Source organism: Adiantum capillus-veneris, chromosome 30, assembly GCF_014529385.1.
Source record: "Adiantum capillus-veneris isolate H3 chromosome 30, ASM1452938v2, whole genome shotgun sequence".
In the NCBI taxonomy this organism is placed as follows: Eukaryota; Viridiplantae; Streptophyta; class Polypodiopsida; order Polypodiales; family Pteridaceae; genus Adiantum; species Adiantum capillus-veneris.
The window spans coordinates 78,209,610-78,281,698 of record NC_140960.1 but is presented as its reverse complement, the minus strand read 5'-3'; the positions used below and the strand labels follow the sequence as shown (position 1 = coordinate 78,281,698).

Here is a 72,089-nt window from a genome sequence, read left to right as displayed (position 1 = left end):
ATGAGCTCAAAGAAGCACAGAAGAAAGTCGTTCAATTTTTGGCAGTTTGACAGCAGTCTACTGTTTTGCTCATAACTTGAGCTACAAAGCTCCGATTCCAAAACTTTTTGGTTCAAAACGGAGCTGGCTTTAAGCTCTACAACTTTGTAGAAGGAATCATTCTGATTCGGAGTGCAGGTGGGTCTGAAATTAAAACACAGAGACTGTTTTTCAACACAGTTTTGGGCTCTGTTGTTTTCTTTGCTGCAGACAACTTACCCGTGTACACTGCAGGTAGCAAACACGTATGAGGTGTTACAAGATCGGGTTTGACTCCCAGGTACAGGTTGAGTCTAGTACTCCCATAGGTGTCGCCAGTTGCAGTTGAGTGGTTCTTCTGTAGTTTTGTGGCTTGCATACATGGTCTTTGAGCGGGTAATGCTCTATGTATGCTTATGTGGTGAGCAGTGGATCTTGTGAGCAAGTGTAGAGGTTGGTTGTGGATGACATGTATGGTCACCTGTGGTACTCTTTGTGAGCATTTGTTGGACACAGGTTTGCAGAGCTTATGCATGTATGTTGAGTGTAGTTTGATGCACATTGATTGCTCATTGTATTGAGCTTGCAAGACAATGGTTCTTTTGTGTTGATAGCCACTGTGCGTCGAAACTCTGGCAAAATTTTCCCAGGAGTTTTATGCGCATCATTTATGCGATCTAGGTAGAGAATGCAGGTTGCACTCAGTATTTGCGTGCGGTGTTCTCTGCAGGTGGGAGATTTGTGTGTGTGTATGCATCGATACCGCACAGTGTGGGCTTGGTGATTAGCTCACGGTTTGACAGGCGTACAGTTATCTTGGCACACTCACAAAAGTGAATATTGTGATGTATGCTTGTGTGGCTATGAGCTAGGTAGCCGGATTCGAGTCATATTGACTTGTGATTTTGTGCAAGGTTTTGTACGGTTATTGGTGCAATTTTGCATCAGGTTTTGAGCCATATTTGCAGACTTTTGTTGATGCGATACGAGCCAGTTTAGGGCTGATTTGGTTGACATTTTCTACTCATTGTTGGTTGCTCTTTTGCAAGCATTATGGCTGATTTTTCATTTGACTTCCAGCGTTATGGTCTGACATAGTTTGATGGTGCAGATTTTTTTGCTTGGAAGGAGCATATGCTTGTTGCATTGGCGGATTTGGGGCAGGATAAACCCTTGCGTGGTTTATCGGCGAAGCCCAAGTCTATGCGTGATGATGATTGGCAGGATCTTGATGAGTTAGCCATGTCTACGATTCATTTGCATCTGGTTGAGTCTGTTTACTGGCAGGTCTCGAGGGAGACTACAACCCATGCTCTATGGCAGAGTTTACATGCTATGTACGCGACATCCATGTCTACAGGGGAGTCTAGTCCCACTTCTATGTCCATGGGAGAGATCGGTCCCACACGCAAGTCTCGACGGCATAGAGACTTGACATGTTGGCATTGTGGACATAGAGGGCACATTAGGCGTCGATGTTTCAAGCGTTTGAGATAACGTAGGCGACAGATGTGTGATGCAGATTTGGGCATGACAGATGCTAGTGAGATCAGTACGGTGGTTACTGAGTATGCTTGTGACAGCGATGTCACATTTACATCTAGCTTGTCTTCATACGATTTTATGCCTACGGATTGCATATCGGATTGCACATTGTCTTCACATTGGTTACTAGATTCAGATGCTACTTTCCATGTCACGTCGCATCGTGAGTGGTTTAGCACGTTTTCTAGTGGGAGACTTGGTTGTGTGCACATGGATGATGGTGTTGTGTATGACATTGAAGGTGCAGGAGACGTATGTTTGTCCTTGCCCAGTGGTATGAGATTTACCTTGCGTCATGTGCGTTATGTGCCAGATTTGAGACGGGATTTGATCTCAGTCAGACAATTACGGGATAGTGGATGTCGGGTATCGCTGCTTGAGCGATCTTTTGCGTTGCATTTGGGTTCGCTAGTGATTGCGAGAGGTGCTAGAGTTGGCACATGGTACCCATTGCACGTAGTACTGGTGCAAGATGGTCGAGTCTCAATCTTGTTACAGCCATGCAGAGAGCGAGAGACCCGGACAGTCTCTTTTGCTCATGGGTTGCAGGGTGCTTTGCATGGAGTGCAGAGTAGTGAGCTCGTTGTGCACACAATTGGGGCACGACTTGAGCAGTCACACAGAGAGGTGACAGAGTCAGACATGCAAGCTTTGCTAGTGACTGAGCAAAGCAGAGAGTCAGTTATGCGAGATACTCCTATGCAAGATAGACAGGTAGAGCGGTCTTGCTCTAGTGAGTCACGACAGGAGGATGTTGTGCAAGAGTCTATGCATAAGGAGTTAGAGCAGGAGAGCTCTAGTGAGTCACAACAGATTAGGTGGTCATGTTTGCAGTGGATGATTGCAGAGGAGGCTGAGATGTCAGCGATTATGCAGTCATTCCTTTCTATGCTCGACAGTGAGCATGGGGATATAGTTGTGCAGGATATGTCTTCCAGCAGACACCTAGAGCAACTGGTTTGCTCTGAGGTTGCACGACAGGTTGATGCGTCTTTTGCGGACTGTCAGGAGATGCATGTGGCTGCACACCTTGTCAGTCAGAGATGCCTATTGCCAGGGATATATATGTTGATGCATGCTCCGTAGAGCTAGCAGGGCCCGCTAGCATTGCATCGGCATTCGGTGGTCTCATGTATGAGATGCTGGTCTTGAGACCGGATATCGCAGCTGCAGTGGGAGCATTTGCAGTTGGGTTGTCAGTCGTTTGTTGACTGATGATGGCATAGTGCACGAGGGAGATTTGCAGGTATTGCGTACATACTTGCAGTACGTGTGCGGTACGTCTGGTGGTGTATGGACTTACACGGGAGCAGGACAGTCGGATGCACACGATCACAGCCAGTCAATGGGCATCGGTTGAGAGCAATTTTCTCTCACCTTTTGTAGTCTTTAGACTAGGTTCCCTTGCTTAAAGGCACAGTCGCCTTTAAGTGGGAGGTTGTTGGGGTATAGGCGTCTGTGCCTTACCTGGCCGCCCAGAGTCTGGGCGCCCACTGACTTGTATACCTTATACATAGCATAAGTGTATAGGGGGATGCTCACTCTTTGAGTCTCCCCACCCATATATGTGTGTCTTGTGTCTTCTTCTCTCTCTCTCACTCTCCGTCTGTGGTGCTCTCCGATCCCCTTCAGACTCTCCTCTGGTTTGCCATCTTCACTTGAAATGGTGCTGGAGATAATGTTCCTCCTAACTTCAGTCTTCTATAAACCTCCTCAGGAAGTATATTCACCCATGATCCTCCATCCAACAGCACCTCTTCAAATAGCATGCCTTGAAACATTACTGCCACAACAGGTACTACAAAATCCACATCTGCTGGATCAATCTGCTGCAGCATTACTTCAGGATACTGGTTTGCCAACACTTGGTCTTGCTGACCCTGAAGCTTCTTCAACAATTTCTCCTTAAAGGCTGGAACTATACATAATAATTGATCCAATGACAATTGCAAGGGAGAGTTCACAAGTGCCTCAAACCAATCTTTGTCTTCTTTTGTTGGCATCAAACTTGGCCTATCAAGCTTATGCTGCTTCTTGGATACCTCCAACTCTTCATTCTTCTCCTCTGCATACTGAACCTGCTCCTTCTGCACTTTTTCATGAACCTTATCCCTCACATCTTTCTGCTCTTTCCAATTAATTGGTCCTTATCTTTTGCTCTTGTGACTGCCAATGCTTCAGCTTCTTCCACCCGACCACATTGGTAACAAGCACAATACCATCCTTGTTCATGTTCCTTCTGCTCAGTCTGATGTACTATGACTGGCTTTGGTTCCTGCTGCTTCTGAATTTCCACCAAAATAACATTAGCCTGAGCTTGTTGATTATGATGTGGTTGTTGCTGCACTCCCTGTTGGTCTGCTGACCAGGCCTCACAATGGGCATCCCTCTTTCTCCCCTGTGTCTAACCCATAATTCACAATTGAGACCAACCCAATGGTCTGGTGATCCACAATAGACACAAGGAATCACTCTATCTCCTCTTCTCTAATTGTTGTTTTGCTTTCTCCAAGGAGGCCTTGGAGGTCTTGGTGGTCTATTAAATGGTTGTCTTTCTCTAAATGGAGCTACCTGATTAGCTACAGCTTCACCTCTACCTCTTCCTGCATTTGGCTGCTCCCTATTCATGGGGTTAAACCAACACCTAGAGGTGGTATGTCCTTCTTTGTCACATATTTCACAATACAACTTAGCTTTGGTGCCAACACTGAATAACCAATGTTCTTTAATTTACTCACCAATTCCCCTTCATGAGTTGCTTTATCCTTTTTGGACTTCTTCTTTGTGCTTTTCTTCTTCCTCTTTGACTTTTCTTCAACATCACTTGACTCAGTATCATCATCTTCATCAGTTTCATGGGCATCAGTGGAGTCTGACTGATCATCAGAATCATCATCTTCTTTGGACCTGCTCTTCATTTTGGGTTTGCCAAGTCTTTTCTCCACTCTGACTACTGTATCAACCAGTGCAGCAAAACTTGGACCTATATCTACACTTGCCACAACATTCTTTAAATCTTTCCTCAAACCTATCAAAAATAATCTTGCCAACATCTCATCGGTGGACCTCTCATTGCCCTGAAGTCTTTCAACCAAAACTCTGAACTTTTGATCCAAATCTTCAACCACCATATCCTTTTGTCTGATCACCCTGAGTTTCTTCAAAATGTATGTAGGAGTCTTCTCCTTTCTGAATCTTTGTAAAAAGGCTGCTTTCAAAGCATTATAGGTAGCAAAATGGGCTATACCATATTGGCTAAACCAACTCATGGCTTTGCCTTCTAATGTAGCTGCAAATTGCTCCATCTTTGTTTGGTCATTATGCAAGGTCTGATAACCACTAGCCTGCCACTTTGTTTCAAACTGGGCAGCATGACAATCTGCATCTTCTTTCAACTTTTCTCTAAATTTGGTTGCTTTCACCGTAGGGTTTGGATGGGCCATGGGAGGATTTGTGGGTGGTCTCCTAGGTCTTTGCCCGGTAGCCCCCTGTAGTGCTAAAGCCTTCTTCTTGTCCCTGCAGGTCTTTCTGTCAAGGAAAGTGCTCCAACAAATTGCCTCACATGCCTCCCATATGCTCTCACAGAACCCTAAGCCCCTTGGTTCAATAACTCCTGTTCACTGTCACCGAACTCCTCCTCTCCATCAGAGGCAACATCATAATGAAAAGGATCAATATCAAGGTTTCTTGCTCGCGCCCGTGCCCTCGTATAATAAACTCTACCTACTCTCCTCTCTTGTTGTGACATACAAGATTCTCCACAGATTCACAATAGCAGGATCGCCAAAGTGTTGGGGTTCTTCAACACACATAGAACTTAGGTGTTGACAACATGTCACACACACTAAAGACAAAGTTAGACAAATCCAAACATATCCAACTCATTAGCATTTCACCATTCACCAAATTCCAACACAGCAGACTGAAGAACAAACATGAATCATAGAGCAAGAGACCACAGAGTTTGATTCATCTTGGTCCAAAGATAACTTCCATTTCAGCCAAAATTACATACTCGCGTGAACCAGCATGACCTTTAAATAGGAACTTCTGGCAGTTATAACAGTTACATCCGATTGACCAAAATCCGACTTATCAAAACTCCGACTCACTAAGATCCGACTGACTAAGAGTTGATTGATCAAACATAAGTACAAGTAATGATCTAGTGCAGGGTCAACATTCTCCCACATTAAATGATCAGTTTAATATGAGAAAATCATTTGGGTTGGTTAGATATTAGATTTTATGACAAGGCGTGTGTTGGAGCTTATGGCGACTAAGCCCGGGAAGACACAACCTTCTCTAATACCAATTGTTGGAATTAGGGTTGCAGGAAAACACACACATTTGGAGAAGAAGAAGGAAGCTTAAGGCACACAACAGAGAGTGTATTACTTAGTGTGCAATGGAAAGATAAGATAGCCCTAGAGTGATGGATGTATATACAATGCACGGGGGGAAAAACATCCTAGTGAGGGAAAAAATGCCCCAGTGGTCCTAAGTGTGTTCACACACATCACTACCACATGTATATGGTAGCCACTTTATGAAAATCCATTGTAGTAATGCATCCTCTCCATGTGTTGTTAGGACGGTTGATGGCCCTTTCTTCTTCTCTTGGGTCCCTCCCTCTTTCCAATTGGCAATCGTCGTGCGACTTATGCCAAATTGGAGGGGGCACTTATACAAGGATAGGTCATCTGAAGAGCCTTTGCCATATCATGTTTTGTCCAAGTTAGTTGAGTGCATTTTTTTGATGTCTTTGGTTTCTTTAGAGAATCCATTGCTATATCGTATACTGGTCAGGTAGACGTTGAATTGGTGCGGCCGGTGAAGGTAGCTTGGGTTTTGGGAAGGAAGACTTGGCTTGTAGAAGTACCAAAGGGTATATTCCCGATCACCTATTCTGGCTACTTTTGCTGAGCTCGTTCGCCACAAACTTGCTCTTCTAGGTTGTCTTCCTATAATGGGTTTGTGTACCTTGCTGCTAGCCCTTTCACTTTGTTTAGGTGTTAATTTTCCCTCCTCTTTCCCATAGTATTCCTACGAGAATCAACATCACAAAGTAAGTGAATGTGACCTTTTGTCCATTGTCATTGATTAAAGATCAATGATGGAATCATAGTCGTCCTTGACTATGAGGTAGAAGAGATAAAGCCTTAGTCATTAGTCAATCTTATTTAGCGGTTATAGGATCCCTTTTTACCCTACGACATCTTTCCAAGATGGATGACCAATCCATTTGGTGCTTGGGAGACATAGCTGCCGCAAGCATGTCTGCTCTTTAGTCCATTTCATTCTCCCAAAGTAGAGTGACAAATTCTACTTGGTGCTTGAGAGATGTCGTCATCACAAATATGATTATAAGCATGCATACTATTTAGATTTGTGCACTATTAAAAAGAGAACTAGTCTTATAAGACAAAAACATGGGTCATTTAAAAGAAATGTGTACATTTGCTTACTCTAATGTAGCATTGTAAGCATTGACAAGGTTCATACTATCCTTAAGCTGTATTCCTTGCATCCATCTAGCATCTTCAAAAGGATAATTTTTAAACTTAGTAAGATACCGTTGGATAAGATTACCATATCGTAGTACCTTGTCTTCATGTCGAAGAATAGCTTCGGGTTGTAGCACCTCTTCTTGGTCTTCAACTTCAAGAGGGTCTTCAATAATTGGTTCACTTGGTGGCTCTCCTTTGTAGGGCTTGAGTAGGCTCACATGAAAGGCATTGTGTATGCACCAATGGTTGGGAAACTGAGTTGGTAAGCCGTCTCATTGGTAGGCTTCAAGATTTGGAAAGGACCATAGTATCTTTTTGCTAGCTTAGCATAATACTTTTGATGGCCCGTAGGATTTTTGCCCGTCGTTTGCCTTAATCGAGCCTTAGGAAACTTAAGTAAGAGCCAATCATTTTCTTTGGATGTTAAGGCCCTTCTGTGCTTGTCAGCAACAACTTTTTGCCTTTGTTTGAGAGATGGATATAGCCTCCTTAATCTTTTGAAAAGATTCTTGCAGGCCATGGCTATGCTCATCGGCAACGAAGATCTTTCCATGTACTTTGAGTAGCAAGGGTCTTTTAGGTCTTCCCTCAATGATCTCAAAAGGTTCTTTTCCCATAGAAGTATGTACAGTATTATTGTAGGCATACGCTACAAGAGGTAAGTACTTTTCCCATTGTGAGCGTTGATCTACTTCGATAACATAAGTCTTGAGTAGATCGAGCATCATAAGATTGGCTATTTCACTTTGGCCATCCGTTTGTGGGTGATAGGCTGAAGAGAAACTCAATCTTGTTCCTAGATTTTCAAAGAGACCTTTCCAGAAGTTACTGGTCATTCTAGTATCTGACACGATGGATGTTGGTAATCCATGGTGTTTGAAAATCTAATCTATGAAGAGAGTTGCCATTTGGTGTGCCTTAATAGTCTTTTTTTATAGGAATAAAGTGTGCTTGCTTGCTAAACCTGCTGACTATTGTCCATATTCCCGTATTCCCATGGATAGACTTAGGCAATCCAAAGATGAAATCCATGGATATACTCTCCCATGGTGAATTTGGGATAGGCAATGGCTGGAGTAATCCAGGTTGCTTCCCTCTATCATACTTGGTCTTTGGGCATATTACACATTTTGAAACATACTCTTGTATGTCCACTTTCAACAGAAGTACGTTTCTACTCCTTGGAGAGTAGGTTGAATGCCTCTATGCGACAAAGGAAGGAGCATGGGATTCATATATAACTTTCTCGCGAAGGGAACGGGTAATACATATCCTATTTCCGTGGAGAGGATAACCATCCTACAAGGTGAATGGTTCCTCTTTCTTCCCCAAAGCAAGGGCCGACATTATGTCACTAAAGTTAGGGTCAGTAGCATACTCATCTATCATAGAGGATAGATCATTTTGAGTAGCTATAGACACCGCATTAACTTTTGGTCGTCGTGAAAGTTCATCGGCCACTTAATTGTGCTTACTAGCAATGTGAGCAATATGGAAATTAAATTGCAAAAGAAAATTTGCCCACCTCATTTGTTTGTCGAAAAGCTTGGTTTGCGTCATGAAATACTTGAGACTTTGGTGGTCGGTTTGTAGAATAAATGAAGTCCCCAATAAATAGTGCTTCCATGTGTCTGAGGCATGTAGAACAACTAAAAGCTCTTTCTTATAAATGCCCAAGATTCGTTCATCGGTATTGAACCTTCGGCTCTCACATGCTATGGCATGCCCTTCTTGAAGTAAAACTGCTCCAAGGCAATCACCACAAGCATCACATTGGACCTCAGATGGCTTTGAGAGATTGGGAAGCATGAGGATTGGTTGAGAGGTAAGCTTCTCCTTGAGCTTGTCAAAAGAATTTTGCTCCTTAGCAATCCATACATACTTAAGATTCTTCTTAGTTAAGTCATGGAGTGGTCCTGTTATTTAAGAGAATTTTGCTATGAAGCGTCTAGAGAATGTGCATATACCAATAAAGCTTCTTAGCTCATGTAGATTCCTTGGATTAGGCCATGATTTTATTACCTCTAGCTTCAATGGATCCATACGGATACCATCTTGAGAGATAATATGACCTAGGTATTGAATCTCTTGAAGGGAAAAATCGCTTTTCTTTTGGTTGAGAAAAAGCTTGTTCTCCCTCAATGCTTGAAAAATCACTTGGAGATGTTGCTTATGTTCCTCCAAAGACTTGGAGTAGATGATGATATCATCAAAGAATACTCCAGTGAATCTGCGGTACGGTCTAAAAATTTTCTCCATTAGACGATTGAACGTAGTTGGTGCATTAGTCAAGCCAAAAGGCATGACTAGATATTCTTAAAGACCAAATGTTGTGCGAAACGCGGTCTTTAGGATATCTTCATTCACTATCCTTATTTGATGATAGCCACTTTTAAGGTCAATCCTACTGAAGTAGGTAGAGCCTTGTAGCTTATCAAATGTATCTTCTACCCGAGGCACGGGAATCTGTTTTTGATTGTGATATGGTTTACTGCTAGATAGTCCACACACATACGATATGTACCATCTTTCTTTTGCACTAAATGGACTGGCGAACAAAAGGGAGAGGAGCTAGACCTCACCGTCCCTTTGTCTACCAATTCCTGTACTTTCCTCATGATCTCCTCTTGTTGAGCTTGAGAGACTCGATAAGAAGGCTTGTTAGGCAGTGAGCTTCCTAGAAGGAGCTCAATGCGATGGTCATCATCCCCTCGTTTTGGAGGTAAGTCCATAGGGATATCATCAATGAACACGTCTTGGAGTCCTTTTAGAAAATTAGACAAGTCTACCTGTTCTTGATTCCTATCATTTACATTTGATGAAACATTAGGATCTTTTAGAGACTCTTTGACAAAAATCATGTACGCAGAAACTGAGCTCTTCATTGATTTATCAAAAGTAGGAGGATTCACAAGTGAAATAGTGCAACCACGCTCACTAGCATCTATACACATGTTCTTCCCCCTGGAGGTGAAGTAGATTCTCCTTTCAGGGAACTTCATATTGGCAGCCATGCGATCAAACCATGGCGCCCCTAGGATAGCATCCTCATGTTGGAGAAGAGATGAAAAAGTCTTCTCGACATAGATTTGGACATGAAGCCTCAACTGCCCAATCAAGGGAGTAACGGAGGCTTGCCATCCCTTGAAAGTTGTGTCAATCATTACAATATCTCCCATTTCAAAATCTTGAATGCCCAACTTGGTGGCCAACTCTGTTGATATGAAGTTGTGAGTAGAGCCAGTGTCAAACAAGATGAAGGCATCATGCTCTCTTACCTTTCCCCAAGCATAGGAAAGTGAAGATCCTTCGCAATGAACACCCTCTTTTGGAGCTTCGATGGTGGAAGCCCTAGGAGTCTCATTGCGAGCATTCTTCTTGGGGCAAGAACGATAGCCATGTCCTTGCTCCCCACACTTGAAACACTTATGGTCCTTGCGAAAAGATTCAAGCTCTTCAGAGGAGAGTTTGTTTTTGCCTTTGTAAACTCCATTCTCCTTGGATCGATTGTTGTTGTTGTTGTTGGAAGTGATTTGGGAAGAATTTTGAGCATTGGTTTTCCCTTTGCATCATTTATGTCTTTGTTTTCCATGGGCTTGACATTCCGTCTAACCCCTTGATGGAAATTGATGTGTGAAGCAAGCATGGTGTGATGGATTACTTCGGTGATAGAACCAGGCCGTTGAGAGTTGATGTATTCGGCCATCTCTTCGAGTAATCCCGCACAGAATTGTTGCCTTTGCTAGGCAAAGTCTATCTTTAGAAAGATAGTAGCCTTGAGATGTAAATCCCAAAACTTCTCTACATACTTGTGGATAGACTCATAAGAGAGAAGCTTCAAGCTGCGCCATTCGGTAAGCACTTTGTCCTTTGCATCGCTTGCAAGGAATTGCTTCATGATGGAAACTCATAGAGTTTTCCATGTATTTGGGGCTTCGCCGTTGCCATGAAGGCTAGCCCACCATTGACGAGCTGATTTTTGGAAGTGCATAGCTACATGGCATAGCTTGGAGGACTCTGTGAAGCCCTTGTCTTCAAAGGCTGCATCAAATTGCTGGATGAAGACCAACACTTTGTCAGTAGCACCAAAGGTGCCATCATAGGTGAGAAAAGAGATACTCTTTCCTCCCTCTTTGAACTTCTTTAGCTTTTGTGACCTTCACCATGCAGGGTAGGATTTGTGATGTCCTCCCCTCGTGTATTCTCTAGGAGAATAACCATAGCTTTCATCAGAAGAGGAGGAAGGTGAAGAAGAAGGATAAGAGGGTGACCTCTTTCTTGCCCTTTTCTTCCTTTGTTTCCTCTGTTCCCTTTTGGAACAATGAGGAGAAGGACTGCGTGTTGATCTTTTTCTCTTGGGAGGAGTGGGCGATGGTCCAAACTGCTGTCTTTGTGGAGCCACATCTTCAGAGGAACTTAAAGTTTCATTGCTTTATTTCTCTTTGGATTCCTCCACTCGTATGGGAGAGAGTCTTCTTTTGGGGGTCTCTTCAAGAGGCCTCCTAAGCTCTCTTTCCTCTTAAAGAGGAAGGAAAATTTCATAAGCGCGAAGTTGAGAAACTTCGGCTTGCAAAGCAGGGTTTCCCATGGCTTGTTGCAACCTAGTAACGAGATAATTGACAAACATGGGGGCATAATCATTAGCACCTTCATGTGCAAAATCAAAGCTATCAATGTTCATTCTACTCTCTTGGTTATTGTCAGCCATGTTAACAAAATTTGTATACGTACTTAGTGTATGCTTTTGCAATTCAAAACCTTAGTTGCCACTCCTCTTAGTCTTTAAAAATCGGCTCTTAAGTATCTACACCCACGGTTCGAAGTGGTTAATTATAGAGAGTAGTGGAGTAGGTCTAACATAGCAGAGTTTCCAAGGGCTAGCTCCTTCAGACTTCTTATGGCTCAATAATGGTAAAGCCGTAGGCAAGTCTAAAAAGACTCCATTATTAGGTCCAAAGCTCCCGAGGTGTGCACCATATCCCACATAATGGGCTCAACAAAACCGATAATAGATCCCAGTTCCACTTACCCTAATCTAATTAACAAAATCAACCATTTATAGGCTACTTAAGGACCTCTCTTCTTAAGCCAGAAAAGGGAAACCAAATGCTCTGATACCAATGTAATGGAATTGGCCTATTAACTTGAGAGTAGCGGAAATTAGAGAGAGTACTTTTGTAATATTACTTTGTGAGCATAGCAGGTGAACATAACTAATGGTAGCAACATAAACATAGCATTTAGTTAACTTGGCATGGACAATTCTTTTGCAAGAGAGAGAATTTGGAGAACATGACAACAATTGAGGACTGGATTTATGTGGAGCCGGTCCCCCCTCCAATAGGCATTTGTATTATGATTTCTCCCATCAAGAGAGACTTGTTACAATACAATATTTGTGTTCCTTGTGACCTAGGTGATGCAATGAAGATGGAAAGCTTCATGCATCATGAGCATAACATAAACTTCGAAGAAAGCATTAACTATCCCAAGCCTCAGTCCCAAGACCTCAAACACCTTCAAAGGTGGAAAGAGCTAGCAGGGAATGAGGGTAGGGAAGAGGAAGAAGAAAGCATTAACTATCCCAAGCCTCAGTCCCAAGACCTCAAACACCTTCAAAGGTAGAGAGAGCTAGCTGGGAATGAGGGTAGGGAAGAGGAAGAAGAAACATTTCATAGGAGAAAGAACTAGTTCCTCACTTATCATCACTCTTCCTGCTAGCATACATAATAGCATAGAAATGAAGATGGAGAAGATGGAAAGCTTAAGAATTGAAGCATGGCTCTTGGTTGGATTTGCATTCCATAGCCAAGAGTGTTGGTGTAGGCTCTCAACCTCTCTACTTGATTGGAGAAGGAGAGGGAGCTCTTGCACTTTGCACTTCACACAATGAGGGTGTGTGTGGGTGGGTGGGAGAGTAATCCCCCCAAGCATGCCCCTAGATTCCTTGGTTGACTCCCCCTTGTAGCTCATGATTGAAGCTCATTGGACCCCTCCAGGCCTAGCCAATCACAAGCAGGAGGTAAATCAAGTAACAAGGGTAGCCTTGGAACAAGTGTCCCCCTTTCCCCTTTGAGAGAGAGGACTTGATAAATGTAAAAACAATTAATTAAATCTTCTAATTATCATTGGACCCCTTGGGTGGCCAACCAATAGGCTTCAGGCACACCATGAGGGCAACATGAGGAGGAACTTGACAAGTGTCTCTTTTGCTTTCTTTGTACCAAGCATGCCTTGTGTGAGTGTGTGTGGGTTCTCTCTCATCCCCCCTCTTGTAGGGCTCGCCCCCTCCTTGTAGAGATTAGTGTTGACTTTTGCACACCTCAAGCCATTCAACTTTGGACCCGATTCCCACCACAAGCTTGGTCCTTACGCCCCTCAAGCTTGGGCCAGGTTCCTACCTCAAGTACAACCCTAGCATCTCAAGCATGACAAGCATCTCAATCATCAAGCACCTCAAGCATCTCATTCATCAAGCACCTTAGTCATCAAGCACGTCAAACACCTCAAGCACCTTAAGCTTGGGCCGGGTTCCCACCTCAAGCTCAGCCCTAGCTTACATAAGGTCAAAGGACTTTTACACTAACGAAGCTAACCCTACGGTCTTTATGCTCCAGTGGTTAGCCTTGCTCTTTGATAGACCATCTCTCATTTGGGCCCCTTTACTATTGGCCCCATGTAGAGATAGATCTACAAGCACATGTCTATATCTTAACCCTTAGTCCTGTTTATTCTCCCACATTAAATGATCAATTTAATATGAGAAAATCATTTGGGTTGGTTAGATATTAGATTTTTATGACAATAATGAAGATGGTGAAGATGGCAAGCTTAAGCATTGAATCATGGTTCTTGGTTGGATTTGCACTCTATAGCCAAGAGTGTTGGTGTAGGCTCTCAACCTCTCTACTTGCTTGGAGAAGGAGAGGAAGCTCTTGCACTTTGCACTTCACACAATGAGGGTGTGTGTGAGTGATTGTGAGAGAGTATACCCCTCAAGCATGCCCTTAGCTTCCTCGGTCGACCCTCCTTGTAGCTCAAGCTTGATGTTCATTGGACCCCTGCAAAATTGTCCAATCACATGCAAGATGCATTACAAGCAACAAGGGTAGTCCTGGGAGAAGTGTCCCCCTTTCCCCTTTGAGAGAGAGGACTTGGTAAATGAAAAATCAATTACTTAAATTAACTAATTTATTATTGGACCCCTTGGGAGGCCAACCAATAGGTTTAAGGCACTCCATGAGGGCAACATGGGAAGGAGCTTGACAAGTGTCCCTTTTGATTTCTTTGTACCAAGCTTGTCTTGTGTGAGGGTGTGTGTGCTCTCTCTAGCCCCCTCTTGTAGGGCTCGTCCCCTCCTTGTAGGGATAGTGATTGACTTTTGCACACCTTACCTCAAGCACCTTAGTTAGCAAGCATGACGAAGCACCTCAAGCCTGGGTGGTGTTTCCACAAACACCTCAAGCTCCCTAGTTGGCAAGCACGACAAGCACCTCAAGCACCTTAAGCTTGGGCCGGGTTCCCACCTCAAGATCAACCCTAGCTTACCTAGGACAAAGGACTTTTTAACACTAACCTTTGGAGGTCTTCAATTAAGGTCTTTAAGCTCCATTAGTTAACTTGATCTTTGACGGATCATCTCTCATTTGGGCCCCTTTACCATTGGCCTCGTGTCGAGATAGACCTGAAAGCACATGTCTATATTCTAACCCTTGTTCCCGTCTATTCTCCCACATTAAATGATCAGTTTAATATGAGAAAATCATTTGGATTGGTTAGATATTAGATTTTATGACAAGGCGTGTGCTGGAGCTGTTGGCGACTAAGCCTGAGAGGACACAACCTGCTCTAATACCAATTGTTGGAATTAGAGTTGCAGGAAAACACACACAATTGGAGAAGAAGAAGGAAGCTCAAGGCACACAACAGAGAGTGTATTACTTAGTGTGCCATGGAAAGATAAGATAGCCCTAAAGTGATGGATGTATATACAATGTACGGGGGAAAAAACATCCTAGTGAGGGGAAAAATGCCCCAATGGTCCTAAGTGTGTTCACACACATCACTACCACATGTATATGGTAGCAAATTTATGAAAATCCATTGTAGTAATGCATCCTCTTCCTGTGTTGTTAGGATGGTTGCTGGCCCTTTCTTCTTCTCTTAGGTCCCTCCCTCTTCCCAATAGGCAATGCTCGTGCGACTTATGGCAAACTGGAGGAGGCACTTATACAAGGATATGTCATCTTCTCTAGCTTGAAGAGCCTTTGCCATATCATGTTTTGTCCAAGTTAGTTGAGTGCATTTTGTTGGTGTCTTTGATTTCTTTAGAGAATCTATTGCTATATCGTATATTGGTCAGGTAGAAGTTGAATTGGTGCGGCGGTGAAGGTAGCTTGGGTTTTGGGAAGGAAGACTTGGCTTGTAGAAGTACTAAAGGGTTTCTTCGCGATCACCTGTTCTAGCTACTTTTCCTGAGCTCATTCGCCACAGACCTGCTCCTCTAGGTTGGCTTCCTATAATGGGTTTGTGTACCTTGCTACTGGCCCTTTCACTTTGTTTAGGTGTTAATTTTTCCCTCCTCTTTCCCATAGTATTTCTTCAAGCATCAACATCACAAAGTAAGTGAATGTGACCTTTTGTCCATTGTCATGGATTAAAGATTATTGATGTATATAGCTTCTTACCTGCAACAAATACTTAATTTTGTATGTCTTTTAAGAGGTGAACGTACTCTTTGATTGAAAATTTATTTTTGGAGATGTGCTATGTTGATTGATAGTTTCCAAGTTGTGTGCTTGAAGTGGTTGAAGATGAAGTCTTACAACTAGTAAATGTTCTTTTTGTGGGAGCTATGCAAAGCAAGGCACGCATGGCATGCACTCTGCCGCAACAACATATGCGACTACCATGTTTATGTACCAAAAGATCAATACAGAATAGCCCATCTAGTTGTGGGTGTCTATAAGAGACAAGCTTTACACTCACAGGGGGCAGGAGATGCCATGAGCAGAGCATAACATTTGTATATTGTTTGATGTTTTTGATGGAGTCTCTGCTTGCTTAAGGCTATGAAGGTTGAAGGCTATGTCTGTAATCTTTTATTTTGTATGCTCGATGATATATGAAGATCTTACTTATTGCCCGTGCCTCTTCTTTATTGTAGGCAACTTTCATGATTACTGAGACTGTTTTGCGTGCTATGATGAGCAGGTTTGGATTCTAAAGTAGAGAGGAGCACCGTTATTGGAGGAGCAGTCGTGGGTGTCTTGTGTGTCACTTCGAAAACCACTTACAAGCTTTTGGAGCACTAGACATGCACGCCATGGGTGCCAGCTCAAAGACAAGACCTTCGTTTTCTTTTTTTAGCTCTACGTTGGAAAAGTTGTATATTGTTGATGCGTTTGTTAATTTTTATAAGGGAACTTTTGTCTGTCGCCCCTCTACTTTCTGGCCTACCTTATGTGGGCCTTAGGGTGCTTCCCCATAAACCAAAGAAAATGGAGGGCTTGCCAAGCATGTCAAGGGCCGTAGACAAAGAAAATGCAGCCCCATACTCCCGTTATGCACACTCCCTTCCGGTTTAGGTTCATGCAGAGGACTCGATCTCATTTCTTTTGACTAGATTACCCGTGAAAGTGGGGTACTTCAACCACCCTCCATCGAAGTTGCAGGAGCCTTTTGAGCGGTTTACTCCGAAAGTAGAGGAGAGGCAATATGCTATCGTAACAAGGCAAGAGGACCCTCGATCTAGAGGGTCTATGGGGGACCCCTCTTAGATCTAAACTAACATAATATGGCGAAAGGGGGAGCACTTTACACGTGTCAAAATTTGAGATATGAAGGCTAAACAAAATTGAGAGAAGCCGCTGTGCACGTGAGAAAGAGGAAGAGAGAAAGATAGCCCTAGCACATGGAGCTGGTGCGTCCAACCAGCCAGCAAGGGGGAGGAGGAAGGTAGCCGGCTGCCATCGAGTGAATCTTGAGCACAACAGGGCTGCGTGCCGGAGGATCGAAGGTCCAGAAACTGCCAGCTAGGAGAGGAGGACGAGGGAAGAGACTGCAAAGGGTGAAGAAAGCCTGCCCGTGGGGAGAGTGAGCCTTGGTCCGACAAAAAGTGTTGGTCACGTCAGTGCACGTACCTGCAGACCCCCCTTTAAGCCGGCTGGCTGGAGTCTATGTGCTCATTACAAGGGGCCGTCGAAGGCGGCCGGCTGTATTAGTAACCCTTAACGGGCTGCGCGCAAGGTGGGAAAGCCGCTGAAGTGGAGTCTGAATTCAAACCTTCAATAAGGGCGGGCACAGACAGAGAGAGAGAGAGAGAGAGGATGGACGACTGCAGTTCCAGTATCGCCGATTTCTGTATGCAGCTCCGGAGCTTTTGCGTGCGATTAGAGACCTCCTGCACTACTCTCCGCGCATCTGTGATTCACCCACCTTCCTCTCAGCCTTCTCCAAGTAACCCATCTCCTTCCTCTGTTTTGCTTTCCAATCTCCAACTCATACCCCTTGAGTACTATACATTGTCTTTTGGATTATCAGGTCTTGGGAATTTTAACATGTCCTTTTGCAGATTTGTCCTCCCTCCTCACAACCCTAAGCGATCGCGTGTCGTCCACAGCTGAGGCGGTTGAAAACCTTGAATCCAAGACCACAGAAGTCATCTCTTTTCAAGAACTTTTGGGACATTCCATGGAAATCTATAAACAGAATGAGGCAGGAATAAATGCCCTTGAAGAGCGCCTCAAAGAATATGGATACACACCAGGTAAGGATAAATTATAATGAGAGAGAGAAACATACAGACAAAGCTAATTCTTTTTTCTAGTTAACTTTCAGAATTTTGTCATTTGAGAGAAAGGGTTGTTTCAAGTTAGTTTTCAGAATTCTTGTCATTTCTGTAATCATGGCAATTGAAGCCTTTCAATGAGTAAGAAATTATCTTCTAGGTTGAAGTCTTGTTATTTTTTGAGATTTTCAAAAGGGGCTTGTATGCATGCACCCCAAAAAAAACGTTGGGTTCTAACCACTTATAATCAACTACCCTTAAAACCAATCATTAGCACACGAGCTTTGCCAGGTGGGGCATTGATTTCATTGGATCACTACCCCCAGCCCAAAAAACCAAGTGCCAATATATCATAGTCGCAATAGACTATTTGACCGAATGGGCGGAATCCATGTCAATTACCAAAGCGGACGTGTGAACGATTGCTAAATTCTGGTATCAGCAAATCTCTGTATGGTTTGGCCTTCCGATTGCGTTAGTTAGTGATCAAGGCTCTCATTTCTTGAATGAGGTAGTCAAAGAAGAAGAAGAAGAAGAAGAAGAAGATTGTTTTAATGTCGTAGGAAACTATCCGAAGAGACCTTAAAGATCTATCCGACGAGAAGAGTTGAGCTCAAGATCTGTTATTCAAGAGGGAAATGGCATAACCAATATATATATATATATATATATATATATATATATATATAGAGAGAGAGAGAGAGAGAGAGAGAGAGAGAGAGAGAGAGAGAGAGAGAGAGAGAGAGAGAGAGAGAGAGGGGCTAAAGTACACTTATTTTATTTAGAATACACGACGTCCCGTATTGAAACTTACAATACATCTCATAACATTTTCTATTCTAACGTTTTTTTGCTCAAAACATGTCTTTTTCTACTTGATCAATTGTGTTTTAGAGCTTCATGGTGCTTGTTTATGTATGCTATGGCTAAATATTGAAAAGTCATTGAGTAGGTCTATGAATTGCTTCATTTGTTCTTATTGAAATATCATATCTAAAAAAGTTGACGTATTTTATTTTTGATTCTCAAAAATTAAGTCTAGTACGCGTATTGTACACCGTGTATTAAACGTCCCGTACCGTATCGTAGCTGCTATGGTTGAGAGAGAGAGAGAGAGAGAGAGAGAGAGAGAGAGAGAGAGAGAGAGAGAGAGAGAGAGAGAGATAAAATAAAATGTTATATTAAACATCTTCAAAAAGCCAAAATGACCTATGAGACCAAACTGATACAATCTTGGTGGATCTAATATAGCGTTCGGGCACAAGATAAAAAATGAAGTAAAGTGAAAGACTACAATCATCATCATCGTTAATGATGCCCAAGGATGCTCGGCATCGCGAGTTGTCCGAGAAAGTATTGCATTGGTTGATGAAGAGCATCGTCAATGTCCGCCTTTGTAAATAGTCGTATTGGACGCCTCCTACGTCGTGCTAGAATGGCCATGATCCTGTGATGAAGCCTCCGTCGATGTTGTGGTTGCCCTCGTAGACGTGGGTGTCTAGCTCTCCCGAGCTCAATGGTCTTGTCAACTAATATACCTCCAGTATAGATGGGCTCTGAAGTCTGCTATGAAGCTTGCTCATTTGACCGTTGAGTCCCTGCTCTAAAGAAGTCAGTGATCTCCCTTTGTGAATGTCTCCCACTGTCTGATCTCCTCAAGAGATTCTCCTTGTGTCTACCCAGCTCTAGCAAAAACAACTCGAGGGCCGACGAGCCATCTCTGATCTTGATATCTCATGATTCGAGCTACGGTCCAAAGCCCTCTCGATGAGAGCGGCCTCGTATCTCATAGTATATGGGATAATGACAAATGTGATGAAACTCTATCTCTGGCTCTATGAGACACAATTGGCAAATCTTGGCCTTTGTTGGTACTCTCCTAAATCTGCCAGTCTCAATCTCTAATTGAGATGCGATGATGTGCACATTTGACCAATAGCACATCGTATCCCATGGGATAAATGAGTGTCCATATAGGCCGATCTCATCACATATCCATCCTCTGTTAGTTGGAGAAGATGCTCTCTATAGAAAGCTATCTTTATGCTCAACTCATGTGTTGGTTGTATCCATGTGCTCCTAGTATTTAGCTGAATCAGATTCTGACGTATAAGTCTATATATATATATATATATATATATATATATATAGAGAGAGAGAGAGAGAGAGAGAGAGAGAGAGAGAGAGAGAGAGAGAGAGAGAGAGAGAGAGAGAGAGAGAGAGAGAGAGAGAGAGAGAGAGAGAGGAGATGAAATGTTATATTAACGTCTTCAAAAGGCCAAAGTGACCTATGAGACCAGAAAGTTACAATGCGGTGTATCTGATACAAAGCCAGATTAACAAAATAAATTAAACTAGGATAACAAAATATAAATAATGTGGAATCCTAAACTAAGCTGTTAGGTGTGAAAGGTGAAAGGCGTGAAATGTGTGAACTAAGTAGTACAATGTGTAGACAATATGGGAGGGAAGTAGCGATCCATCTTCATCTGCACTCTGGACGACGAACAAGTATGGCTCGAATCCTTTGCTGTAGCCTCCTTCGCAACTGTGTAGCTCCTCTTCTCCATCGGGGTCGTCTAGATCTCCCTAGCTCCAATGCTCGGTCTATGAGAATGCTAGTAGTGCGGGCAGACCTCTCCACTGTTGGCTGCTCCTCTGTCTGTTCTTCTGGGTCTACATTATCTAGTGTAAAGAAATCTGTCTCTGGGGTTGTCTCTCTCCAGCTCTCCTCAGTAAAGTTTCTCTATGTCTGTGTAACTCAAGTAGATATAGCCCAAGACATCTCTGATCCTCATAACTCATGACCCTAGATAGAGGTCCAAAACCTTCTCTGAAGAGACAATGAAAACGGCCTCGTATCTCATAGTACACTGTGCAATGACATATGTAATGTACCTCTGTCTCTGGCTCTAGATGGCATAAGCGGCATATCCCGCTATCTGCTGGTGTCCCTCTGAATCTGCCAGTCTCAATCTCGAGCTGATGTGAGGACGTGCGTATCTAGCCAATGACACAACGCAAACCATGAGAAAGATGCGTGTCTATATAGCTAGGTCGAATCACAAACCCATCCCCCGTGAGGTGGAGAAGATGCTCTCTATAGAAAGCCATCTTTGTGCCCAACTCCTGTATCAGCTCTATCCATGTCCTCGTGTCCAGCTGGATCAGATCCCGACGAATGAGTCTATTAATCTCTACCCGTGTCAGAGACCTCAAGGGTGCTTGTAGAGAGTATTGAAAAGGAGGCAATCTGTCCATGGTGAAACCATGTGTCTGAAACCATGATGCCATCTGTGCATACCAGCATGATGTATCCCCATTAAGAGCTAATTGTCTGGAGGACTCTATAGCCACCCTGGCATATCTGTCTCTGGTAGTATCCCATAGACTGTGTACAAAGGAGACTAATCTGGTAGCGCCTCAATCTCCATAGGGGGGGCAACTAATTCCGCTCGAATGATATCATGCGGTACGGAAGCCTTGGCTCTAATCAGCCGAGAGATCATAGATACCAGGGGCTTCTCCATACGCCTCCAACCATCCTGGCCTACAGAAGGTCCCCAAACCTGCACCCCGTATAACATAGTAGAGGCAACCGAAGTATCAAAGAGCCATAGCTTTGTCCTAGGTTCCTGGAACTGAACCTGCAAACACATCCTCTCCATTCCTCCCAGAGCCGCATCAGCTCTAGTTAGTCTAGTCTCTGTTGCTCTTCTCAAAGAAAATCTCGGCCCAATAAAGACTACCCCCAGATAAGTGTATGCATTTGTATACTCCACAATCTCCTGACCATATTTGAAAGTAGGTGTTGATCTCCTGACCCATTGCGGTGTGGTGTTAAACACCATAACCTTGGTTTTACCTAGGTTTACACACAATCTACTATCCTCTGCAAAACTGTGTAGTGCATCCAAATGTCGTTGCATACCTTCTGGTGAGTCAGATATCAACACAATATCATCAACATATAGCAACAATGGGATCCACGTCCCTGCCAGCTGGGCACCCCTGTCACCCTCTCTGTCAATGTAATTATACACCTCATCAACATACATACCAAATAGAGTAGGAGACAATGGGCAGCCCTGTTTCACTCCAATAGTAGAGTGAACTAAATCAGATACCCCTTCCGGAGTGCGTACATGTCCCATCATTGATCTGTACAAAGCCATAATCCCCCAAATCACCTCTATGGGCACCCCCATCTCCTGTAGTTTGCGCATCAATCGAGCTCTTGGTACCATGTCAAATGCTTTGCTAAAATCCACAAAGCTACAATAGATCCGTCTCCCATGTGCTCTGCCCTCCTCAATGATGGCCCTAAGTGTCAGAATATGATCAAGAGTGGAGAAACCCCTCCTGAAGCCGGCCTGACCCTTTGCTCGTACACCCTCGTCCGCTGCCCAATTACTCAAGTGTTGCTCCCGAATAGATGCATACAACCGTGCCAATGTGTGTTCAACCATAATAGTGCGGTAGTTCCCAGGCTCTGTAGGGTCACCAGCCTTGAGGATGGGCACAATATTAGACAACCTCCAAGTCTTAGGTAATGTCACCAGCGTGTGACTATTATCTATCCTTTTTGTTGATTTCTTTCTTATTATTGATTCATTTTCACTTTTTGGAAACACCCCTCGGGAAATCTAACTGCCTTGCATTGCATAGCTAGTGTGGAACTATTCAGAGGGAGTCCAGGCCTGAGGGCAAGAGAGCACTAAGGTTGGACAAAGACTATGGTTAGCCAAAGTGGGGTCATTGACTAGCCAAAGTGGAATCCTTTGCTACAGAGGCTACATTTCAGTTCTGGGTGTAGCTGCAGTGTACAAAGGGGGTCAGATGACCTAGAAAGATACAATGGCAGCATCTCCTAAAATTTAGGGAACTGCTATTTTGGGACCTGAAAATGTGTTTGCGTCATTACCTCCGGAATGACAAGGGGAATATTTTCTTACTCTGCCGTGAAGTCAACTGGGCAACCGGTTGGGAGATTTTTAGGTGGCAACCCCGAAACAGGAAATAGGCTATAAATGTGCCAAGTGGAACATTTTTGTGCACTTTCCTCATGCATGAAGAAGTGGCGCTGAATTTGAAGGGAGGAGGGGCTCATTTGCATATTTTGTCACAGGGTAAGAGCTATGGAGTGCTTCCTTTCCCTCTTATGTACAATGCGGTGCCAGGAGTGATGCCTTGCACGCTACGCACTGCCCTCTCTCTCCTCTATGGCAGTATGTTATGCCCCTCTTGTGGGCTTTTCAATCGACCAATGTACAGTTGTGTGGGTTCATGTGCGATTGCCGAGGCAAGAGCCTCTTGCACAAGTACTGGATTAGCTAGCGGCTAATCTCCCGCAGGTACAGGTGAATTCGGAACAGTAAATTACAGCCTGTTGTGTATTTTTGCAAGTTTAGGGTTTTGGCCCTAAATGGTCCCTAACACCCCCAGGAGCTGTACAGGTGATCTGGCGCATTTTCGGGGCTAAAAACAGAGAATTCAGCGTGCTGCAGATTCTCGCCAGGTTTTGCAAAGTGCCCGTATGCGTCGGGAAAGTCATTCAATGTGTGGGAATACTGACTGTGAAGGGTCCTAGTATAGTTATGTTGCCGAAATCGGGCTGGAACAGTTGAAATTCAGCCAAGCTTGTGTGGGGCAGCTTGTAGGGAACCACAGCGTTTATTCCCTCTTTTAAACAATAAAGAAATACCGAAAGGGGCGCCTAAGTTAGGGGCCAATTTGGTGTCGGTCTTCTCATACAGGTGCATTCTAGCAGCCTGTATCCCTTTCCCCTTTGTTGTGTCTTGAAAGTACAGGTAAAGTGGGCGACAAATTAAATGGGTGAAAGCAAATAAGGATTAAGTCTAAATCTAAAGTTTACCGCCCTTTTTGGATTGAACAGGCCGGTTTCATGGTTCCATCGATGGGATTAAATCACTTTTTCCTATAGAAGTGAGCCTTGGTCAGTTTGGGCTTGAAGACACAGGGGATCATAGACCAGACATAGGAAATTGCAATTATGGCTGACAGACCAGATGATGTGACTGAAGAGGTTTCCTCTTCACAGGGTCAAACAAATGAAGTGGGTGAGTCTTCAAGACCACCACAGACGGATGATGATATATTCAGGACCGAGTTGGCTACTACTATGGCTATGTTCACACAAGTAATGCAGAATCCGAGGTTTTTAGCCTTTCTGCAACCTTCTCTTCCGTCTCAGCAAGTTGGGTCACTGGATCACATTTAAAAGCCTGTTAAGGCTCGAGCACAGGTGATTCATACTGCAGAGTCAATGGAAACACCTGTACACTTAACGGAGAACATGCAGTCTCCACAACTTGTCCCTAAGGTGCAAGAACAGGTGGCTGAGATGCGAGTCTTTCAAGCTATACCAGTTCAGACAGCCACTTTTCAGCAGCCTATAGCTGGTTCTAATGGGCAGGGAAGCAACCTACATGCTATGCATCAAGTCTTCCCACCACCTTCAGTACACCCTGGCTATTTTGGAGGTGGATTGGTATTCCAGAGCATGGCTGGTCATGCACCTAGAAATTAGTTTTACATGCCAAGAACAATGTTCGGAGGTGCTCAAACGATGATGCCTAACCCCATGTATGGTGTCATGGGCATGCTACCAGGGTTTCAAAGCACTTAGGGCCAATTTGGGATGCCACATGCAAATTTTGGTATGGCTGGAATTACAAATCAGCAGCCAAATATGGCATTTCCAGGTCAACTTAATTGCGGTCAGGGAACACAAATGAACCCTAACAGTGTTCCCATGTTTCAGTCACTTCCATATGACAATTTAATGCCGCTGGAGAGGCCAACTCCGTACAAAGAAGGTGGTAAAGGTGTGACTTTCACAACCTTTACAGGGTTTGATGACAGGAAGAAGGCTCTCTCATTCCTCCAGCAGTTTGACAAGGCCTATGCAGGGGGAAACTTTACAGAGGCTTCAAAGGTCCGCAAGGCAGCCACTTTCTTGACAGGGAATGCGGGACAATGGTGGACAACTTTATTGCTGCAAGGGCAAGCTCCGTCCACATGGATTTACTTCAAGCAGTTTTTTGCAGCAGCATGGTTATCTGATGACTTTGAAGCAGATGTCATGATAGAATGGCACCAGCTTAATGCTGCCACTTGCAAGAATCTGGATGACTACAATCGGAAGTTTTGGAAAGCTCTACTTCCAGTAACTTCCTATAGGTTTGTGCCATTGACAGAACAGATTGAAAAATACTCTTGTGGCCTACCCAAAGGATTGAGAAAGTACTGTACGAAGACCAAAGTCACTACTTTGACGCAGCTCATCGAGGTAGCAAACACTGGCAATGGTTTGCTCAAGGGAGAAGATTGTGAATTCAATACTGGCGTCAAGGAAGGATCAGCCAAGAAAAATTCAGCGAAGAAGCACGTTCCCAATGAGGTTCCTAAAGGGACTCGGGAGCCAGCCAACGCAGGGAAAGGCAAAGCTACCGTTGAATCAGAAAAGGGACCAACAAAGAAATGGAAAAGACGTTTTTCTCGCAAGTCGGAAGAGCAAAAGAAGGTCTTGAGGTCAGAGAACAAATGCTTCATCTGTGAGCAGCCTGGCCACATCGCTTACAATTGTCCTACAAAGAAAAGGCCAGCTGATTCTGAAGACAAGGAGGACAGGAAAGGAAAGAAGCTCATGGCTGGTCTAGTGCCAGATATGGTGGGCGACAAGCCAAATTCAGATGCAAGTGAGCTTTGCAGAGCATGGGGAAAGGTCAGGGATCAAACAATGCTTATCTTCTTTGATCCAGGTGCCAAAGCCAACTTCATTTCCCCAGAATTGGCTTCAAAGTTGGAAATCAGACCTGAAGAGATGGGGTATACAACAGATCCAGGTTTGGCATGTCCTGGCCATACAGAGGCTGTGACACCCATCATCGGAAAGTTGCGCCTACATATCCAGTCCTATGTAGATGCTGAAGAATTTTACATCATGCCACTGGACGGATGTGATGTGTTGTTAGGTATTCCTTGGTTATTTCGTGTACAGGGAATCATGGATGCCTACAACAAAAAGATCACTGTACAGAGCAGGGGAAAGACTCACATTCTGGATGTAAAGCTTAAAGGGGAGTCTATTCCCACTGTATCAGCTTCTGCTATTACTTCTGTAATGAAAAAGCATCTTTCTGCGTACTTGGTTTTTGCACGTGAAGTGTCAGATTGTGATGAATCAAATTTATCTGTGCTAGATAAAGAAAGGTCAATGTTTTTACAACAGTATAGTGACCGTTTTTCCGATTCATTACCGTCTCAATTACCGCTAGAGAGACCCGAGGACCATGTGATAGATTTGGTGCCAGGCAGTAGCCCACCAAATAAGCCTCCGTACAGGGTTAGTGCGGCTCAACAGAAAGAGATAATGGGCCAAGTACAGGAGCTGTTAGAAAAGGGGTTGATTCAGCCCAGTTTATCCCCATTCTGTTCTCCAGTGTTGTTGGTGCAGAAAAAGGATGGCTCATGGCGTATGTGCATCGACTACCGTGCATTGAACAAGAATACCATCAAGAATAGGTTCCCTATACCTAGAATTGATGATATTCTGGACAAATTAGAAGGAGCAGCTATGTTTAGCAAGATAGATCTAAAGAGTGGGTACCATCAAATCCGCATTAGATTAGAGGATGTGCACAAGACTACTTTTAGAACAACGTTTGGCCTTTACGAATTTTTAGTGATGCCCTTTGGTCTCACAAATGCTCCTGCTACGTTCAACCGGATGATGGACAGATTTTTCCGTCCACACCAGCAGTTTGTTGGTACATTCTTTGATGACATGATAGTCTACTCAAAGAATGAAGAGGAGCATAGGCATCACTTGGCCATTGTGTTCAAAGAGCTACGCAGTCATAGGTTGCCCATCAATGCAAAGAAAAGTGAGTTTTTTATGGAAGAGATTCACTTAAAGTGAGTTTTTTATGGAAGAGATTCACTTTCTGAGACACATTGTCTCAAAGGATGGTGTCAGAATGGATCCTGCAAAAGTTGAAGCGATCAAGTCATGGCCAGATTTGAAGACGGTGCACGATGTCCGAAGTTTCTTGGGACTATGCTCCTATTACAGAAGGTTTATCCGAAATTTCGTTGAGATTGCTTCACCTTTACATGCTCTTCAAAAGAAGGCAGTCACCTTTAGATGGACATAGAAAGAGATTTCAGCTTTTAATCTCTTAAAGAAAAAGATGACTTCAGATCCAGTCATTGTGTTGCCAGATCTTAAGAAGTCATTTGTGGTCCAGTGTGACACCTGTGGTAGTAGCATTGGTGCAATGCTAATGCAAGATGGCAGGGTAGTAGCCTATGAGAGTAGAATCTTTCAAGGGCCAGAAAAGACTATGCAAGTCTATGAAAAAGAACTGCAGGCCGTGATTCATGCGCTCTTAAGTTGGAAACACTACCTGCTAGGTGCAGACTTTGTTGTCCAAACGGACCATCAGACCTTGCGATACTTCTTGACACAGGCAAAGTTATCTGAGAAGCATATGCGATGGGCAAATATCTTGTCCATGTTCCACTTTCAGATTGTGCATGTGGAAGGCAAGAAGAACGTTGTGGTTGATGCCTTGTCAAGGAAGCCACAAATTTCAGCTGTGTCAATTCCTTATCATCATGAACTTGATGATATGAGGGAACAATATGCAAATGATGAAGATTTTGCAAGGGTCTTCGAGCAGCTAATGGATGGACAACGTCATGAACACTATCTTCTCAAAGATGGGTTCATGATGATGCATGGCAGATTGTGTGTCACAAAGCCATTGCGATGCAAAGTTATGGAAGAGAGTCATGTCCCACCGTATGCAAGGCATTGTGGTATCGATGCTACAGTTAAAGCGGTTGAGACATTCTTCTACTGGTCTACATCGAGAAGAGATGTGGATGCCTTTGTGCGAGAATGCCTAATATGCCAGAAGGTCAAGTTTGACAGGCAAAAGGCACCAGGGTTATTGCAACCACTACCTATTCCAGATAAACCATGGGAAAGTATTGCTATGGATTTTATCTTTGATCTTCCGAGAACGCAGACAGGAAACGATGGTATTTGGACCATCATTTGCAGATTCAGCAAGCAGGCTCATTTTATTCCTGTCAGGAAGAAAATAAAGCCAGATCAGATGGCACGCTTGTTTATGAGCAATATTTTCAAGTATCATGGCATGCCACAGTCGATTGTTAGTGATCGTGATCCATGCATGACAAGTTTGTTTTGGAGAGGCTTATTTGAGAATATGGGCACAACGCTCAAATTCTCTTCGTCATTTCATCCTCAAACAGATGGGCAGTTAGAAGAGGAAAATTCTACTGTCCTAGATCTGCTGAAGTGCTATGTGTCAGAGCATAAAGGAAAATGGGAGCAGTATTTGCCATTGGTGGAGTATGCATACAATAATACAGTGCATTCATCAACTGGCAAGGCACCTTTTGAGATAGTTGAAGGTGGCAAGAAAGTTCCTCCCATACTGCATACAAAGGACAAGATATTTGAAGCAGTTAAGTATGTTAAGGACATGGATGAAATGTACAAGAAGGTCAAAGTGGCCTTAGAAAAGACTCAGGCAAAGCAAAAGAAAGTAGTTGATCGTCACCGTCGTGAAGTGGTATTTTCACTTGTTGATTGGGTGCTTCTACGCTTTGAAAAGGCAAGATTAAAGAAGATGAAGGGCAAGGAAAGACTGTTTCCAAAGCTTAGCATGCGTTACTATGGGCCTTTTCAAGTGTGCGACATAATTAGTGATGTTGCATATAGGCTGAAACTGCCTGACAGTTGGAAGATTCACAATGCGTTTCATGTGAGTCTTCTCAGACCCTATGTGGGTGATGTGCCAGAGGATATGCCAGCTGAAGATCAGCCGGAAGTCGAGGAACTCGACGAGATCTTGGTCCCGGAACAGATTTTGGCACATAAAGAAAGGAAAGTGAAAGGCAAGGTTGCTAGGCGTTACATGGTAAAGTTCAGAAACTATCCACCAATGGATGCTAAGTGGATGGAAGAAGGTGAACTTGCAGAGTCACCAACTGTGTTATCACTTTACCTTGAAGCCTTCGATTTGCAACCTACCTTGACCCCTTGAGTTTCAAAGCTACATGGATTGTCAGTGTGACAATGGCTTTTGAAACAAATGATGTACATGGTATTTAAAGTGAGCTCAAATCAAGTACATGTTACATGAATGTTAGAGCTGTACAGATTGTCAGTTTGGCAATTGCTCTTATGGAATGTCCAAAAGTTTGGTTAGTGCTATAGAAGTGAGTATTTCTTGTCAGTTTGTCAAGGATACAGTAATTGCTTCTATTAAAGGGTACATGTGTAATTGCATTCTTAAACTGTCGGTTTGGGTATGCTCGAAAGTGTTACTGGGCCCAACGTCTACTAAAAGACAGTGGCAAAATATGTAGCTACCATTTTGTCATTGGAAAGTTAGTGACTCAAAGCAATGGCACAGTGCGAAGCTACCACTATGTCGTTGGGACAGGATTCACACGCAAGCAATACATGTGTCGACAAGGTGTTGAATACACCAGGGTTGACAATGAGCATGTATGTGTCGTACATGTGTCGACAAGTGTTGAATACATCAGTGTTGATTGTGAGCATGTACGACATAGATACAAACGAGGACGTTTGAGATTTCAAGAGGGGGGTATGTCACCAACGTGTGACTACTATCTATCCTTTTTGCTGATTTCTTTCTTATTATTGATTCATTTTCACTTTTTGGAAACACCCCTCGGAAAATCTAACTGCCTTGCATTGCATAGCTAGTGTGGAACTGTTCAGAGGGAGTCCAGGCCTGAGGGCAAGAGAGCACTAAGGTTGGACAAAGACTATGGTTAGCCAAAGTGGGGTCATTGACTAGCCAAAGTGGAATCCTTTGCTACAGAGGCTACATTTCAGTTCTGGGTGTGGCTGCAATGTACAAAGGGGGTCAGATGACCTAGAAAGATACAATGGCAGCATCTCCTAAAATTTAGGGAACTGCTATTTTGGGACCTGAAAATGTGTTTGCGTCATTATCTCTGGAATGACAAGGGGAACATTTTCTTACTCTGCCGTGAAGTCAACTGGGCAACAGGTTGGGAGATTTTTAGGCGGCAACCCCGAAACGGGAAATAGGCTGTAAATGTGCCAAGTGGCACATTTCTGTGCACTTTCCTCATGCATGAAGAAATGGCGCTGATTTTGAAGGGAGGAGGGACTCATTTGCAGATTTTGTCACAGGTTAAGAGCTATGGAGTGCTTCCTTTCCCTTTTATGTACAGTGCGGTGCCAAGAGTGATGCCTTGCACGCTACGCACTGCCCTCTCTCTCCTCTATGGCAGTATGTTATGCCCCTCTTGTGGGCTTTTCAATTGACCAATGTACAGTTGTGTGGGTTCATGCACGATTGCCGAGGCAAGAGCCTCTTGCACATGTATTGGATTAGCTAGCGGCTAATCCCCCTCAGGTGCAGGTGAATTCGGAGAGGTTTCACATCAAAAATCTCGTCCGATTCAAAGGGCAAGTAGCCCTACAAGTGCAAGAGCTCGAGGGTTTGCTACGGATGCGACTGACACGCGAAACGGAGCCCGAAATAGTAAATTACAGCCTGCTGTGTATTTTTGCAGGTTTAGGGTTTTGGCCCTAAACAGTCCCTAATACTCCCAGGAGGTTCGGGGACGTGAGGGGACCGCTGTACAGGTGATCTGGCGCATTTTCGGGGCTGAAAACAGAGAATTCAGCGTGCTGCAGATTCTCGCCAGGTTTTGCAAAGTGCCCGTATGCGTCGGGAAAGTCATTCAATGCGTTGGAATACTGACTGTGAAGGGTCCTAGTACAATTATGTTGCCGAAATCGGGTTGGAACAGTTGAAATTCAGCCAAGCTTGTGCGGGGCAGCTTGTAGGGAACCACAACGTTTATTCCCTCTTTTAAACAATAAAGAAATACCGAAAGGGGCACCCAAGTTAGGGGCCAACGGTCTTCTCATACAGGTGCATTCTAGCAGCCTGTATCCCTTTCCCCTTTGTAGTGTCTTGAAAGTACAGGTAAAGGAAGGTAAAGTGGGCGACAAATTAAATGGGTGAAAGCAAATAAGGATCAAGTCTTAAGTTTACCACTCTTTTTGGATTGAACAGGCCGGTTTCAGGTAACCCCTCACACATGGCACGAATGAACAACACTGCGAGAACCTCCATCAGCATATCCTTGGCATGTATAAAGTGCTCCGCTACTAGACCGTCATGATCATATGCCTTCCCGGTGCTCATCTTGTCGATAGCCCTTTGTACCATCTCAGATGTAAAGAAAGCGCTCGTAGTTGGGCAAGGCTTGGTAGGGTCTGGAAGGGGTTCTTGTCCAGGAACCGTATATACTGATGTCGCATATTGCCCCACACATCAGGTGAAGTAATCACTGGGGGAGGGGAGTGCTCATGGAAGAGTCGCCATGCCTCTCCTGAGTCCCTACTCAAGAACATCTGATATAAGTCTTGCTCCATCTGAGCTAGGTAAGCTCGCTTCTTCCGTCGCACAAGGCGTCGGAAAGCAATCCGAGACTGTCTGTAAGTGATGACTCCTAAGATAAGATCCTCTGAAGCTGGGCTCTCATCTCTCTGCACTCCTCATCATACCAACTATTCTGGGGCATACTCCCAAAATGTTGTCTCTTGCCGGTTGAGTGTGTGGGTATGCCACTGATGCAGCCCCATGCAGTGTCTCAGTCAGTAGAGTGGTGCACTCCTCCACTTAGAGGTCTGTACCATTTGTGCTAGCTGTGCCTTCCAATAGATGGTCCCAGATCTCCTCTGTATAAATGGAATCAGTCTCTGGTGTAAATGTATAGTGGGTGTGTGACCTACCTCCTGATGTCTGGGTTGTACTATACTGAAATTTAACGGACATGTGAAATCTTGAATGCAGGGGACAAAGCTCGGTTGTGTCATAACATAATCCACTGTACTGGCCTCAGTCTATGTGGGAAGCATGTGAAACCGGCTGCTCCAGGAAATCGCTGTAAACCATTAAGTATGGCTAATCCACGTGTAGTCGTCATTTCCATGAGGTATCTTCCATACTTCGTCTGCTCTCTGTCATCTGAGCATCTGCCAAGTCCCAACTCATCCACATCCAACTCTCTAAGCATCTTATCTGAAGTGTCGTAGAAGACTGTCTTCGAGTTGCCCGTTCGGGCATTGAAGTCCCCTAGGAGAATGATATCACCATCCCTAGAGAGAGAGAGAGAGAGAGAGAGAGAGAGAGAGAGAGAGAGATGAAATGAAATGTTATATTAACGTCTTCGAAAGGCCAAAATGACCTATGAGACCAAAAAGTTACAATTGGTGAATCTGATATCATGTCTAAGTATGGAAATTACAAAGAACTAACGCTAAATCAATAAGGAAAGAGGAAAAAAGGAAATGAATCTGAAGCTGATTCGGAATTGAGGCGAGCTATAGGGGGTTGGGGGGGGGGGTGTGTTTGGGGGGTTCAAATGAAATCTCTCATCGGTCATTGTCGGATCTCATCAACCTCCTCCATGGTTAGTACTCTGGTTGGGCGTCTTGCATGTCGAGCTAGAGTGATCTGTATCTGAGAGAGAGAGAGAGAGAGAGAGAGAGAGAGAGAGAGAGAGAGTCGGCCCTTGGAAAATGCAAGGCATGTGAAATGGCCAAGCATGCTAATTGAAGGAGGCAAATGCTAAATTTGAATGTGTAACTATACGACAAGTAGTTGGGAACTGCCAAGCAAAGTTTTTTTGCAGTATATTACAATCTTGTTGTCCTTCTTGTAATTGCCTTCTGTTGATACTGCATTAACATTATTTCTTTAATAAGACTGCAATTTATTGTGCTCGGTTACTGTAGGATGAGGTAATTTACATTATGTTTCTTGTATGCAGTGTCAGATTTTCCAGCAAATGACCGATCAGACGAGCCTGCAAAGTCGTTTGATCTGTCTGAGCTGAGCTTGGAAGCAGTGGTACCTACTCATTTAATCTCTTCCAATATGGATGGAATGATTGCACCAGTGAATGAGGCTAAGAAGTCTCTATCAATCTTGAGCCAAGTCAAACAGCCACTTGGGTTATGTGCATACGGCGGAGTAAACGAAGGGGGGCAGTATGGTTCCTTGTATCCTGCTCTATTGTGCATTTGAAGATTTGTATGTGCATATGCTTGCTAGGCTGAGCTTTGCCTTAAGTGCTACATAGTTACCCAGGAACTCTTAGCTTGCAAGACCTTGGACTATCGGCTGCTGGCCTTGCATGCCTGGCTGAAGGAGGTAAGAACACCAATGAGATTGGTGTCATTTTTGCTACATTTTCTTGTTAAGACAGGTATTCATTAGACATTGCATTATTAGTTAGACTCAAGCCAGAGCATCGACTACAATATTTGTTCAACGAGCTTTGGAGCTGATCAAGCTTTGCAAGAGAACGCTCCTTCCTCGACAGGTTCAGCAGGCAAGTTTGTCAAAACAGGAGATAAGGCTAGTGTTTCTCATACATGCAAGCTGAGTTCTGTCTCATATCATTGTCACCAGCTGAGGAGGAACATACCGGAACCGACGTACCTGGTTATGATGTGCCTTTCTTCAAGCCTGTGGATGAATATGAGTATTCTAGTTGCCCAACATGGCTGAAAATGCAAATCTCTTTCGAGGTTCGGCTAGTGTATGCTAATTAGAGTCCTTAAGTTTGAAACAAAGTCCTAATTTCTTGTTATGGATACAGGATTTAAATGAAATCATTGACAAAATGTATGGTGTTCTTGCCAATAAGGAAGCTGGTAGCCACCAGTCTGCCCTCGATCAGGAAGACATTGTGGCTTTAAATGCTGGTATGCAGTGTAGATGCTGTCCTTATGTAAAAGTTGAATCCTATTCTTGTAGGATCTGTCCTCGGTTCACAATGTGAGATTAGTGGTGGGGAAGAATCTAGCCATGTCTTTCTTGTTGTCAATAACATTGTGTTTCTTGGGTTGTGCCGAGTTTTACATGCCATTGTTTGCATTTGGTTAGGGACCAAGTTGAAGCCATCCCTGCTGCTACTTGTAAAGCTAGGACGCCTTCGCACAGGACATGAGAACGGTGCAACGGTGTACCATGTATTGGAAGAGTAAGCTTATATGTAAAGTGGAAAGGAAGCTTATTTGTGTAGTAACCTCTGATTCAGCAATATCTTGAAGAGCTTATAGCATCTTGCTATCCACTGCTCATGTTTGAGATATCAAAAAGCTCTATTGGTCCTCTTTGGGTTGTTGATGATGTAGCTGCCCTGTTATCCATTTCACAAGGTTGGTCTGACAATGGTTTGTATTGGGGGCTATACCCCTCTTGATCTTTACAAATGTCATTTATAGAATCTCATGACATTGCCCCCAAGACTATGTTATCATTTATGTGACTCGATTAGTTTGTTGCTATTATTATGTCTGTGAAGGAGGTGGTCTTTCCATTTGTTAATCTACTTATTTTTCTTAATGTAAAAAGCACGAGGAGCTCACTTAGTTAGAGTGACCCGATTTTCCCACCTAAATACGTACGTACATCTATGCGTGCTTGCTTGCTTCTATTTGGGCACTTCTAGTCTTCATATTGGGAATTAGTACTTTGTAAACTTGAGGACAAGATCCCTAAATGTCCTTTTACTTCAAGCTTGATTACAGATTGGTTGTAATGAAAATGGTAAATCGTATTTATTGTAGTTGATAGGTGGAAAATGCATAGTTGCTATGTGGAATGTGCAAAGGACAGTAAATTCATTACCATTGTATTATAAAAAAGCTCTTTGTGAGTATAGTTACTTTATGTCCGGGCGGACAATGTGTATTCATTTTTGAAATTGCGAGAGGGGTATTGGGGGAAACAATATGCGATGCACAGATGGAGAGGTGTCTCAGTAGTCTATTGGTCAGGTCAATGACAGTGATCCCACCAGCTTTTGCTCACATTCTGCTCTCGGAGTTTGCTCATCCCAGTGACTGGCAGGAGTAGGAAGTAGACATGACTGTGAGCACGACCATTGTCCTTTTGGAAGGCTCACATTCAAATAATTTCTGTCCTTTGACACCCAACCATACATGATGGTTCTCCTTGAATTCCATATATGATGTGGAACGGTGGGGCCTTCTAGAAATTTGCAATACAAAGTTGAAGCTGAAAACTCTCGCACTTGCAATACAAAAATCTCTTGATCTAAAAGCAATTGTAGAATCCAAACAAGGTGTTCATGTTGGTTGATGTTATCGACATGAAAGGAGGACGTTTACAAGCTGTTAAGATAATATTTGAGTCTCTTAATCATTGGGATTTTGATGCTTCTTTTTGGTATATTCACACCTATATTTGTCTATCAATAGCTATGGATATCAAGACAATATTTTATTTTGAACATTAATTTACCACTTTTTGGTTTGTTTGTTTTTGTGTGCACATTTGCTCCGTCAAAGTGACATTGAATGAAAACAATATTATGCACAGTTTATTGTGGGTTATTTCTTTAGTTTTTTGTGTCTTATCGTTAAAGTGTTTAAATCATTGGTCATTTATCTCAACCAACATCTTATTATCAGCTCTGTTTCTCTCTTCTCTCTATCTCTATCCCGCTTGGGTAATTCACTCACAGTTGTTGTATTTCCTTAACCCGATAACCAATAGTAAACTCGATAGCTATCAATGGCCAATGTAGGTTGATAATGAATTTCAAATTGTAAACAATGACCACTTCAAACATTGTCATAGTATTACCCTCTTCACTTTGTACAATTAATATATGTAGGCGATGATGATGCTTAGCTAGACTTGTATTCGAAGACTTTGGCCAGGTTCTACCCTCTTTTGAGATTTTCATTATATCACATTTTCTTAAAGCATTGAGTATATTATAGTAACCAAGGGCCCTCTTGTTTGGCTCCATGCATGTAACACTCCAATCTATTAAACACAAGTATTTTATACTGACAATACCCAATGATGTAGCTGAATTATCGATATTTTATCGTTAGTACGTAACAAGGTGCAACTCTTCAAAGGGCTTGCTACTAACGAGGTGAAAAGTACATTCAAGGGGATCACTATAACAATATCAATTGTTCACCTCACTCTATTGGGGTCTTCAAGTATGTACACATTAATCCATGTCTTCAAGTTTAGGCAAGACTCTAAGATCCTAAGTATACTTCAAGGGTCACATACAAGGTTAGGGTTTCATGATGAGATATGGATATTTGTAAATTGTATGTTTTTATTTCAGTTAGAGACTTAGTAAACGTTAAAAATGTAATGGTCCCTAATTACAAGTGTCTTGATTAATGTTTCATTTGTAGTTATTGAAAGAGCTTAGTCTAGCTTTGACATAGAACCAAAATCCAATGGTTATCCCCTCTTTGTCAACCATTCTGTAAATAACACTTTCATTGTTTGCTTATTCGTACTCAAAACTACCTATTTTCAAGTCCAACTAATGCATCTAGTGTGTGCTTAAATTATAGTTGAATTTAACAATTTCTATTTTTTAAAAATCTTTAGTGCTTTATCTTTGAGTTGTAAAGCTCACTACAATGCTGCCATATTAGAGACCCTCCAGCTCCAAATTTCCCCATTCTTCACAACATCTCCTTCTACGAGAATCCTCCAGTTTAATAGTGGTTAGTGGTTTAATAAATTAATGCTTATTAAATTTAATTTCTTTCAAGTGAGTCTTCTTGTAGATATTCTCAAAGCTCTCTACTCAAGCACCTTTGCAACAAGCAACAATGCCGTCGTACAGTTCTAGCTGTTAAGTCACACTTCTATTCTTTTTACATATTTTAATTGTCATGTATTGATTTACCTCAAATAGGATGGCACCTTGTTTTATTTCATGGTCAATTATTAACACCAAATTAACATATTTTGAAATTGTTAACTATACTTTAGTGCGAGTTTGATAGTGGTAGCCTTCTCCTACTTGTATCTTTCTCCATGCACATAGTACTAAAGCATGAGATCAGTTGATTTGGGACGATTGTCAATATTTGGTACATACTTCACCATCTCAACTTACTCCAATTTTGTACTAGTAAATGTGTTGTATTTTTTATGCCTTGTCTAGTCTATCAATTACTTGCACACAGATTTGTCGATGTAGGCAATGTGTAAATGCTCATCTTGGTGTAGATTCGTCGATTTATGCAACACCAATTGTCCGTGCAGATCCGTCGATTTAGGCAGCACGATGCAGATCCGCCGATTTAGGCAGCACATCGATAATTTGCATATTCATTATTTTCAAAAGTATCAAATGCAGATCCGCCAATTTAGGCAGCATTAGTGTAGATTCGCTGATCTAGGCAGCACGTCTTATTAGTGTAGATTTGTCGATTTAAGCAACACCAATCACACAATCATGCTGCAGTGGCTTGCCACCACTGTCCTTAGTATGATTTTGTTAATTGAGGTATATAATGAAAGTGATTGGGATTTGGAATTATATTTGAAATTGGATTTTGATTTGGTATATGATGAAATCCTATCTTGATAGTGATTATGAGATTTTATGAGAATTGATTTTGATGAGTGTGACCAATGATATCTTGATGGATCGGGTATCACATATACTACTTATTCTAATGGTATGTGACATTAGAATATGGAGTATGTGGATGATGGTAGGCATAAGCAATGTTGTTTATTTTTTTTGAATTTTTCATTTAGTATGTGATACTTCTGATGCCAAATACTAATCATTGTTTTTGACAAGTATGGTTTCCAGATCCTTATCAACTGCGGATTGCTGTTTTCTAACGAAGAGGCATGTAATGAAAATGGTAAATTGTATTTATTATAGTTGACAGGTGAGAAATGCATAGCTGCTCTATGGAATGTGCAAAGGACAGCAGATTCATTATCATTGTATTATGAAAGAGCTCTTTTTGTGAGCTATAGTCACTTTATGTCCAGGCGGACAATGTGTATTCATTTTTGAGCATTCAAAAAACTAAAGTAAATATGTGCAAGAAAAAAATGTTGACTCTTGCACAGGGGGAGATTGCACCCAGTGCTTGTGTCTTTCTTCTCTCCTCTCTCTCGTCGTGCCGGTGTAGCACTCTGCTCAAGGAGGTGCACCTGTACGTGCTCGCTCGCTCTAACTCGCTCTTTGTTTCTCTCTATTCATGTATATCTTCGATTACGTGATTGTGGATGTCTAGATCTGTCAATTTTATAGATTGTATTATGCTATTCTTGATATTTGCAAGGCTCTCCGCACTCCCGTTTGTAGCATTGGCACACAACTTCAAAACATCTACATTGGCATGCTGAGGATGCACAACAAGGTAATTCATTGCTACTTGAAAATGTACATTGGAGTATGGTTTTTATGGAAACCTTGGTACAACTTTCTTCTTGTTAGGATTATTTTCTCTCTCAAAAGAATGTTAGAAAAGTTGATGGTAATGGACACTTTCATCTCGTTCCTCTACTTTCAAGGGATGATTCATTGCAAGATTTGTAGTTTCATGGGTTTGCTATGTTTACTACTTCTTTGAAGAAGTGTATGTAAAATTACAACCACCTCTTTAGACTGTTGTGCATTGTAATGCATTAGAGAGCATGCATAAGGGAAACATAAGGCGATAAAATGTAGTATGTATACCAAACGTGGTGCACAAAAAGTGCTCGAGGAGCTTTTGTCCGGAATGTCGTCTCTTGGAATGCATTGATTGCGAGATATGCACGACACAGGTAGGCCCAAAAAGCTCTAGGCTGTTTTCAACGGATGCATCTCTCCAAATTTAGTCTGCATGCATATGCTTGCATGTTAAAGGCCAGTGGACTTATGCAAGCTGTTGACATGGGTGAGAGTATTAACGAGAATATACATGGTCAGAAACTCTTGGTGAAGGATGTCATACTCGGCAGTGCTTTTGTTGATATGTATGCCAAATGTGGTTCCGTCACAAATGTGGCGCACTTGAGAAAGCACAAAAAGTGCTTGAGGAGATTATCGTCCGGAATGTTGCCTCTTGGAATGCACTAATTGTGGGATGTGCGCAACAAGAGAAGGGCCAAAGAGCTCTAGGCTATTTTTAGCAGATGCAGAGCAAGTGTATCGCTCCAAATTCAGTCACCTATACTTTTGTCTTGAAGGCTATGCTTACATCTTGAAGAGATATGGTTATACGCAAGTGCTTGAGGAGATTTGTGTTCGGAGTGTGGACTCTTGGAATTCAAATGATTGCAAGATTTGCCGCACAGGTGTAGGGCTAGAAAGCTCTAGTCTGTTTTTAGCAGATGCAAAGCGAGGGTCTCTCTCCAGATGCAATCACCTACACATGCATCTTGAATGCATCTGGCTCTATGCAAGATGATGATATGGGCTCAAAAATTCACAATTATATTGTTAGTGAGAGGCTGTTGAAAAAAGATGTCGTGCTTGGCATTGCCTTGGTCGATATGTATGCCAAATGTGGTGTGCTTGAGAAAGCACAAAAAGTGCTCGAGGAGCTTTCTGTCGGGAACGTCGTCTCTTGGAACTCCTTGATTGTAGGATATGCACGACAAGAGCAAGGCGAGAAAGCCCTAGGCTGTTTTCCACGGATGCATCTTTCCAATTTGAATATGAATGCATATGCTTGCACCTTGAAGGCCAATAGCCTCATGCAAGCCACTGACATGGGTGAGAATATCAACGAGAACATACTTGGTCCAACGCTCCTGGTGAAGGATGTCATTCTTGACAGTGTTTTGGTTGATATGTATGCCAAATGTGCTACCATCACAAATGTGTGTGCTTAAGAAAGCACAAACAGTGCTTGAGGAGCTTCCTATCCGGAATGTCGTCTTTTGGAATGCATTGATCGTGGGATGTGCACAAGAAGAGCAGGGCCAAAAAGCTTTAGGCGGATGTAGAGCAAGTGTATTCAGTCACCTATACTTTCACCTTGAAGGCGTGTGACTCTACGCAAGTGCTCCAGGAGATTCTTGTCCGAAGTATGGACTCTTTAAATGCAGTGATTGCAAGATTTTCCCCACAGGAGAAGGGCCACGAAGGTATAGTCTATTTTTAGGAGATGCAAAGCGAGGGCCTCTCTCCAGATGCAATCACCTACCCATGCATCTTGAAGGCATATGGCTCTACACAAGTGCTGATATGGGCAAAAAAAATCAAAATTATATTGTTAGTTAGAGACAGTTGAAAAAAGATGTCGTTCTTGGCACTCCGTTGGTCGATATGTATGCCAAATGTGGTGGGCTTGAGAAAGCACAAAAAGTACTCAAGGAGATTTCTATATGGAATGTTGTCTCTTAGAATGATGCACTGATTGTGGGATACCCACCATAAGAAAAATTACCTGAACCGTGGAATGGGAACAACGACGGGATCCCCGTGGAATGGGTGAACAATAGAGGGGTCTGGAATGGGAACAAGACGGAAGGGGAGGCATGAAAAACACCCAATAAGGCAAGTTTTAGCTGTGTGTGATTGAGTAGAAGTAGTATTAGAGTCCTTTGAATCTAGTTCTCACAAACTTACTCTATATAAAGATCATTCAACCTTACTATGGCAAACATGTCTTGTGTAGACTTAAGAGCATGAGAGAGAGAGAGGGAAGGAGGGGGACAGGGAGAGAGCGAGAGAAAGAGAGGGAGAGGGAGAGAGCTTTTAGCCTTGTAGAGTGTAGACTTGAAAGTTGAAAGAGGCTAGACTCTAGAGTCTAGAGCCTAAGAGTGGAGACTCGAGAGAGTAGATCTTGAGAGTCGAAAGTCGTCAACACTAGAAAATATATCACTCTCTACTCTAAAAATCTATCTATGTCCTATCTCACAGTTCTACATCATCACATCATTCTGTCAACCAAATGATCTCAAAATGCAACGAAAAATTTAAGAGGAGGTATAATAGGCCTAGGGGCACTGTCCTACCAAGTTCGAAGGTCATCCGACAAGGTACCAAAATATGATCTATCATGGTTCAAGTCCTCGGGGGATTCACTCTATATATAAAACGGGATGCCACCTGCTGTAGCAGGGCTACAGTGTCACTTCACAGGGTAGAAAGTTGGACAATTGGCTACACTGGGTCTGGTTCACACTGGATGGACCCTCTGGATGGACCTCTGGTCTAGGGAGTGACACGTGGCAGGGTACCTACCGACGGTGGTCTAGTGGACCTCGTGGCCAGGTCACCACATGGATGACATTATGAGCCGTTGGTGGATCTTTATGGTGGTACATATGAGTAGTAGCGGTTGGTGATGTTATCATCTTCTTCACCTTTGATCTTGTATGTAGTCGTCTAGAGCGAGTCTTACACAGAGCACTACTTCACCATTCCTGCACATCTGAGCCTCGACACCCCATTTGTACCTGTGAGTCCTGGGCTGGAGCTGAGTGTGCTGCCACGCCAGAGTCTGTACATGGTTCTTTGAGCGAGTCGAGTCCACATGTTCTGGTCCACTGTTGTGTCTCTGTTGTTATCCATTGTTTCTGTGTTTCATTCTGTTTGAGAGAGTTTCCATTTGTTTGAGTGAGATTGTCACGCACATTGCACTGAGGGGCACCCACACTGTAGAGAGCACGACACATTATCCGCGCTACAGGTGCTCTCATTTTGGCAATCACGATGGGACCTCAACTGAAATCTCACTCTGTGAGGTGCAAATCTTGAAGCTAGTTAGGTTTATCTAGATTCGCCTACCTTCGCCAACCTTGCCTTGCACTGTTCTCCTCTCGCCTGGTCCAACTGGTCTAGTCCTCTCTCTACCTGGTCCAACTTGTCCTCGTCCCTGGTCTAGACCTCCTCGACCCTGGTCTAGTCCTCCTCGTCCCTGGTCTCGTCCCTGGTCCAGCCGGGTCTAGTCACTTACCTGGTCTGGTCTGGTGGAGTCTAGACCTGTCACAAGTTTTCTTGCCCCAAGTGTGGTTGGACTGGTGGTCACTGCATGACACATACAAGGAGGTCAATCGAGCGTCAAAGCTCACTACCGAGCTCTCTGAAGGACTATCACAGAAGACGACCTTTGACACCTTGTAGAAATCCTTCAACCTCATCACCTATACCTCCACATATCACATCACCCATTCCTTCATCAGGTTCCCCATCTTCTCGATCACCTTCTCCAGTAAAGCTCTCTCCTATTCTGATACAGCAAGCTATAGAGCAACAGGCTCAGCAAGGAATCATGGAGCCACTAGCTAGTGTTTTGGCCAAGGTAAACATCAAGTTCCCTACCTTCAAAGGGCTTTCTTAAGAAGATGCTGACGACCATGCAAGAAGATTTGTATCTCTCTGTAGAGGATGTGGTCTTAACAGGGAAGATGCTTATCTAGTACTTTTTCCATCCACCTTGGACGGCTTAGCAGACAAATGGTACAGCCAGTTTGCAGAGAATCATTTTGCAACTTGGGCAGACTTAAGACAACAATTCTGTGTAGCTTTCAAGCCGGGCGACTACCAAGAGAAAGTGTTGGATGAGTTGGCCAACATGGTGCTCCAGCCAGAGGAGACTTTTGCGGAGCTTATGACCAAAACCAAGTCTCTGGTTTCCAAGCTTCCCCAGCAACCCGGTGAATTCATGGTTAAGAAGTGGGTGGAGAAGGCGCTTCCAAAAACCTCTCAACAAAAACTCCGGGAGAGCCTCCGACCTGACGCCACTTTGGAGGAATTCATCGCAGCTGCTACTAGAATAGAGGGGGCTAGGAAGCTGTTCAACATCTCCTCACATAGATACTCCCTCTATGTTCTCAGAAGGTAGTCCTGCTGATCCGTTGACTTCCTTGCGCAGGGAACTGGAAGCCCTAAAGCTACAGCGAGCTCTTCAAGAGGAGAGGTCCTTCTCTCTTAGACAAGAGAAGCCTCCAAATCATGAGGCATTGGAACAGATTAAGCGCGAGCTAGAAGAGCTCAAGTGTCACCAAGAGACTAAGGCTACGGTTTGGTGTAGCTCATGCCGCTCTCTAGAGCACCCTCCACAGGAATGCCCCCTTCGGGTTTACTGCCACTTCTGTGAAAAATCTGGACATGAGGACAAGGATTGTTACTACCTAAAGGGATTGTACAAAATACAGCAAAGTCTTGGTCCTTCTCTCCAACAAGGGTTAGCACCATCATCCAACATGGTTTCCCACTACGGCCATGCCAACTACATGCCACCTTTTCTCAATACCCCTGCTGTCCAAGGTATGTCAAGTACTTTCCCGACTCAAAGTTTTTATAATGCTAATGCCACCTCAACCCCTCAGAGCTTCTACACTTCAGCCTCCAACTCCATGCAGCAACCACCTCGTCCCCCGTTTCGTCCTTCAATCGGCCCATACTCTGCTACAGATGCGGAGAGTATGGGCATTATCAGAGCAAATGCCCTCTGCCATAAGGCTCTTCTCCGTGCCAACTTTGCCCTGAGGCTCAGGATCACTACACTAAGGATTGTCCAAAACAACGCGCCTCTACCTCTGCGAGCCCAAGTCAGAGCCAACCTGAATTCACCTTTCCCAAGATCAATTTGATAGTAGTTAGTACCAACCCCAAGCGACCCCTTTCGGCCATATGATTGCCTCTCAAGACAAGTTGCAGCTGGTAGAGGAGCCAGCTGGTGTCCTCACACGAGCTTAGAGGGCAGCCCTCGGCCTCAATCTTCCAGCAGGTACAGCCCTTTCCTCCCCAATGCCTACACCTCCTCCAGCAGCTGACATGCCATCCCCTAGTGCTAAGAAAGGATCTTTTACTATGCTCTCTGATATTGATGGGGCTTTCTTAGAAGCAGTTGCTGACTTACAAAAGATCAAAGTACAGAGGAACAAAACAACTGTAGAAAAAGCGAAGCATATAGCAGAGACAGTCTTGAAGAACACTTTCCAACAAGTGTCCCTCTATGACATGTTGCGGCTAGATGCAAGTTTCAGAAGTGACACCCTTGCAGTTATTCAGTCACTTTACCCTGGAGTAGGTCCTAGTGGCGGGCACCTCCCAATGCGACCGTCAGAGTCCTATATGATATCCAATCTTGCTGCTCCACTCACTGATTATAGAAGCCCTCGCCTGACAGTGTCCATTGTGGGTCGACAATTCTCAGGAGTGATAGTGGATGGTGGATCTGGCATCAACCTGATGCCCGAGTTCACTATGTTAGCTCTAGGTCTACAACCTACTTGCCCTGCTCTCTTCACAGTTACATTGGCTGACCAGTGGACAGTCTACCCAGTGGGCATAGTGGACAATGTGCCTCTGCAGGTACAAGACTTTACTTTTAACTTGGATTTTGTTGTGGTTCGTCTTCCCCAGGTTGAGGGCGGATTTCCTTTGCTCATTGGAAGACCATGGCTGCGACACACTAAAGCACTTCATGATTGGGGAAATGACGCTATGTGGATACATACTTCTGGCTCCTCGATGCAACCCATTCTCTTAGAAGGTGGTATGGATCCCGTGGTGCAGCAAGTTTCTTTGTCAATGGAAACCAAACCTGAACAAGAACAACCTACTACACCTGAAGGGTCGGATGAAGATCTGTTGGAGTGGTTAGAGGCTACCAAATCTATGCCTTGTTATGGAGTCTCTATTCACTCTTTGCATGAAGATACACCCTCTTCAAATGGTGCCACAGTAACTACACCAAATGAGCCACCTGAGCCTATGAAGAAGTATAGAAGTGCATTCATCAACTGGCAAGGCACCTTTTGAGATAGTTGAAGGTGGCAAGAAAGTTCCTCCCATACTGCATACAAAGGACAAGATATTTGAAGCAGTTAAGTATGTTAAGGACATGGATGAAATGTACAAGAAGGTCAAAGTGGCCTTAGAAAAGACTCAGGCAAAGCAAAAGAAAGTAGTTGATCGTCACCGTCGTGAAGTGGTATTTTCACTTGTTGATTGGGTGCTTCTACGCTTTGAAAAGGCAAGATTAAAGAAGATGAAGGGCAAGGAAAGACTGTTTCCAAAGCTTAGCATGCGTTACTATGGGCCTTTTCAAGTGTGCGACATAATTAGTGATGTTGCATATAGGCTGAAACTGCCTGACAGTTGGAAGATTCACAATGCGTTTCATGTGAGTCTTCTCAGACCCTATGTGGGTGATGTGCCAGAGGATATGCCAGCTGAAGATCAGCCGGAAGTCGAGGAACTCGACGAGATCTTGGTCCCGGAACAGATTTTGGCACATAAAGAAAGGAAAGTGAAAGGCAAGGTTGCTAGGCGTTACATGGTAAAGTTCAGAAACTATCCACCAATGGATGCTAAGTGGATGGAAGAAGGTGAACTTGCAGAGTCACCAACTGTGTTATCACTTTACCTTGAAGCCTTCGATTTGCAACCTACCTTGACCCCTTGAGTTTCAAAGCTACATGGATTGTCAGTGTGACAATGGCTTTTGAAACAAATGATGTACATGGTATTTAAAGTGAGCTCAAATCAAGTACATGTTACATGAATGTTAGAGCTGTACAGATTGTCAGTTTGGCAATTGCTCTTATGGAATGTCCAAAAGTTTGGTTAGTGCTATAGAAGTGAGTATTTCTTGTCAGTTTGTCAAGGATACAGTAATTGCTTCTATTAAAGGGTACATGTGTAATTGCATTCTTAAACTGTCGGTTTGGGTATGCTCGAAAGTGTTACTGGGCCCAACGTCTACTAAAAGACAGTGGCAAAATATGTAGCTACCATTTTGTCATTGGAAAGTTAGTGACTCAAAGCAATGGCACAGTGCGAAGCTACCACTATGTCGTTGGGACAGGATTCACACGCAAGCAATACATGTGTCGACAAGGTGTTGAATACACCAGGGTTGACAATGAGCATGTATGTGTCGTACATGTGTCGACAAGTGTTGAATACATCAGTGTTGATTGTGAGCATGTACGACATAGATACAAACGAGGACGTTTGAGATTTCAAGAGGGGGGTATGTCACCAACGTGTGACTACTATCTATCCTTTTTGCTGATTTCTTTCTTATTATTGATTCATTTTCACTTTTTGGAAACACCCCTCGGAAAATCTAACTGCCTTGCATTGCATAGCTAGTGTGGAACTGTTCAGAGGGAGTCCAGGCCTGAGGGCAAGAGAGCACTAAGGTTGGACAAAGACTATGGTTAGCCAAAGTGGGGTCATTGACTAGCCAAAGTGGAATCCTTTGCTACAGAGGCTACATTTCAGTTCTGGGTGTGGCTGCAATGTACAAAGGGGGTCAGATGACCTAGAAAGATACAATGGCAGCATCTCCTAAAATTTAGGGAACTGCTATTTTGGGACCTGAAAATGTGTTTGCGTCATTATCTCTGGAATGACAAGGGGAACATTTTCTTACTCTGCCGTGAAGTCAACTGGGCAACAGGTTGGGAGATTTTTAGGCGGCAACCCGAAACGGGAAATAGGCTGTAAATGTGCCAAGTGGCACATTTCTGTGCACTTTCCTCATGCATGAAGAAATGGCGCTGATTTTGAAGGGAGGAGGGACTCATTTGCAGATTTTGTCACAGGTTAAGAGCTATGGAGTGCTTCCTTTCCCTTTTATGTACAGTGCGGTGCCAAGAGTGATGCCTTGCACGCTACGCACTGCCCTCTCTCTCCTCTATGGCAGTATGTTATGCCCCTCTTGTGGGCTTTTCAATTGACCAATGTACAGTTGTGTGGGTTCATGCACGATTGCCGAGGCAAGAGCCTCTTGCACATGTATTGGATTAGCTAGCGGCTAATCCCCCTCAGGTGCAGGTGAATTCGGAGAGGTTTCACATCAAAAATCTCGTCCGATTCAAAGGGCAAGTAGCCCTACAAGTGCAAGAGCTCGAGGGTTTGCTACGGATGCGACTGACACGCGAAACGGAGCCCGAAATAGTAAATTACAGCCTGCTGTGTATTTTTGCAGGTTTAGGGTTTTGGCCCTAAACGGTCCCTAATACTCCCAGGAGGTTCGGGGACGTGAGGGGACCGCTGTACAGGTGATCTGGCGCATTTTCGGGGCTGAAAACAGAGAATTCAGCGTGCTGCAGATTCTCGCCAGGTTTTGCAAAGTGCCCGTATGCGTCGGAAAGTCATTCAATGCGTTGGAATACTGACTGTGAAGGGTCCTAGTACAATTATGTTGCCGAAATCGGGTTGGAACAGTTGAAATTCAGCCAAGCTTGTGCGGGGCAGCTTGTAGGGAACCACAACGTTTATTCCCTCTTTTAAACAATAAAGAAATACCGAAAGGGGCACCCAAGTTAGGGGCCAACGGTCTTCTCATACAGGTGCATTCTAGCAGCCTGTATCCCTTTCCCCTTTGTAGTGTCTTGAAAGTACAGGTAAAGGAAGGTAAAGTGGGCGACAAATTAAATGGGTGAAAGCAAATAAGGATCAAGTCTTAAGTTTACCACTCTTTTTGGATTGAACAGGCCGGTTTCAGGTAACCCTCACACATGGCACGAATGAACAACACTGCGAGAACCTCCATCAGCATATCCTTGGCATGTATAAAGTGCTCCGCTACTAGACCGTCATGATCATATGCCTTCCCGGTGCTCATCTTGTCGATAGCCCTTTGTACCATCTCAGATGTAAAGAAAGCGCTCGTAGTTGGGCAAGGCTTGGTAGGGTCTGGAAGGGGTTCTTGTCCAGGAACCGTATATACTGATGTCGCATATTGGCCCCACACATCAGGTGAAGTAATCACTGGGGGAGGGGAGTGCTCATGGAAGAGTCGCCATGCCTCTCCTGAGTCCCTACTCAAGAACATCTGATATAAGTCTTGCTCCATCTGAGCTAGGTAAGCTCGCTTCTTCCGTCGCACAAGGCGTCGGAAAGCAATCCGAGACTGTCTGTAAGTGATGACTCCTAAGATAAGATCCTCTGAAGCTGGGCTCTCATCTCTCTGCACTCCTCATCATACCAACTATTCTGGGGCATACTCCCAAAATGTTGTCTCTTGCCGGTTGAGTGTGTGGTATGCCACTGATGCAGCCCCATGCAGTGTCTCAGTCAGTAGAGTGGTGCACTCCTCCACTTAGAGGTCTGTACCATTTGTGCTAGCTGTGCCTTCCAATAGATGGTCCCAGATCTCCTCTGTATAAATGGAATCAGTCTCTGGTGTAAATGTATAGTGGGTGTGTGACCTACCTCCTGATGTCTGGGTTGTACTATACTGAAATTTAACGGACATGTGAAATCTTGAATGCAGGGGACAAAGCTCGGTTGTGTCATAACATAATCCACTGTACTGGCCTCAGTCTATGTGGGAAGCATGTGAAACCGGCTGCTCCAGGAAATCGTTGTAAACCATTAAGTATGGCTAATCCACGTGTAGTCGTCATTTCCATGAGGTATCTTCCATACTTCGTCTGCTCTCTGTCATCTGAGCATCTGCCAAGTCCCAACTCATCCACATCCAACTCTCTAAGCATCTTATCTGAAGTGTCGTAGAAGACTGTCTTCGAGTTGCCCGTTCGGGCATTGAAGTCCCCTAGGAGAATGATATCACCATCCCTAGAGAGAGAGAGAGAGAGAGAGAGAGAGAGAGAGAGAGAGAGAGAGAGAGAGAGAGAGAGAGATGAAATGAAATGTTATATTAACGTCTTCGAAAGGCCAAAATGACCTATGAGACCAAAAAGTTACAATTGGTGAATCTGATATCATGTCTAAGTATGGAAATTACAAAGAACTAACGCTAAATCAATAAGGAAAGAGGAAAAAAGGAAATGAATCTGAAGCTGATTCGGAATTGAGGCGAGCTATAGGGGGTTGGGGGGGGGGGTGTTTGGGGGGTTCAAATGAAATCTCTCATCGGTCATTGTCGGATCTCATCAACCTCCTCCATGGTTAGTACTCTGGTTGGGCGTCTTGCATGTCGAGCTAGAGTGATCTGTATCTGAGAGAGAGAGAGAGAGAGAGAGAGAGAGAGAGAGAGAGAGAGAGTCGGCCCTTGGAAAATGCAAGGCATGTGAAATGGCCAAGCATGCTAATTGAAGGAGGCAAATGCTAAATTTGAATGTGTAACTATACGACAAGTAGTTGGGAACTGCCAAGCAAAGTTTTTTTGCAGTATATTACAATCTTGTTGTCCTTCTTGTAATTGCCTTCTGTTGATACTGCATTAACATTATTTCTTTAATAAGACTGCAATTTATTGTGCTCGGTTACTGTAGGATGAGGTAATTTACATTATGTTTCTTGTATGCAGTGTCAGATTTTCCAGCAAATGACCGATCAGACGAGCCTGCAAAGTCGTTTGATCTGTCTGAGCTGAGCTTGGAAGCAGTGGTACCTACTCATTTAATCTCTTCCAATATGGATGGAATGATTGCACCAGTGAATGAGGCTAAGAAGTCTCTATCAATCTTGAGCCAAGTCAAACAGCCACTTGGGTTATGTGCATACGGCGGAGTAAACGAAGGGGGGCAGTATGGTTCCTTGTATCCTGCTCTATTGTGCATTTGAAGATTTGTATGTGCATATGCTTGCTAGGCTGAGCTTTGCCTTAAGTGCTACATAGTTACCCAGGAACTCTTAGCTTGCAAGACCTTGGACTATCGGCTGCTGGCCTTGCATGCCTGGCTGAAGGAGGTAAGAACACCAATGAGATTGGTGTCATTTTTGCTACATTTTCTTGTTAAGACAGGTATTCATTAGACATTGCATTATTAGTTAGACTCAAGCCAGAGCATCGACTACAATATTTGTTCAACGAGCTTTGGAGCTGATCAAGCTTTGCAAGAGAACGCTCCTTCCTCGACAGGTTCAGCAGGCAAGTTTGTCAAAACAGGAGATAAGGCTAGTGTTTCTCATACATGCAAGCTGAGTTCTGTCTCATATCATTGTCACCAGCTGAGGAGGAACATACCGGAACCGACGTACCTGGTTATGATGTGCCTTTCTTCAAGCCTGTGGATGAATATGAGTATTCTAGTTGCCCAACATGGCTGAAAATGCAAATCTCTTTCGAGGTTCGGCTAGTGTATGCTAATTAGAGTCCTTAAGTTTGAAACAAAGTCCTAATTTCTTGTTATGGATACAGGATTTAAATGAAATCATTGACAAAATGTATGGTGTTCTTGCCAATAAGGAAGCTGGTAGCCACCAGTCTGCCCTCGATCAGGAAGACATTGTGGCTTTAAATGCTGGTATGCAGTGTAGATGCTGTCCTTATGTAAAAGTTGAATCCTATTCTTGTAGGATCTGTCCTCGGTTCACAATGTGAGATTAGTGGTGGGGAAGAATCTAGCCATGTCTTTCTTGTTGTCAATAACATTGTGTTTCTTGGGTTGTGCCGAGTTTTACATGCCATTGTTTGCATTTGGTTAGGGACCAAGTTGAAGCCATCCCTGCTGCTACTTGTAAAGCTAGGACGCCTTCGCACAGGACATGAGAACGGTGCAACGGTGTACCATGTATTGGAAGAGTAAGCTTATATGTAAAGTGGAAAGGAAGCTTATTTGTGTAGTAACCTCTGATTCAGCAATATCTTGAAGAGCTTATAGCATCTTGCTATCCACTGCTCATGTTTGAGATATCAAAAAGCTCTATTGGTCCTCTTTGGGTTGTTGATGATGTAGCTGCCCTGTTATCCATTTCACAAGGTTGGTCTGACAATGGTTTGTATTGGGGGCTATACCCCTCTTGATCTTTACAAATGTCATTTATAGAATCTCATGACATTGCCCCCAAGACTATGTTATCATTTATGTGACTCGATTAGTTTGTTGCTATTATTATGTCTGTGAAGGAGGTGGTCTTTCCATTTGTTAATCTACTTATTTTTCTTAATGTAAAAAGCACGAGGAGCTCACTTAGTTAGAGTGACCCGATTTTCCCACCTAAATACGTACGTACATCTATGCGTGCTTGCTTGCTTCTATTTGGGCACTTCTAGTCTTCATATTGGGAATTAGTACTTTGTAAACTTGAGGACAAGATCCCTAAATGTCCTTTTACTTCAAGCTTGATTACAGATTGGTTGTAATGAAAATGGTAAATCGTATTTATTGTAGTTGATAGGTGGAAAATGCATAGTTGCTATGTGGAATGTGCAAAGGACAGTAAATTCATTACCATTGTATTATAAAAAAGCTCTTTGTGAGTATAGTTACTTTATGTCGGGCGGACAATGTGTATTCATTTTTGAAATTGCGAGAGGGGTATTGGGGGAAACAATATGCGATGCACAGATGGAGAGGTGTCTCAGTAGTCTATTGGTCAGGTCAATGACAGTGATCCCACCAGCTTTTGCTCACATTCTGCTCTCGGAGTTTGCTCATCCCAGTGACTGGCAGGAGTAGGAAGTAGACATGACTGTGAGCACGACCATTGTCCTTTTGGAAGGCTCACATTCAATAATTTCTGTCCTTTGACACCCAACCATACATGATGTTCTCCTTGAATTCCATATATGATGTGGAACGGTGGGGCCTTCTAGAAATTTTGCAATACAAAGTTGAAGCTGAAAACTCTCGCACTTGCAATACAAAAATCTCTTGATCTAAAAGCAATTGTAGAATCCAAACAAGGTGTTCATGTTGGTTGATGTTATCGACATGAAAGGAGGACGTTTACAAGCTGTTAAGATAATATTTGAGTCTCTTAATCATTGGGATTTTGATGCTTCTTTTTGGTATATTCACACCTATATTTGTCTATCAATAGCTATGGATATCAAGACAATATTTTATTTTGAACATTAATTTACCACTTTTTGGTTTGTTTGTTTTTGTGTGCACATTTGCTCCGTCAAAGTGACATTGAATGAAAACAATATTATGCACAGTTTATTGTGGGTTATTTCTTTAGTTTTTTGTGTCTTATCGTTAAAGTGTTTAAATCATTGGTCATTTATCTCAACCAACATCTTATTATCAGCTCTGTTTCTCTCTTCTCTCTATCTCTATCCCGCTTGGGTAATTCACTCACAGTTGTTGTATTTCCTAACCCGATAACCAATAGTAAACTCGATAGCTATCAATGGCCAATGCAGGTTGATAATGAATTTCAAATTGTAAACAATGACCACTTCAAACATTGTCATAGTATTACCCTCTTCACTTTGTACAATTAATATATGTAGGCGATGATGATGCTTAGCTAGCCTTGTATTCGGGGGTCACATACAAGGTTAGGGTTTCATGATGAGATATGGATATTTGTAAATTGTATGTTTTTATTTCAGTTAGAGACTTAGTAAACGTTAAAAATGTAATGGTCCCTAATTACAAGTGTCTTGATTAATGTTTCATTTGTAGTTATTGAAAGAGCTTAGTCTAGCTTTGACATAGAACCAAAATCCAATGGTTATCCCCTCTTTGTCAACCATTCTGTAAATAACACTTTCATTGTTTGCTTATTCGTACTCAAAACTACCTATTTTCAAGTCCAACTAATGCATCTAGTGTGTGCTTAAATTATAGTTGAATTTAACAATTTCTATTTTTTAAAAATCTTTAGTGCTTTATCTTTGAGTTGTAAAGCTCACTACAATGCTGCCATATTAGAGACCCTCCAGCTCCAAATTTCCCCATTCTTCACAACATCTCCTTCTACGAGAATCCTCCAGTTTAATAGTGGTTAGTGGTTTAATAAATTAATGCTTATTAAATTTAATTTCTTTCAAGTGAGTCTTCTTGTAGATATTCTCAAAGCTCTCTACTCAAGCACCTTTGCAACAAGCAACAATGCCGTCGGACAGTTCTAGCTGTTAAGTCACACTTCTATTCTTTTTACATATTTTAATTGTCATGTATTGATTTACCTCAAATAGGATGGCACCTTGTTTTATTTCATGGTCAATTATTAACACCAAATTAACATATTTTGAAAATTGTTAACTATACTTATGCGAGTTTGATAGTGGTAGCCTTCTCCACTTGTATCTTTCTCCATGCACATAGTACTAAAGCATGAGATCAGTTGGTTGTAGATATTCTCAAAGCTCTCTACTCAAGCACCTTTGCAACAAGCAACAATGCCGTCGGACAGTTCTAGCTGTTAAGTCACACTTCTATTCTTTTTACATATTTTAATTGTCATGTATTGATTTACCTCAAATAGGATGGCACCTTGTTTTATTTCATGGTCAATTATTAACACCAAATTAACATATTTTGAAATTGTTAACTATACTTTAGTGCGAGTTTGATAGTGGTAGCCTTCTCCTACTTGTATCTTTCTCCATGCACATAGTACTAAAGCATGAGATCAGTTGATTTGGGACGATTGTCAATATTTGGTACATACTTCACCATCTCAACTTACTCCAATTTTGTACTAGTAAATGTGTTGTATTTTTTATGCCTTGTCTAGTCTATCAATTACTTGCACACAGATTTGTCGATGTAGGCAATGTGTAAATGCTCATCTTGGTGTAGATTCGTCGATTTATGCAACACCAATTGTCCGTGCAGATCCGTCGATTTAGGCAGCACGATGCAGATCCGCCGATTTAGGCAGCACATCGATAATTTGCATATTCATTATTTTCAAAAGTATCAAATGCAGATCCGCCAATTTAGGCAGCATTAGTGTAGATTCGCTGATCTAGGCAGCACGTCTTATTAGTGTAGATTTGTCGATTTAAGCAACACCAATCACACAATCATGCTGCAGTGGCTTGCCACCACTGTCCTTAGTATGATTTTGTTAATTGAGGTATATAATGAAAGTGATTGGGATTTGGAATTATATTTGAAATTGGATTTTGATTTGGTATATGATGAAATCCTATCTTGATAGTGATTATGAGATTTTATGAGAATTGATTTTGATGAGTGTGACCAATGATATCTTGATGGATCGGGTATCACATATACTACTTATTCTAATGGTATGTGACATTAGAATATGGAGTATGTGGATGATGGTAGGCATAAGCAATGTTGTTTATTTTTTTGAATTTTTCATTTAGTATGTGATACTTCTGATGCCAAATACTAATCATTGTTTTTGACAAGTATGGTTTCCAGATCCTTATCAACTGCGGATTGCTGTTTTCTAACGGAGAGGCATGTAATGAAAATGGTAAATTGTATTTATTATAGTTGACAGGTGAGAAATGCATAGCTGCTCTATGGAATGTGCAAAGGACAGCAGATTCATTATCATTGTATTATGAAAGAGCTCTTTTTGTGAGCTATAGTCACTTTATGTCCAGGCGGACAATGTGTATTCATTTTTGAGCATTCAAAAAACTAAAGTAAATATGTGCAAGAAAAAAATGTTGACTCTTGCACAGGGGGAGATTGCACCCAGTGCTTGTGTCTTTCTTCTCTCCTCTCTCTCGTCGTGCCGGTGTAGCACTCTGCTCAAGGAGGTGCACCTGTACGTGTGCTCGCTCGCTCTAACTCGCTCTTTGTTTCTCTCTATTCATGTATATCTTCGATTACGTGATTGTGGATGTCTAGATCTGTCAATTTTATAGATTGTATTATGCTATTCTTGATATTTGCAAGGCTCTCCGCACTCCCGTTTGTAGCATTGGCACACAACTTCAAAACATCTACATTGGCATGCTGAGGATGCACAACAAGGTAATTCATTGCTACTTGAAAATGTACATTGGAGTATGGTTTTTATGGAAACCTTGGTACAACTTTCTTCTTGTTAGGATTATTTTCTCTCTCAAAAGAATGTTAGAAAAGTTGATGGTAATGGACACTTTCATCTCGTTCCTCTACTTTCAAGGGATGATTCATTGCAAGATTTGTAGTTTCATGGGTTTGCTATGTTTACTACTTCTTTGAAGAAGTGTATGTAAAATTACAACCACCTCTTTAGACTGTTGTGCATTGTAATGCATTAGAGAGCATGCATAAGGGAAACATAAGGCGATAAAATGTAGTATGTATACCAAACGTGGTGCACAAAAAGTGCTCGAGGAGCTTTTGTCCGGAATGTCGTCTCTTGGAATGCATTGATTGCGAGATATGCACGACACAGGTAGGCCCAAAAAGCTCTAGGCTGTTTTCAACGGATGCATCTCTCCAAATTTAGTCTGCATGCATATGCTTGCATGTTAAAGGCCAGTGGACTTATGCAAGCTGTTGACATGGGTGAGAGTATTAACGAGAATATACATGGTCAGAAACTCTTGGTGAAGGATGTCATACTCGGCAGTGCTTTTGTTGATATGTATGCCAAATGTGGTTCCGTCACAAATGTGGCGCACTTGAGAAAGCACAAAAGTGCTTGAGGAGATTATCGTCCGGAATGTTGCCTCTTGGAATGCACTAATTGTGGGATGTGCGCAACAAGAGAAGGGCCAAGAGCTCTAGGCTATTTTTAAGTATGTATACCAAACGTGGTGCACAAAAAGTGCTCGAGGAGCTTTTGTCCGGAATGTCGTCTCTTGGAATGCATTGATTGCGAGATATGCACGACACAGGTAGGCCCAAAAAGCTCTAGGCTGTTTTCAACGGATGCATCTCTCCAAATTTAGTCTGCATGCATATGCTTGCATGTTAAAGGCCAGTGGACTTATGCAAGCTGTTGACATGGGTGAGAGTATTAACGAGAATATACATGGTCAGAAACTGCTTGGTGAAGGATGTCATACTCGGCAGTGCTTTTGTTGATATGTATGCCAAATGTGGTTCCGTCACAAATGTGGCGCACTTGAGAAAGCACAAAAAGTGCTTGAGGAGATTATCGTCCGGAATGTTGCCTCTTGGAATGCACTAATTGTGGGATGTGCGCAACAAGAGAAGGGCCAAAGAGCTCTAGGCTATTTTTAGCAGATGCAGAGCAAGTGTATCGCTCCAAATTCAGTCACCTATACTTTTGTCTTGAAGGCTATGCTTACATCTTGAAGAGATATGGTTATACGCAAGTGCTTGAGGAGATTTGTGTTCGGAGTGTGGACTCTTGGAATTCAAATGATTGCAAGATTTGCCGCACAGGTGTAGGGCTAGAAAGCTCTAGTCTGTTTTTAGCAGAGCAAAAAGCGAGGGTCTCTCTCCAGATGCAATCACCTACACATGCATCTTGAATGCATCTGGCTCTATGCAAGATGATGATATGGGCTCAAAAATTCACAATTATATTGTTAGTGAGAGGCTGTTGAAAAAAGATGTCGTGCTTGGCATTGCCTTGGTCGATATGTATGCCAAATGTGGTGTGCTTGAGAAAGCACAAAAAGTGCTCGAGGAGCTTTCTGTCGGGAACGTCGTCTCTTGGAACTCCTTGATTGTAGGATATGCACGACAAGAGCAAGGCGAGAAAGCCCTAGGCTGTTTTCCACGGATGCATCTTTCCAATTTGAATATGAATGCATATGCTTGCACCTTGAAGGCCAATAGCCTCATGCAAGCCACTGACATGGGTGAGAATATCAACGAGAACATACTTGGTCCAACGCTCCTGGTGAAGGATGTCATTCTTGACAGTGTTTTGGTTGATATGTATGCCAAATGTGCTACCATCACAAATGTGTGTGCTTAAGAAAGCACAAACAGTGCTTGAGGAGCTTCCTATCCGGAATGTCGTCTTTTGGAATGCATTGATCGTGGGATGTGCACAAGAAGAGCAGGGCCAAAAAGCTTTAGGCGGATGTAGAGCAAGTGTATTCAGTCACCTATACTTTCACCTTGAAGGCGTGTGACTCTACGCAAGTGCTCCAGGAGATTCTTGTCCGAAGTATGGACTCTTTAAATGCAGTGATTGCAAGATTTTCCCCACAGGAGAAGGGCCACGAAGGTATAGTCTATTTTTAGGAGATGCAAAGCGAGGGCCTCTCTCCAGATGCAATCACCTACCCATGCATCTTGAAGGCATATGGCTCTACACAAGATGCTGATATGGGCAAAAAAAATCAAAATTATATTGTTAGTTAGAGACAGTTGAAAAAAGATGTCGTTCTTGGCACTCCGTTGGTCGATATGTATGCCAAATGTGGTGGGCTTGAGAAAGCACAAAAAGTACTCAAGGAGATTTCTATATGGAATGTTGTCTCTTAGAATGATGCACTGATTGTGGGATACCCACCATAAGAAAAATTACCTGAACCGTGGAATGGGAACAACGACGGGATCCCCGTGGAATGGGTGAACAATAGAGGGGTCTGGAATGGGAACAAGACGGAAGGGGAGGCATGAAAAACACCCAATAAGGCAAGTTTTAGCTGTGTGTGATTGAGTAGAAGTAGTATTAGAGTCCTTTGAATCTAGTTCTCACAAACTTACTCTATATAAAGATCATTCAACCTTACTATGGCAAACATGTCTTGTGTAGACTTAAGAGCATGAGAGAGAGAGAGGGAAGGAGGGGGACAGGGAGAGAGCGAGAGAAAGAGAGGGAGAGGGAGAGAGCTTTTAGCCTTGTAGAGTGTAGACTTGAAAGTTGAAAGAGGCTAGACTCTAGAGTCTAGAGCCTAAGAGTGGAGACTCGAGAGAGTAGATCTTGAGAGTCGAAAGTCGTCAACACTAGAAAATATATCACTCTCTACTCTAAAAATCTATCTATGTCCTATCTCACAGTTCTACATCATCACATCATTCTGTCAACCAAATGATCTCAAAATGCAACGAAAAATTTAAGAGGAGGTATAATAGGCCTAGGGGCACTGTCCTACCAAGTTCGAAGGTCATCCGACAAGGTACCAAAATATGATCTATCATGGTTCAAGTCCTCGGGGATTCACTCTATATATAAAACGGGATGCCACCTGCTGTAGCAGGGCTACAGTGTCACTTCACAGGGTAGAAAGTTGGACAATTGGCTACACTGGGTCTGGTTCACACTGGATGGACCCTCTGGATGGACCTCTGGTCTAGGGAGTGACACGTGGCAGGGTACCTACCGACGGTGGTCTAGTGGACCTCGTGGCCAGGTCACCACATGGATGACATTATGAGCCGTTGGTGGATCTTTATGGTGGTACATATGAGTAGTAGCGGTTGGTGATGTTATCATCTTCTTCACCTTTGATCTTGTATGTAGTCGTCTAGAGCGAGTCTTACACAGAGCACTACTTCACCATTCCTGCACATCTGAGCCTCGACACCCCATTTGTACCTGTGAGTCCTGGGCTGGAGCTGAGTGTGCTGCCACGCCAGAGTCTGTACATGGTTCTTTGAGCGAGTCGAGTCCACATGTTCTGGTCCACTGTTGTGTCTCTGTTGTTATCCATTGTTTCTGTGTTTCATTCTGTTTGAGAGAGTTTCCATTTGTTTGAGTGAGATTGTCACGCACATTGCACTGAGGGGCACCCACACTGTAGAGAGCACGACACATTATCCGCGCTACAGGTGCTCTCATTTTGGCAATCACGATGGGACCTCAACTGAAATCTCACTCTGTGAGGTGCAAATCTTGAAGCTAGTTAGGTTTATCTAGATTCGCCTACCTTCGCCAACCTTGCCTTGCACTGTTCTCCTCTCGCCTGGTCCAACTGGTCTAGTCCTCTCTCTACCTGGTCCAACTTGTCCTCGTCCCTGGTCTAGACCTCCTCGACCCTGGTCTAGTCCTCCTCGTCCCTGGTCTCGTCCCTGGTCCAGCCGGGTCTAGTCACTTACCTGGTCTGGTCTGGTGGAGTCTAGACCTGTCACAAGTTTTCTTGCCCCAAGTGTGGTTGGACTGGTGGTCACTGCATGACACATACAAGGAGGTCAATCGAGCGTCAAAGCTCACTACCGAGCTCTCTGAAGGACTATCACAGAAGACGACCTTTGACACCTTGTAGAAATCCTTCAACCTCATCACCTATACCTCCACATATCACATCACCCATTCCTTCATCAGGTTCCCCATCTTCTCGATCACCTTCTCCAGTAAAGCTCTCTCCTATTCTGATACAGCAAGCTATAGAGCAACAGGCTCAGCAAGGAATCATGGAGCCACTAGCTAGTGTTTTGGCCAAGGTAAACATCAAGTTCCCTACCTTCAAAGGGCTTTCTTAAGAAGATGCTGACGACCATGCAAGAAGATTTGTATCTCTCTGTAGAGGATGTGGTCTTAACAGGGAAGATGCTTATCTAGTACTTTTTCCATCCACTTTTGCGCAGGGAACTGGAAGCCCTAAAGCTACAGCGAGCTCTTCAAGAGGAGAGGTCCTTCTCTCTTAGACAAGAGAAGCCTCCAAATCATGAGGCATTGGAACAGATTAAGCGCGAGCTAGAAGAGCTCAAGTGTCACCAAGAGACTAAGGCTACGGTTTGGTGTAGCTCATGCCGCTCTCTAGAGCACCCTCCACAGGAATGCCCCCTTCGGGTTTACTGCCACTTCTGTGAAAAATCTGGACATGAGGACAAGGATTGTTACTACCTAAAGGGATTGTACAAAATACAGCAAAGTCTTGGTCCTTCTCTCCAACAAGGGTTAGCACCATCATCCAACATGGTTTCCCACTACGGCCATGCCAACTACATGCCACCTTTTCTCAATACCCCTGCTGTCCAAGGTATGTCAAGTACTTTCCCGACTCAAAGTTTTTATAATGCTAATGCCACCTCAACCCCTCAGAGCTTCTACACTTCAGCCTCCAACTCCATGCAGCAACCACCTCGTCCCCCGTTTCGTCCTTCCAATCGGCCCATACTCTGCTACAGATGCGGAGAGTATGGGCATTATCAGAGCAAATGCCCTCTGCCATAAGGCTCTTCTCCGTGCCAACTTTGCCCTGAGGCTCAGGATCACTACACTAAGGATTGTCCAAAACAACGCGCCTCTACCTCTGCGAGCCCAAGTCAGAGCCAACCTGAATTCACCTTTCCCAAGATCAATTTGATAGTAGTTAGTACCAACCCCAAGCGACCCCTTTCGGCCCATATGATTGCCTCTCAAGACAAGTTGCAGCTGGTAGAGGAGCCAGCTGGTGTCCTCACACGAGCTTAGAGGGCAGCCCTCGGCCTCAATCTTCCAGCAGGTACAGCCCTTTCCTCCCCAATGCCTACACCTCCTCCAGCAGCTGACATGCCATCCCCTAGTGCTAAGAAAGGATCTTTTACTATGCTCTCTGATATTGATGGGGCTTTCTTAGAAGCAGTTGCTGACTTACAAAAGATCAAAGTACCAGAGGAACAACAACATGTAGAAAAAGCGAAGCATATAGCAGAGACAGTCTTGAAGAACACTTTCCAACAAGTGTCCCTCTATGACATGTTGCGGCTAGATGCAAGTTTCAGAAGTGACACCCTTGCAGTTATTCAGTCACTTTACCCTGGAGTAGGTCCTAGTGGCGGGCACCTCCCAATGCGACCGTCAGAGTCCTATATGATATCCAATCTTGCTGCTCCACTCACTGATTATAGAAGCCCTCGCCTGACAGTGTCCATTGTGGGTCGACAATTCTCAGGAGTGATAGTGGATGGTGGATCTGGCATCAACCTGATGCCCGAGTTCACTATGTTAGCTCTAGGTCTACAACCTACTTGCCCTGCTCTCTTCACAGTTACATTGGCTGACCAGTGGACAGTCTACCCAGTGGGCATAGTGGACAATGTGCCTCTGCAGGTACAAGACTTTACTTTTAACTTGGATTTTGTTGTGGTTCGTCTTCCCCAGGTTGAGGGCGGATTTCCTTTGCTCATTGGAAGACCATGGCTGCGACACACTAAAGCACTTCATGATTGGGGAAATGACGCTATGTGGATACATACTTCTGGCTCCTCGATGCAACCCATTCTCTTAGAAGGTGGTATGGATCCCGTGGTGCAGCAAGTTTCTTTGTCAATGGAAACCAAACCTGAACAAGAACAACCTACTACACCTGAAGGGTCGGATGAAGATCTGTTGGAGTGGTTAGAGGCTACCAAATCTATGCCTTGTTATGGAGTCTCTATTCACTCTTTGCATGAAGATACACCCTCTTCAAATGGTGCCACAGTAACTACACCAAATGAGCCACCTGAGCCTATGAAGAAGTATAGAAGCAATAAGAAATCTCCTCTACAAACACCTTTGGTGTCTGCTTCTCCCAACAAAGCCTCCTTTGTATAGCAAACTTCCTTACAGAGCCTGTCCCCAAGATAATTCTAAATCATGATCGCTGTATCTGTGGTAGCTGTGCTCTTTTTCTTTTCCTTCTCCTCCCCTCTCCCCCTCTTCCCCTCACCCCTTGCCTTACCCTCCCCCTCCCCCTCGCCCTAGTCCCTCACCCTCCCTCCCCCCTCTCCCCCTCCCCTCGCCCTCGTCCTACCCTCCCCTCGCCTAGTCCCCCTCACTACCCTCGCCCTTGCCCTAAGTCCCTCCCCTCGCCCCTACCCCTCACCCTAGTCCCTCCCCCTCATCCCCTCGTCCTCCCCCTACCCACCCCCTCGCGCCCCTAACCACTCCCCCACTCACCCTTGCCCCTACCCACCCCTTCCTATCCTCGCCCCTACCCACCCCAACTCACCCTCGCCCCTACCCACCCCTCACTCCCTCTCGCCCCTACCCACCCCTCCCTACCCTCGCCCCTACCCACCCCAGCTTGCCCTCGCCCCTACCCAGCCCTTCCTCGCCCCTACCCACCCCCTCACTCCCTCTCGCCCCTACCACCCCCTTTCCCCCTCGCCCCTACCTAGCCCCTCTCCCTAATGGGATACTCTCTCCAAAATAATGCACATCCGAAACAAGCAGCCTTGAAGCAGTGTATTTTGTGTTCATTCGCTGCATTGAGAGAGCACCTGTAGGTAGGTAGATAGGAGTGAAATTCACACCTACATATCTTCAGTCAGCGGGACTAGATGTAAAAGTTTTGGCAGTTCGTGCTCTACTTGCTGCCATCTGTTTTCATGCATATCAGCAGGTCTCATACATGATTTTGCAGAGGGTTCCACCTCAAACTCAATTAGTAGGCAATTGCGTGAAGCGACTGGTGGTCATTGTTACCTCTGTTCTTTTCTTCAGGACCCCTGTTTCCCCATCAATGGCATTGGCACTGGTATTGCTTTGGCTGGAGTCTTTGCGTACTCACGGGTGAAGCAGCAAAAGAAGAAGCCTGAAAAGTTTGAGTGGCAAACAAAACTTGAAGTTGACTTAGGACTATGCTTAAGGCACACTTCATTTGTTAGAGCTAAACATTTGATATCTATTGGTTGCGATTGGTTGAAGAGCTACCGGTCACTTACTTCCTGCTGTGGAGCTTTATTATGTTTTGCCAATTGGGATTCTTGGATTATGAAATCATACTGCGTCCCCCTTCTCCAAAGGATTAAAAATTTGCAAGCAGTGCAGTGTGTTTAAACTCCATTTTTGGGCCTAGAACTTGCTTCAAGAAGGATGTACATATGCAGTACCTAATGGTTTTCTTTCACAGTTTTTTCAGTATTTCCTCTCACCGAGACGGTGAGCGGTCTTGTGGCGGGCAACCTGTAGCAGGGCTACAATGTCACTTCACAGCGCAGACAGTTGGACAGTTGGCTACAATGGGTCTGGTTCACACTGGACGGACCCTCTGGACGGACCTCTGGTCTAGGGAGTGACACGTGGCAGGGTACCTACCGACGGTGGTCTAGTGGACCTCGTGGCCAGGTCACCACACGGCTGACATTATGAGCCGTTGGTGGCTCTTTATGGTGGTACATATGAGTAGTAGCGGTTGGTGATGTTATCATCTTCTTCACCTTTGATCTTGTACGTAGTCGTCTAGAGCGAGTCTTACACAGAGCACTGCTTCACCATTCCTGCACATCTGAGCTTTGACACCCCATTTGTACTTGTGAGTCCTGGGCTGGAGCTGAGTGTGCTGCCACGCCAGAGTCTGTACATGGTTCTTTGAGCGAGTCGAGTCCACATGTTCTGGTCCACTGTTGTGTCTCTGTTGTTATCCATTGTTTCTGTGTTTCATTCTGTTTGAGAGAGTTTCCATTTGTTTGAGTGAGATTGTCACGCACATTGCACTGAGGGGCACCCACACTTTAGAGAGCACGGCACATTATCCGCGCTACACCTACAAGCGGACAACTTTGATAAAACCCCTATATACGACTCATATTAGGGAATCTGACCCCCCTTTCTACGCTTATACGACAATCAATGTAAAAAATTATCATACCCCTATCTTACATATAAAATTTAGGTCTCACATGATCTAACTGAGTAAAACTAGTCAAAGAGCATGTAGCATAGTGACTAGCAACGTACTAAGGAACCACTTATGTTGATAACTAGATGTACCCTCAATGTGTCTTAGTTTGACTTTTACATTATGTACCCACTCAGCTTGCACTCTAGCTAGTTGTCCAATTGTGCCCCATCTAAATTACTCAAAAAACATGGCCATAAAGTTGTGCTAGGTTATTTGTGTAATTTTTCATCTACACAAACTCTTTATAGATTTTATCTCTCAACAAATGAATTATAATCACAAAACAAGCAATTGATACAAAGCAATGTTAGTTCTTGCATGGATCTTTGTAGCTATTGACTCAAAAGTTCAAGGGCAGACTCTTTTGGGAAGCCATGATTTTGAAACACAAAAACTTCCTCTCATTTTTCCCTTTCCTCACTTCTCCTCCCCCCCAACGAATAAATATGATACCCCCTCCCTTATTTTTAAGCCTGGGAGATAAATTATTGGGGGCCTGCCCCTAACTTATACGCTTATGTAACTTGTAAAAAAAAACCCCTCCCTTGCACTTACGTGGTACGGTAAGTTTTCCATAGTGAATCCCCCCGGGTTCAAATCCTGAAAAATGCAATAGACAAAATTGTCGCCCTATTGTCTAAGAACACTCTCTTAAGGTCGAAACATAAAAAATAATAATTTTTGCACTCAAAATTGCAGATTTAGCTCATAGACAGGTAGTCGCAAACCACATCAAAATTGAGAATGAGTGTACTAAAATGAAAGAATAAAAGACAAGGAACACAATGCACTTTTCAAAATTGAATTCTGATTACCAAAGATTGAGAAAAATATATTACAAGATACTACTGAGTTTATTCATACGTACATGGCTCTTCCAAAACTTTAGATAATGTTACAAAAGGTGTGTTCAAACTAGACAAATTGAACCTTATACCTAGGGCTTCTCATTTGGCCAATGGCCGGCTTACAAGGCTTTTTAGTTCAGGACAAAAAACTTACAACTCAGAGTATACAAGCAATGCGGCTCAATAATTATGACTCCTCTGTTATACAAGACTTTCCCGAAAAAATAATAGGAGTGCATTAAAATCATGGATTTGTGGTAGTGTAGCCGAGTAGAAGGATGCCCGTCAGGTAATTCCACCAACATTCCCCATTCCTAATTGTTGCACGTCCTCGTGCAAGATTCGTCTTTTGCTTCATTAGTCGAACTGTCTTTTTTTTAGTGTTTGCATGATTCATCTAAACTTTTCAATCCGAGCTACAATGTCTTCTTGAATAGATAGGTTCTTGAATGGGTAATTAAGGACTGTACGCTGATAGGCGATGTGGTACACTTGTAGATCTTAGGTGAGAGGGTTGAAAATTGTGATATCCATTTTAAAGAAGCCGGTCATGAATGCCTCTTCATCAAAAGTTTACATATAATGCAAAGGCAAAAACATGATCCTGGCATACATTTCCATAAGAATATTTTGGTTTGGAACTTCTATTTCGAGATTCCATGCTATTCCCTAGGTTCATTCTTAGAACACTTGCCACGAATATTTTGAAGCTTTGATGTCCTCAAATGCCTGTATGCACTTGATGATCTTCTTTGACAATTTTGTGAGCATTTGACATGTCAAATCTGGGACATCTCATATTTGAGTGATCATCACTTCCATTGTGTGCACCATGTAGGACTCTGTTGGCTTGTAGTTGTTTAGGGGCTTTGAAAGCACTGGCTAGATGAGGACAGAGGGTTGACGACTTCTCCAAATGTACTAGTAATCCCAAGATTGCCGTTGAGGAGTTGGATAGAAGGTCGGTGTCGATCCTGAGATGTGAAGGAGCATTTTTGTATGTAGTTTCATCCTGAGGGTGCTTTTCAAACCACTTTTTTCTCCAGAGTGGTTGAATTTCTAGTATTAGAAGCACTTGATCTGCATTGATTGACACATGTTCATAATTTCCTTTGGATTTGGTTCAAGTGGTGATGGTAGGAGCTTCTTTTTCCACAGCAGTTCCTCGTGCTTCATTCGTGGCAAGGGGATCATCTCTTAGCTAAAATTCTTGACCACTTTATCTGCTTTGATCATGAAGAGACTTGCTGACTTGAGCACCTTGAGTTTGTAAAGCATAAACGCTTTGTGCGAGTTATCTGGGTCAACTTCAATCCACTTTTTGAGCTCCTCTCTTGCATCTATCTGTTTTGGTCTTCAAAATCATGTAGCCCATCCCCTGTAGATGTGCTCGGTATGTCCAAGGGAGTTAGGTATACTCTTTCAAACTCTATTGCTGGTGGTGCAGTTTATTGGGCCAACACATATTCTTTAGCTCGTAGGGCACTGATTGTTTGATCTTTACGTTGCACCTCTTAAGCATGCTTATCTGCTTGGCTAGCTAGAGTCGCTTTTGCTTTTGCCAGCCGTTCCTGCAGTTCCTTGATTTCGTGGTCTTTTTGATTTTGTATAGCCATTTGTTAGTGATCATCATTTGTCTTTGGTATTTTTCTTGTGCTAGCTCCATCTTTAAAGCTTTGATTTCCTTTGAGATTGCCATTGGAGTTTGAGAGGTTGAGACTGTGAACAGGCACATCTTGCATGGCAAGGAGAGTTGACAATGTATGTTTTACGACATCATACAATTCTCATAGCTTGGTGTATTTTTGTTGCTCTCCCTCCAAATTTTCTTATAATGCTTGCTGCTCCTCCACTTGAAGCTCACTATTTGCTGCAATTTGATCTTGAAGGTCTTGAAAAAGACTTGCCAGGTCTCTCTTTTTTTCATTCTAATGTAGCTTGCAGACTTTTCTTGTCGTCATGGAGACAATCAATTTGATGTTGTAGCCTTGCATTCTCTCTATTTGCTGCATTTGCCTCCTCTTTAACGTCTCTGGCATCCAATTCCCTCATTGTGATACAGCTCTCTGGCATCACAATTGGAGCCTTATACTTTCCAAATGATCCTCTAGCTCAAAATCTTTGATAAGTTTGTCTGCTTCCTCAATGGTGGCTCTAGTATGGGGTGGAACTTGACCGCCCACTTGCGTAGTTGGTTGCCGTGATGTTTCGTGCACTGACTCTCTCTTTTCTTCTCTTTTCTCTTGCTCCTCTTTTTCTCCTTCTCTCTGGTCTTGAGAAGTTTGTGCCTTTTCCTTTTGCCTTGTTTGTGTTTTCTTTAGATCTGTTTCAGCTTTGGTTTGGTCCTTTTGATCTCTGGCTTCTTCTTTTTCCTCAATAGCAGGAGGAGGTGTTACAAGCTTCAGGGAGACTTGCTATTGTTGAGTCTCCATTTTTGTTTCCTATTGCTTAGTGGTAGTGTGATCTTTTGGCACGTTGTAGTGTGTGGAGTGGTGGATTCTTGGTGAATCAATTGGGGATTTTAAATCATCCGTTCTTTGTCATTTGGAATCTTGTTTTTCTCTTTGTTAAACTTTTCTTTTGAGTACATCATGTATATGTTGTCTGAATGAGCTAGCTAGCTTTGCCTCCTCTTCAACTTTCTGTCGTCGATGTCTTTTGATCTTTTCCAATTGTTCGGCTTTAATTTTCTTGAGATTTTTGTCAATCTCAAGATCATCTTCACCATCAGTTTTTGAGCCAGATTCATCCATCTTCTTCATCTCTGCCGCTATCTTTGCAAGCCATTCTTCGCAACCATTGAGCTTCCTCCATTGATCTTTGGACTTGGGGTTTGGAAATTTTCTCAATCAGTTGGCATCTCTTGCAGATCAATGGGATTGTGACATAAAATGATTCTTGTTCTTCTTCTGTCGAGCGACTGATACTTTGGAGTGTCGCAATTTTTGGGCTTTATTTCTCCACTGAGCTCTATATCAGATTTGGTTGCCTCACTGTCTGGGATCTTGGCTTATGATATATCATTGATCACAAATGGGCCATTACCTTGCTCTTTCAATTTTTTGGAGTGATGTTTCAAAGTGTAGACTAATACATAGTCCTTCTTTTGAAACTCCTTGTTTGTTGATCATGAAAATCTTCCATCTTTTGTTTTTGTGCATAAATGGTAGTAACAGCTCTGAGTCACAATTCATCTAAACTTGTTAGTTGGACAACCCTATCAAACAATTCATGTATGGTCCATCCTAAGTTTTTGAGTGACTACTCGTAGTGTGGGGACCAAGAATTCTATGGGTAATATTGATCCCAAACATAAAATTAAAGGTGTTGTCCCTAGTTTCATTTTGCATGCTATCCGATATGCCCAAAGAGCCAAAAGTAGCTTTCGGTCCCAATATGCTCGCGATTCGTCTACAATATTGGTGAGCACTATGCATAGAACTTTATCTGTGCTCTCAGCTTGTCCGTTTGCTTGAGGATATAGTGTTGATTTTGAATGAAGCACCATGGATTCTCTCAACAAGAATCAAATTATGTCGTTTATAAAGTGAGTCCCTTAATCACTTACTTACTATCTCAATTAGTAGCCCCTATCTGGTAAAGATGTTCTCATACAAGAACTGCAATGTTGTTCGTGTATTTTTTCTTTGTGTTGCTTTAGCCTCTACCCACATGGTTAGAAAATCTGTGGCCACTATGATATATTGAGCCTGCGTCCTATAGGTGGTGAGATAGGTCCAACAAAGTCTTACCCCCACTTGGTGAAAGCCCTTGCTCCCATGATACGTCGTAATGGAATTTTGTCTCTTTTCGTAAGTACTTTGGTGCACTTGCATTTGTCATAACGTTTCACATAATGCTCGACATCCCATGAATAGGGTAGGCCACCAAATTCTTGCAAGAAGTATTTTTTTTGCAGTTTTATCTACAAAAAAATGTCTGCCTGCTTGTCCGGCATGTACTTGTTCAAGAATTGGTATGTACTCACTTTTAGTGGCACAAATTCGCAAATTGTTATCACTTTCCCTCTTGTAAAGATGGTCTTCAATTATGGCATAGTTTTTGGCTTTTGTATGGATTGATTTCCATCCATATCTAATCATCTTTTCTGGCAAGACTCCCTTTCTCACATATTCAACAATGTACTTACTCCACTTGGGTGCATCTGCTATTCTGAATAGCGTTGGTGCCTGTATTGTACAAGAGTCACATGAACTATCATAGTCATGAACATTCCGTTGCATATGAGGCCATTACACACCAAGTCTCATCAATCTTTGAAATGTTTGCGTCTTTTCCTTGTGAATTCTTGTCATTTGTACATGAGCTTGTCTCAAGTACACACTTTTCTCCGTTGGCTCTATACACAGCCTAAGTATTCCATCATTCCATGCTTATATAGCCTTTCTGCTATTAGCACTAGTGATCGTGTTTGCTCAATGATTGATGGTTGACTTTCAATGTGCAAAGAACCAATGGTGAGCAAAGGTATCACTTGTTTGCTCCACCTTGATACCATCTCAATATTGAATAGATATGAGTCAGACATATCATTGTTAACTCCGTGAGGTGCTTCTCCAGGAGTCAATATAGACAATGGTCCACCCCCTGATGGGTAGTTTCTTTTTTGACTACTACAATATTGAATCAATATGAGTCAGACAAATCATTGTTAACTCCGTGAGGTGCTTCTCCAGAAGGCAATACAGACAAATGGTCCACCCTCTGATGGGTAGTTCCTTTTTTGACTACTACAGTGAAATCAAAATCAAGCAATGTTATGAACCATCGAACAATTCATTCCATATTGCATGGTTTTTTCACCAAGTACAAGAGTGCTTGATGATCTACAAAGAATACTAATTCTTTTGTGCGAAGGTAGTGTCTAAAGTTTTTAACGGCATAGACCATTCCTAATCCTTCTTTTTTTGTGCTCATGTAATTTTCTAGTTGTCTGCTAGAGTAACAGATGGGAAAATCTATATTGTTCTCTCTAGGTTGGGCTAGGATGCATCCAATTGCGATGCATCAACGTGGACATGAAATAAATTATCCCAATCAGAGCATAAATTATTCTTTGCTTCAATTGTTCGAACGCTTTCTTACACTCTTTAGTCCACTCGATCTTTGTGATGAGAGCATATAAGAATATTGTAATGACTACGTATATATAGATAAACCTTATGTAGTAACCACAATGGCCCATAAAGGCTTGTATGTCTCTAACTTTTGTGGGTCTTGAAAGAGAAACAATGATCTGTATTTTTCAAGATATGTGAAAATGCTATTTTGGACTGTTCTAAAATATTCCCTTGTCTTATCATGAAGACACATTTCTTTGTATTCAAGAAAATACAATAAGTCTTGCACTTCTCAAAGATCTTTTTTAGATTCTCTACATATTTGTATCTCAAGAGAGAATGCACGCATAAGTCATCCATTTAAATTTCTAAGAATTATCTTAGATATTCTTTGAATGCGTGACTTATAACCCTTTGGAATGGGGTAGGTGCATTGGTCAAGCAAAATGGCATCACTCTATAAGAAAATATATACCCCATTCTGTTGCAAAGGATGTTTTGTGCTGATCCTTTGGCTTTATGGTAAGCTGATTATAGCCTAAAAAGCCATTAAGCATTAGGAAAAATATGAACCCTCTAGGGGCCCTTTGGGATTAAGGTTAATTAGAGGCCAGCCAATGAGAATGAGAAGAGGGTGGTGGACACACTCTATGCCCTCAAAAATGTAGGGGGACAAAGAAGTCTTACACTTCTTAATGGGCTCTTACCTAGTGCAAAGGGTGGGGTGGGGGGGTGTGGGCCATATGGAACCTCCAACTTCCCTCCTTTTTGATCCGGTTTTGAAAAAATCCCAAAATTTTGAAATTTTCCAAAATTTTCAAAACTCAAATCTTATGTTCTTAAAACCCCCCTAAATCTCTTTTATGGTCAAAAAGGATTTTTTGACCTCAAAGGTCAAAACGTGCACCCAAAAACCCTAAAATTCAAAATTTTAAAAAAACTTTTGAAAAATCTTTTTTTACTATCCAGAGCCCCCCCAAAAGTAGTTCTTAGGTAACAAGTGATTTTCTCTCTCTAGAACCCCTTTTCCAACCCCTCCTTGGTTGCAACCATCACACTCACCCTCTACTCCAACACTCTTTCTCTACACCATCTCCATTGCTATAGCAAGGAAGCTCCTCTCTCTTCCCCTACCACCTTCTATTGCCACACGATGTCCTGTATGTATGCAAGAACCTGCGAGGAGATGGATGCCTGACAAACCCGAGACAATGTCGATGCCAAAAAGTGCTCTTAATCAGCCCATAAACACCATCTCAATAGCACATAATAGCCATAAAATGGCTATATACCATCCTAAAATAGTCTTTGAACAACCTCACCTGTGTCCTGTACCTGTACCTATAGCTGTAGCAAAAGTGGAGTTAAAAAATACAACTCCTGAAGCGTAGCTCGGATGAAGCTTTCGATTGCACGAACAGCTTCGAAAGGGGGGTAAAACCCTAGGACATCTGCTGGAGACGCTCTCGGAATGCTGAATTTGCCGATGCCAAAATTGAAAACTTGTTTGCACTTTTCAAAGTGCACGCGCACGCGGACGCGAAGATGGCAAGCACAAACCCTACTCTGATACCAGTTGAATTTCAGGTGCCGCGAGAAGCGTGTGTGAGTGCAAGTGCGAGATCACAGAGAGAGAGAGAGAGACTTGCTCTGGGTGGAGTGCACAACAACGTTATCCTGTTGCAACTCCTTATTCTGTTGTATATTAAAGAATAAGTGTATACATGGTTAAGTTAGTAGATGTGTTAGTAGTAAGTGGGATGTACGGCCAGTTGGAATGAATCCCAATAGTTGTTATGCCCTTATGATTCAAGTAGAGGTAGTCATAGCTCCAATCTTGCATCATTTCGAGTTGACACATAAATGGTTGCCACAAAATAATGTCAAAGTTGTTGCTTTTACCAAAGTCTACTATGACAAAAGTATGCTCATATTCAATCCAACAAGAGGATACAATTATCTACTCCAGCATGCCCAAAGGTCTTTCTACAAATTCGTCTGCTAGTTGCAATTTCATTAGCATCTTTTTAAGAGCTACTCTTTCCCATTTCTCCTAGATTTCTTTTGCATCTATGGCTACTCTAGGTTTGCTATCAAGTATGGCTATCATTTTCACTCCTTTGTGCTCTAGTGGTAAGGTGGTGTTCCCTTCTTTCCCTTCACAATAATCTCACCTTGTTTACTAGCACAGGTGTTGCTTTCGATTTCTCCGATTGAGTTTTATCCATGTTTTCATTTACAAGTACATACCGAGGAGGATTTTTCAGGCCCATCCTTTTCAAAATTTTACCCATCTGGCCCCATAATGGTGGTTTAATCTACAGGAGTTCTGAGAGAGTGATAATACATCTTACAGGAGATGACATCAATTCATGGAGTCTTTTTGTATCCATCATTTGTGGAGCTGGATTCCATTGAGATGGCACGACCTTAACCTCTACATGGAGTGCATAAAACCTATTGGTTGGCCTCCCAAGGGATCCAATAACAAATTAGTTAATTTAATTAGTTGATTTTTCATTTATCAAGTCCTCTCTCTCAAAGGGGAAAGGGGGACACTTCTCCCACGAATACCCTCAAGTGTTGCTTGTAATGCATCCTGCATGTGATTGGCCAGTTTTGCAGGGATCCAATGAACATCAAGCTTGAGCTACAAGGGGGGTCGACCGAGGAAGCTAGGGGCATGCTTGAGGGGTATACTCTCTCACAATCATTCACACACACCCTCATTGTGTGAAGTGAAAAGTGCAAGAGCTTCCTAGATCCTTCTCCAAGCAAGTAGAGAGGTTGAGAGCGTACACGAACACTCTTGGCTATGGAATGCAAATCCAACCAAGAGCCATGCTTCAATGCTTAAGCTTTCCATCTTCACCATCTTCATTACTATGCTAGAAAGAAGACTGATGATAAGTGAGGAACTAATTCTTTCTCCTATGAAATATTTCTTCTTCCTCTTCCCTACCCTCATTCCCTGCTGGCTCTTTCCACCTTCGAAGGTGTTTGAGGTCTTGGGACTGAGGCTTGGGATAGTTAATGCTTTCCACAAAGTTTATGTTATGCTCGTGACGCCTAAAGCTTTCCATCTTCATTGCATCACCTAGGTCACAAGGAACACAAAGATTGTATTGTAATATGTCTCTCTCGATGGGAGAAACTATAATGCAAATGGCTATTGGAGGGGGGACCGAATCCGGTCCTCAACTGTTGTCATGTTCTTTAAACTCTCTCTCTTACAAAAGTATTGTTCATGCCAAGTTAATTAAATGCTATGTTTATGTTGCTACCATCAATTAAGTTCACCCGCTATGCTCACAAAGTAATTTCATAAAAGTACTTCTCTAATTTCCGCTA

At 43.1% G+C, this 72,089-nt stretch overlaps 2 protein-coding genes across 2 annotated transcripts; both read left to right on the top strand.

Moving 5' to 3' along the window:
* The first annotated feature begins 16,944 nt into the window (after positions 1–16,944).
* Positions 16,945–34,256, top strand: LOC147418257 (uncharacterized). The gene is made up of 9 exons (XM_086506755.1): positions 16,945–17,531; positions 17,647–17,841; positions 32,773–33,004; positions 33,085–33,155; positions 33,241–33,336; positions 33,417–33,535; positions 33,607–33,712; positions 33,894–33,979; positions 34,048–34,256. Exons 1-9 carry the CDS (start codon positions 17,402–17,404, stop codon positions 34,210–34,212), a joined length of 1,200 nt encoding a protein of 399 aa, XP_086362881.1. The 5' UTR covers positions 16,945–17,401; the 3' UTR covers positions 34,213–34,256.
* Positions 34,257–48,522: 14,266 nt separating this feature from the next.
* On the top strand, positions 48,523–50,487 carry LOC147418256 (uncharacterized). The gene is made up of 7 exons (XM_086506874.1): positions 48,523–48,641; positions 49,004–49,235; positions 49,316–49,386; positions 49,472–49,567; positions 49,648–49,766; positions 49,838–49,943; positions 50,125–50,487. Exons 2-7 carry the CDS (start codon positions 49,111–49,113, stop codon positions 50,223–50,225), a joined length of 618 nt encoding a protein of 205 aa, XP_086363000.1. The 5' UTR covers positions 48,523–48,641; positions 49,004–49,110; the 3' UTR covers positions 50,226–50,487.
* Positions 50,488–72,089: the final 21,602 nt, after the last annotated feature.

What these genes read in the sequence shown, in the direction of transcription:
- LOC147418257 (XM_086506755.1), top strand. Translation starts at nt 17,402, where the DNA reads ATGGACGACTGCAGTTCCAGTATCGCCGATTTCTGTATGCAGCTCCGG. An exon ending in AGAATATGGATACACACCAG is followed by an intron (nt 17,842 to 32,772) that starts GTAAGGATAAAT and finishes TCTTGTATGCAG; the next exon opens with TGTCAGATTTTCCAGCAAAT. An exon ending in TTCCTCGACAGGTTCAGCAG is followed by an intron (nt 33,337 to 33,416) that starts GCAAGTTTGTCA and finishes CATTGTCACCAG; the next exon opens with CTGAGGAGGAACATACCGGA.
- LOC147418256 (XM_086506874.1), top strand. Translation starts at nt 49,111, where the DNA reads ATGGATGGAATGATTGCACCAGTGAATGAGGCTAAGAAGTCTCTATCA. An exon ending in GGGGGGCAGTATGGTTCCTT is followed by an intron (nt 49,236 to 49,315) that starts GTATCCTGCTCT and finishes AGTGCTACATAG; the next exon opens with TTACCCAGGAACTCTTAGCT. An exon ending in AAATGCAAATCTCTTTCGAG is followed by an intron (nt 49,767 to 49,837) that starts GTTCGGCTAGTG and finishes TTATGGATACAG; the next exon opens with GATTTAAATGAAATCATTGA.